This window comes from Haliotis rubra, unplaced genomic scaffold, assembly GCF_003918875.1.
Source record: "Haliotis rubra isolate DU_JTF1 unplaced genomic scaffold, ASM391887v1 Scf102, whole genome shotgun sequence".
NCBI classification, from domain to species: domain Eukaryota; kingdom Metazoa; phylum Mollusca; class Gastropoda; order Lepetellida; family Haliotidae; genus Haliotis; species Haliotis rubra.
In genome coordinates, this window is record NW_025764915.1 from 344,472 (window position 1) to 416,560 (window position 72,089).

The following is a 72,089-nucleotide window of genomic DNA, read 5'->3' on the forward strand; positions in this document are numbered from 1 at the left end:
GAACTTGGCGCTGCCTTGCAAGAGCAATGGCGCAGAATCCCCAACCACGTGTTCACAAGCATCAGGCAGTCGATGAGGAGACGCTGTTTGGCAGTGGTGAATGCGCGGGGCGGCCATACACGATATTGAACTGAGAAATTTCGCATTTGTATTCTTGTGACTTGACATTCTGTATACCCATGTTTTGGAACGGCGGTGTAGCCTAATGGAACTGATTATGGCACTGTCAGTGTATCGAGTGAATCACACAGATCTCAGCAATGAAATAATAACAATTTAACCATCTTACCATCTCTTGTTCTTTTAAAGTGCCCTGAAGAAAGAATGTGAAGTTTCTTTTTTGACTCAGTATAGTTCAAACACTACTTTGTATTCTGAAATAATATTGATTTTTGTCGTAATTAGCTATGTAACTGTGAACAATTTTCCTTATTCAGGTGTTCGTGACACAATTTGCTGCGTTTATACATGCATAGTTCAGCTGTATTGAGTACGGCTCAAAGCTGAAGCCAAACAAATCACATTTAGGACCGTTCATAATTTATGGCTGGGGTGTGGGGGGTGATGATGATTTTAGGGGGTGGGTGAGCAATTTTGTACGTGACAAAATTTAAAAATGATGCTTAAACATAATGGGAATAGTGGGGGCCGTGGGCGGTCATTGATTTTGTACATTACATGCTGCTTGGGGGGTGTCACTTATTTTCTACATATTCACGTTGCACATGCTTCTCCATTGATTGCATAGTTCAGCTGTATTGGGTACGGCTCAAAGGTGAAGCCAAACAAATCACATTTGGGACCGTTCATAATTTATGGCTGGGGGTGTGGGGGGTGATGATGATTTTAGGTGTGTGTGTGTGTGTGTGAGCAATTTTGTACGTGACAAAATTTAAAAACGATCCTTAAACATAATGGGAATAGTGGGGGCTGTGGACGGTCATTGATTTTGTACATTACATGCTGCTTGGGGGGTGTCACTTATTTTCTACATATTCACGTTACACATGCTTCTCCATTGATTGCATAGTTCAGCTGTATTGGGTACGGCTCAAAGGTGAAGCCAAACAAATCACATTTGGGACCGTTCATAATTTATGGCTGGGGGTGTGGGGGGTGATGATGATTTTAGGTGTGTGTGTGTGTGTGTGTGTGTGAGCAATTTTGTACGTGACAAAATTTAGAAACGATCCTTAAACATAATGGGAATAGTGGGGGCTGTGGACGGTCATTGATTTTGTACATTACATGCTGCTTGGGGGGTGTCACTTATTTTCTACATATTCACGTTACACATGCTTCTCCATTGATTGCATAGTTCAGCTGTATTGGGTACGGCTCAAAGGTGAAGCCAAACAAATCACATTTGGGACCGTTCATAATTTATGGCTGGGGGTGTGGGGGGTGGTGATGATTTTAGGTGTGTGTGTGTGTGTGTGTGAGCAATTTTGTACGTGACAAAATTTAAAAACGATGGTTAAACATAATGGGAATAGTGGGGGCTGTGGGCGGTCATTGATTTTGTACATTACATGCTGCTTGGGGGGTGTCACTTATTTTCTACATATTCACGTTACACATGCTTCTCCATAAAGATCAGCATCCCACCCCATCAATTATGAACTACCCCTTAGATAAAAGTGTTGACAACAAAATATTGTAATATCATTCAAGCTGAAAGGCAAGGAGGGTATGTGTCGGATATATAACTTCCATCACTGAGAATGAATGCTGTCAATCTAGTGCTCATTATGTATATATCTTACTTCTATAAGCATAAGTTAATATCAAAGCCCATTTTGTAGATTGAAAGTTATAAATACATTTATAAATGTGAGTGAGTGAGTTTAGTTTTACGCCGTTTTGGGCAATATTCCAGCAATATTTACCGAGGGGGACACCAGAAATGGGCTTCACACTTTGTACCCATGTGTGGAATCGAACCTGGGTCTTCAGCGTGACGAGGGTATGCTTTTACTACTCGGCTACCGCCATTTATAAATGGCGCATTTCTATGAATATTTATGTACAAGGTATGGCTTCAATATAACCAGTTCATTTGACAGACAGGTAAACGTGCTGATTTTGAATTCTTCGAGAATCAACACAGGTATAAAAAGTACTGGGCATCTAAACCTGTTTAAAGGTGATACGTATGTACAATAGTTATACCAATGAGACTTACGGCCGTCAGTGACAGTGTCAGTGTATAGACGAGTTTCTAGGAATTGTGTTCAGCGACATATTCTTTGAAAATGCACTTGAATGAGTCAATTTCAATGAATCGTATATAGGTAGACCAGTACCCGTTCCTAAGAATTACATTCAACTACATATTCAATGACGGCTTCTAAGAATTACAGGGCATTCTCCTGAAGAACCTGTCCCGGAACATACACAGTTGCCATAATTGAGACTTTGAAATGATTACAGTCAGAAAATATAACAGAGCAAAGGCCAAATGAAAATAAACGACCAACATAAATCTCTCTCTCTCTCTCTCTCTCTCTCTCTCTCTCTCTCTCTCTCTCTCTCTCTCTCTCTCTCTCTCTCTCTCTCTCTTTCTCTCTCTGTGTACAGTTACAGGGGTGTTACAAGAAGACCTTCATTTGCATGGAACACTGGCTAAATAATCACAGCCGTGTACTTTCGCAAAATAGTATTTGATCAAATAGATAAGCATCTGTTGCAACGCTTTTGAAATCTGGCATTGGAAGTCCGAAATTTACGAAATATACTAAAATCAAATTTTACTCACTGACGCGTAAAATGTCACAACTTATGATATCAGGAAATGGGTAAAGCGAATGTTTTCTGTAAATGTTGTAGAAGTCGTACCAGTTATGCAGCTGTTGAGAATGTGCCCCTGCACCGAGCGCAAAGTCCTGCCCGTATTGGTGTTGTGGTGGTAGCTATGCCGCTGCTCAACACACATACACAACTCACACACAGCATATTGACTAGACGTTGCATTATTCCCTACAGAGTACTCTGGAGATCCTACAGACCATTTCGCAGACACTTTCTTTCAATAGCATTTACATTTAAGTACGCAATTCATTGCTTCAGGTGTGTGATTGGTTGAATAGATCAGGTAGTTCGAACTGACTGACGGTTGATGCATACACTTGGTATAGTGTACACTTGGTCGAGAGATCTGTGTGGATATACTGCTGTGCGCTGTCAGGTAACAGATATTTATTTAACTATTCAGATAGTGTGAGTTGAGGGTGGTGCGTGTAGTGCAGGGCATGCTTACCCTTTTCTCGAACATCTGGTGTCATCACTGATTTTTAGGGATCTATTCATAAAATATTCACCTCGATATTGCCTTTACCTTCCAATGGAATCTCTTTCGGAGAGTGGTTATGTTCTGCCGTTGAGGTTTTGTAATGTATTAAACGAATAGTTTTGTTCGCCTTCGAATGTCAAGTGCACAGGGTATATCAATTTTATCGTGATTAATATCATCGAGACAATTGAAAAATAATTCATTCGTCCTCAGTTCGATTAAAAACACGCCATGTTAATCATAGTATACAATCCAATTACAACCTCAGTTCGATGTTAGTAGTCATAGGAAATATGTTGCTAAGGACGTCACTTCCTTAAAGTTTAGTTTTCAACACGCGTCTACTTTCGGTCACTGCTCAGTTTGCTTCCAGTATTATCAAAACAACTTAAGACAGAATCAGTATATTCCCACTGGCAACCAGTAAAAATATAAAACTGGACAATATATTCATTCCAAAAATAATTTCTGTGAAAATTGAGATCGGACACTTTGATTAGCCACTCATTAGATACACGGAGCTGCAATTATTAACGCAGTGGAGTTTTACCGCTTAGTCTATTATTTATTTGCATTAACATTCCGGTTCCAAGAGCTTCCACGCGCTTCCGGGACAGATCACTTTTGCTGAACAAACAGTTTCAGAGTTAAAGGGTGCCATTGGTTCAAAAGAGAATAATAAAATAATAACAGAACTTTTCGGCAACGTGTGCGCTTACATGTAAATGTTGGAGGTTCTCGCTCCCACGTCCCGTTGTAACCGCAGGTGTTTTCGGAAGTCCCGTTCAGTACGTAGCCTGGAATACACGAATACGTGCAACTATCTCCGTACTTCCCTCCCTGAATACATTCTACACTCCCATGCCTCGGACTGTGCAAGATTCCACACCTGCGAACTGGAGTATATATGTAACAGTGAAAAAAACCTCAACTCGTGTTATTGATCACTGGATTGTCTGGTCCAGACTCGATTATTTACAGACCGCCGCGATATTGCTGGAATAATTGCCAATCTCGCTCACTCACTTTTGTGCCATCGACAACGAGACAAATAGTTTACTGTAAGCGTACTAATTGCATTTATGCAACTGAAACCAAATAATGAGTTGAAAGTACTCTTCACTGTTAGCACTACCGTTTCCCTCGTTTCAGGAACAAGAATGGAGCGCAGTTTACCATTCTGCTTGTTGCTTTTTGCAGGTAAAAAAGTTCACGTTTTGCTCCACTTCGAAAACGTTTGGTTTTGCTTGCAATTAATATAACTCACGCTTTTGGGATATCACTGTTAGTAAATCTACAATGTTATCACACATTGTGTAGTAACATCGCCTGCTGTCGGAACTATTGGCACTCATGACAGTGTAATATCTATTACTGCATTATGTCAGCAAAAGTGCAGTACAATGGTTCTGGAGCTTACCGCAACACGCTTGATATGCGGTTTACAAAGCCATTTGATAAACGAACACCATAATCAATGTGCTCTAACGCTTCAAGACTCTAATATGTTTTTTGGCTGTTTTGTATTTACAGTATTCCTTGACGACGTGAACAGTTGTAGCAGAAGTGAGTGTACACAAGACTGGCGTTAGGGGGTAGTTAAAGATATATTCTTTCCCCAAAATACTGGATAAATGTATTTCATGAAGATTTACAGAAAAAGAGTGTTTGCATGGTGGCTCGAAGAAAAAAGTGTAGATCTTGGCGGCAGATCTGAAACATATGTTTATCTCTGACAGATATTTTGTCCGTCAATAGATCCCCAATAGTTGGCCCCTAAGCTTATTCAACAAGTGATTGATTTAAACATATGTTATTCACAAATGTGAAACAAGTAATGATCTTACCATTATTCGACCCTAACACAAAACTATGATATAAACTAAGTCAGATAAGTTGATAGGAAGACAAAAATAGAAGTGCAAGATTTGCGAGAAACTCGTATTTCAAGGTAACCATTACATTTGGATAACTGCACGAAAGTTACTTTTCAAATGAAATGGTTTGAATTTCGAGACCAACCTGATTATCTTTAATTGAAATATATCCTTATTTCAAGGGATTTTGTTCGATTATATATATATATTAGTTTAAAAAACGAGTCAGTGTTTCTATTTATTTTATATTCTATATTGTTAAGCTGTCCACAAAGTTGTGTATGTGGTGCGGTCTCCCCCGGAACCGTTCTGCCCAAACATCTCTCCTGTCCACTACACTTCTCCAGGGAAGGTCACTGCTATCGTTACGTGGTCTACTGCCGCGGCTACACATGCGATCATGTAAGTGTTTAGATTATAATACAATACGAGTGGGCGGTGGGAGAGTCTAGTCGTTACGATGTTTGCACGTCACGCCGAAGACCCTGGTTCGATTCTCCACATGGGTACAGTGTGTGAAGCCTATTTGTGGTGTCCCCCTCCGTGATATTGCTGGAATGTTGCTAAAAACTAAACTCACCACTCACACTGAAATACGAGTCGGGCACATCGCCACTTTCATCAGTTTGATTTGGTTTTTGTTAAACGTTGCCAACTCGTATTGTTGTAAAACTGTCTTACTCAATGCCTCAAAGCAATTACGGGAGTACTGTTTAGTAGTGTTTTGATAGTTTCCTTTCTGCTTTTATAAAATTATGCTTAATGGATGAAAGGTATATGTTAGTTTGGTTTGCTTATTTGTTGTTTATCGCCGCACTCAGCAATATTCAAGCTATATGGCGGCCCAAGCTATGTGTATCATCACGAGAGGCATACATATCGCTTTCTTTCTCTTGTTTCTTCTTGTTATTGTTATTGAGTTTCACAATAAAACGAAATATAAAACTTATAAATATAGTTTTATTGGTCAACAGACAGACTGAAGGTCCACGCTCAGGGTCAGCGTTACCTGAGGGTTCGTACAGAGTGACCTACAAGACCACAGATGGAGGTCAATCATCACAGTGCAGTGTGTTATTCGCTGTTGAGAGTAAGTAAGACTTTTTTATAAAATATCTTAAAAACTGACGATTGATTTACAGCATATATTGAGAATTAAATAATTTTGTGACGAAGTGAGTCGAAATGAAATAGGTTCAACATTGTGTTCAAGAACTTTTTAACATGTATAGCGACATACAATCACTTTACTGGTTTGATAGTGTTTGTCCACTGTCGAAATTAGGGTCGTGGGATAACCTAATGGTTATAACGTTCGCTCGTCACCCGGGTTCGATTCCCCACAAGTGTAAAATGTGTGAAGCCCATTTCTGGTCTTCCCCGCCGTGATATTGGTGGAATATAGCTCAAACCAGCGTAAAACCATTCACTGTCGAAATTAAACATGGATATCATACTCAGACACGTTATACTGGCTCGACGGCAGCCATCTTTCTGCTCTCTGGATATGACATGGCCTTAGACGTGGCCTTAAACATGGCTTTAAACATGTAAAATTCCTCGAGCTCGAGGTGAAGAGTAAGTGAGTTTACTTTTACGCCCCACTCATCAATATTCCAGCTATATGGCGGTGGTCTGTAAATAATCGAGTCTGGACCAGACAATCCAGTGATCAATAACACGAGTCGAGGTGAAGAGGTTTCATTGTAACATATATACTCCAGTTCGCAGGTGTGGAATCTTGCACAGTCCGAGGCATGGGAGTGTTGAATGTATTCAAGGAGTGAAGTACGGAGATAGTTGCACGTATTCGTGTGGTCCAGGCTACGTACTGAACGGGACTTCCGAAAACACCTGCGGTTACAACGGGACCTGGGAGCAAGAATCTCCAACATGTACATGTAAGTGCACACGTTGCAGAGTGGTTACATTATAATTTTATTATTCCCTTTTGAACCAATGGCACCCTTTAACTCTGAAACTTTTAAACAATATTGGCTCGCTCAGTAAGTCATTTTAGATTGAACACTGACAAATGTACTATATAAGCATAATATAAGAAAACCATTCAAGTGAATATGTGAATATCAAAATATTCACAAAGACGTTCTGAAATAACTTTCCAAATTCTTCATGAACCGAATAAAATCATTGTCTTCTTTTTCGGTTTTAAAACATGGATAAAATTGTAATTGATGAGAATTGGCAACTATTTGCAAAATTACTTTAATTATATTAATCTACCAGATACTTATGTGTTAAATACCATGATCATGCACGCATAAATGATCAAATACCTTTTTTTTTGCGTTATGGTATGTCTCCTGACCATTTTATGTATCATTTCAAATACGAAATAATTAATTCTTTACAATACACATTTAAAGAGAAGCAGTGGATCAATTTGCCTTCGTATCTGTAACATCAATGTCGAATTATACGAAAATTCATCGACATCATTCAGTGACAACATGCCCAACTCTAACAATTCCGGAAAACGGCCTCCCCTTCGACTGTGATGATGGAGGTAACTACGGAAGCATCTGCATCATCAACTGCAACACCACAGGGGATATGCGGCGACAAGAGACCGTACCACACGCTGCGATGGAACAACCTGGTCACGAATCGACTTTGAATGTTCTGGTAAGCGTTTCATGTCAATTTGGAATAAATTTCCACCAAAGATGATTTTATTTCGAAGACATATCTGTCGTTTGTTGATGTAACGAGTTGATAAAGAGAAATCAAGATGGTCTCCTTGAAATAATTTACACAAAGAAGAAGGTGTTTGGCAAATTTTCAAATCAATATAGTGTTGTCATCCAAAGTGTAATCAGTGAGGTCACCTGTTGTGAAGACACATGACGATAAGTCCAGGTTCTGGTATCCTGTGCGACAGTGTTTCAAACTTAGTGAATGCGTGAGTGAGTTTAGTTTTACGCCGCACTCAGCAATATTCCAGCTATATGGCAGACAATCCAGGGTTCAACAGCATGAACATTGATCTACGCCATTAGGATACGATGATATGTGTCAACCCAGTCAGCGAGCCTGACCACAAGATCCCGTTAGTCGCCACTTACGACAGGCATGGGTCACTGAAGATCAATTCTAACCCGGATCTTCTCGGGTCGTTTAAAATTTAGACAAGATATGCCATTTGGATGAATCGGTCGCGGATGTGGAATTACTTGTGGACTACAAAATGGAAGCTTACCCATGTTAAGCGACGCCAATGCAGCAGCATAATACTGTAAAAACTGTTGCCAGGCAAGTCATGTTCATGCTCAGATCATTGTACTGCAACAAGTTACTAAACAACCCAATATGTTTACTAACATAGCGACCACTGCTTTGTGCAGGCCATGTACAACTGTTGCAGGAACATTTGTCCCGGAGCATAATTTGGGAAAGATGTTCTACATTATTGATATATTATTGTCACCCAAGTTCTTTTTATAACCCAGATTGCTCCATAATAACACCAAATAATAGCTATGAGTTGAATATACTTCTCTGTATTCAATTACTGATGATAGCGCAAAAGCATCATTTAGGGTATCATGATAATAGTAGCATTTAGTTTCTTCATCTTGAAGATGCTGAGGATCCTGTTTTCACGAACTGTCCAACGCAGACCATACATCAGCCAGCAGTTCCAGGCCAGAACGGAATGGTTGTGACCTGGCCGCATGTTATTGCCACTGACAACTCTGGTGACCTCCCTTCTATCCAGCCGTTGGGTCTGTACAATATAACCTCTGGGTCTTTTTCCCCTGGCGTCCATCTCGTCGCATTTGATGCTGAAGATGCCACCGGAAATAAAGCAACACGGTGTACCTTTGCAGTTAACATTGAAGGTAAGATGAAAACAACTGTGCTCTCTTATACTCAGCTGCTTTTCGGGATTTACTCCCATCTTAAGGGATCAGACCGCATCACAGTCAAGCACAATTTGCTTGATTGTGTAGATTTCTCTATCACGAGGGATATTCATTATCATTCTTCATTTTTAAAGGATCTTTTTATCAATGTCAGTGCCCAATTAATTCTGTTTTTTTAAGGAAACAGGGTTGTTTTCAATTTTTTTATATATACAGTATACTTTGTAGATATATTGAAATTGGAACAGTACATCTCAACTGAAATTGTTAGCCGTTGTATACTCAAGGTGGGTGGTTTTGGTGTTAAAGTATTGTAAAATTATTGTCCTCGTGAGAGGGTACATAAGTCCCGAAACATGCAAAGAACTTTCTTTTAAACGGAGTATACATGTATGTGTTATTTTAAAATAAGGCCAGATTTGTCTCCGATCTGAAAGGATAGTGTAAACCCAGCTAGGTTCTATGCGGGGGCAAACATACTGTAAGTCCCCGTGGTCCCTAGTATGGTGATCTATAGCGATCTATAGCAATTTAAATTGTGTTTTTGACACATAAAACTGATCTGAAACTAGTTTTGATTAATCTTTTTGTTATACTGTCCTTCGATGACAGCATTTTAAAAATATAATATATTTATTCTCAGTATATAACTTCTTGGCGTCAAGATGTTGCTAAAATAATGCCGATGTGACGTAAAATTTGAACTCACTCACTCACCTTCCGTGATCAAGATAAAAACATGGCTACAGGAACAAGCACAGTAAATACAAACGCCTTACAACAACTTGTAATCTGCTTAGCTTTTAATTCTCTAGGGTTAATAAACAAGGTGTTTACTGGAATATATGACGTTTCCCTGACGACGGGAATAATGGGTTTCAGTGCTCATTTTTTCAAGGTTATAGATGGAGCTCAATTGAGCCAATTGTGGCTTAACTGTATAGGTTTGACTGCATTCTGCCGCATGGCACCTTACAACCTCTCTTTCACAATTATTAAAAAAACAGGTACAAGTGTGCTATTATTGAGCGTGAATTCCAGGGTTCTAAGCGAAATGATATTATACACAAGTGACGTTTTAGGACGCGTAGACAACTGACAATCAATACTTACAGCTAAGGAGTGTTATCCCCCGGAGTTGGAAGGGGAGTACCTGACCATGCCCACTTGTGATCCTCCCTTTTACCTGGGTTCCCACTGTGAGGTGAACTGCCGTTATGACTTACCTGTGGTTGGGAAGAACTTCATCACCTGTAGTGAGACATCTGGCAGCAACCCAACCCAGTACTGGGACTGGGGGCAGCATGACACTCCTCCGAAGAACAAACCATTTTGCAAAGGTATGTCGTATGTTAAGAGTGTTTGTTGTGCTCTATTGTGTCATTTATTTATTTATTTAAAAATAAACGAATAGGTTTTGCATATATAAGACGGTGGTCAGCTATACACTGGGCATTCGCTCCTTTCTGCCATTCGGTTCCAGTTCGTGTTTAGGCATTTAGACTACGAATGACTTAGATGTTAGATGTGTAGGTTCAATTGGCTATTGTGGCGTTAGGTTGTTGAACTTGCATTCGTGTGTTTAAGGGTTAGCGATATTTAGCAGTTCTTTTCATTTCAAAGTTCATTTAGAATCGCTTAAGAGAATCACGGCAAGTTCCATGTAAAGTTCATAGTTTTCGCACTTTTAATAATTTTCACGTTTAGTTCCTTGTTTTAGGCCAAAAGGTAAGTTCGAAAATTTAGTTGATTAGGATTTCAGTTAATTTGCATGGCTTTGCCCAATCGTTTTATTTTCCACTGCGCAACAATATATATATTGCAACAATATATAATCACATAGATAAATAAAAACAGACTGCCTCTTGCCTCCAACATGTTTCGTTCTTTACTCTTCAGGGAGATTGTAGCAGTAAATGTATATATTTATCTTACCTCCATGTAAAATACTTTAATTTCATTGGTCAATGACGGTTAAACAAGTTTCCGTGTCACCCTATGTTAAACCTACAGAATTCAGTGTCTCAAAATGTAAACGGGGAAATTGTGGGACTTGTGAATATATACTTGAAACTTCATGTATAAAGTTCAAAACCAGGAAACAATTATTTCATGTACGCTCTAACATGGACTTCTCCGCAAAACATATTATTTATGTTATTATATGCCAAGGGTGTCATGGAGAATACATTGGACAAACGGAGTGCTTGAGTGACAGAATGCGCGTCCATAAACAACAGATTAAGCACCCAAAAACAAGGTGCATCCCCTTAAGGGCTCACATCGACAAATGCGCAGCAGGAAAGGAAATAAAATTTAAAATACTCCCTTTCTATAAAATGAATACTGCTGACGCCATGCAGCGTAAAGCTAAAGAAAACTTTTTCATCAAAGAATTGTGTCCATCGTTAAATAGGTAACGCAATGTGTTTGAATATTATACTTGTTTTCATTGTGCTACTAGTACTGTCATTTTAAAGCCGCCAATGTGACGTCATGGCAACGCCGCGTCACAACATTTGTATACAGTTGCATACAGTTTAACATCAGTGAAACATATTCTGACAAGCTTAAAACTGCTCTAAAAATGTCAGTTATGTTTAAGCTGAGTATGCAAACCACTCTATGTATAAAAGAGCTTAAATAAAGCAGTGAAAGTCGGTAAAATAAATCTGTACAAAGTGAACACAAAAACAGCTGATCGAACGGTTCTCGAACTCCGGGCACTGCATGCGTCATATATTACTGAAAAGAATGTGCAGATGTCGTGTATGTGAACAGCTTCGTTTTGGTGTAAAGTTTTGTTAAGAATTCACCAATTCTTCACTGAGTTTCATCATTTATTGAACTCATGACAATAATGGATTATGGATTTGTTTTACAATACATCAGTTCATGTGTAAACAGTACCCTTAAACAGTATGGAATATTTTGCAAAATCTTGTTTTAAACAGTTGACTGAAGTAAGTGGCTACGTTTACACTAGTGAGTCTAAACTTGTTGATGGGGAGTATATTTCATCAGCTCATACGACGTGGTGGACGCCCAACAGCTCACGCCAGTCCCCACATATTCGATATTACCTCAAGAAAAAAAACCCTACCGTTTATTGTCACGCCTAAATATAAATTCCTTTCTATACCGATGACATATGTCTGAATATTTATCTGTCTACCAATTCATAACGTTGATATTATTATTATTATTGGTGTCAGGGTATTTGACTTCATTACTAAAGAGTAAGCCAAGCTTAACCTTACCCGTTAAGATCCGGGTTAGAATTGGTCTTCAGCGACCGATGTTTGTAAGAAGCAATTAACGGGATCGGATAGTCAGGCTTACTGACTTGGTTGATGCATGACATAGTAACACATTTAACCAATATGGGTGTATGGCTTTGCCTGTTGGCGTTTATTGACTCTACTTGCTCATAGTTAACTTTGTTTAATATGCAATTTGATTCTTCATACTTTTGACCTACTTGGATGTTTTACCCGTTCACTTGCATTGGATCTCATGCTCATGACCAACATTTTTTTTGCTCACGACCAGTGTTTTTTAATCTCATTATTCCTATGGACAGTATTTTTTTACCTACCAGCATGTTTACCTGTTTACTTACCTTGATTCTTCTAGCTCATAATCAGCGAGAGTGTATCGCCTGAAAATCTTTTGACCATGGCTCGGCCCAATAATGTGTTTCATACTGAGTATGGGTTCTAAGGATGTCCGGCTCATCGTAACCTTGTGAGACACTCTGTGGAATATCATACTGAATTTGAACGTAGTCTTACAATTTCAGTTGAACAATGCCCAGACCTTCGGCCTCCAGATCATGGTGCACTGTCGTGTTCTATGTTTGCCAGCCAGCGAGTCTGCTACCTGCACTGCAACACTGACTACGATGTACCACAGACAAAGTATGATTATGAGTTTCGATGCACTAGTGATTCTAATGGATTAACAGCATGGAACGCAGGACATTATTATTTGGTCTCTGAATGCACAAGTGAGTATGTTATGTATTCCGTTGACACACAGTAGTGTTCATCACTCACAATTTCGAAAAGAAACGTTCGAATAAAATGTATTTTTGTCAGATAGTTTGGAGTTAAATATCTTCCCCACTCAAACAAATTGTTTCAATTCAAAGTGGAAGATCCCTTCTTAGTCAGTGAATGCGTAACATGTTTTTTTAACGCCATCAGAGTTCAAGCAACATCACAACAATAGGACAAATAATCGTTATATTGAAATTAATATTTTTCACAGAGATGCTACCATTTCTAAGGCATATGAGGCGACTTCCGGTCTATTTGTGGTATGAAGGAACGTGCGAAGGTGCAGAGGAAAGTATAAAACAAAGTTTTAAACTGAGGGCTGTAACGACCATGAACCCTATCTGTCTTGGGTTGGGTGCAACGCATTGTCGTGCAGTCAATGTGAAGGTTTACTGTGGTAGCAGCCGAAGACGTCGCCATGCTGCTGAAGCATTGGTGAATGATGCTTCAAACAAGAAACAAACGGAAAGACAAAAACGGTCTGTACTGGAATTACAGGATCGTGTACGACGATCTCCCGCATTGCACTATGTGGCTTTTGATGTAGACTTGGAACTTCCTGACAACCCAGCTCTATCTGACGCAGATCAAACAGCACAAGCAACTGCAGTTCTTAATAGTCTGTACCAAGCTTTAAGTGAAGACAGCTCTTTCACTGTGAATGGTGAAGTGATCAGTCCATTGGGAATGATGCCCTTGGAAGAACAACCACTATGTGGTGAAGGGTCCACCAAACCTAGAGTGTCCGAAGAAGGGTGTGGTGAGTAGTATCGAATCCAAAGTCCTTATTAATACCTGTTCCAAGAGTAGTTGGTTGATTTAATTTAGCTTTCAGCTTTTAGCAATATTCCAGCAATATCACGGCGGGGACACTAGAAATGGGCTTTACACGTTGTACCCATGCGGGGAACGAACCCGGGTCTTCAGCGTGACGAGTGAACGCTTTAGCCTGTTCCTAGAGTAAGCAATGTTAGTATTCTCGTCAGACAGTGAAGCAGGGACAGGGATTATCAACAAACAGCTTCCTGAACTAATGTAGAAGCAGACCATAAATTAAATCCTAAACCTTTTATAAAGACTTAATGTACGATATTATCGATAACAGAATTTTCAGATCGATAATCATCCATATTTTTCCTATCGACATTTCCGATCATTTTAGCCAGCCATAATGTTAAGCTCACTCCCTTACTATGACACTTCCTGTTGCAATGACTCATTCAGTTTCTTCCCTTATAACATCGTCTGTCCCAGTAAGGGTATATATTTGTTGTTCATCCACGACGGCTCTGTTACAGTGCCATGCCCTACAGGCAGTTACTACACGGACGAGCTGTGTGAATTATGCCCTGTTGGATACTACCAGGACACGACAGGTTCCACTGACTGTAAGCAATGTCCAATCGGCTTCTCGACTCTCAAAGAGGGCAGTTTCAATGAAACTCAGTGCTTTGGTAAGTGGAGATCAGGGTAAACTAGATATGGTTATAATGATAATGTCTCAACCATACGGTGACTATTCCCTGCTGTGGAACATGTATTATCTGAACGCAGACTGCATGAACAGCAAACAAGAACAGGAATTGGTCTTCGGCAAGCCATGCGTGTCATACGAGGCGACTAACGGGCACATGCCATCGTGTCCCAATTGCGTACGTACCCAGCTAACAATATTTCACGTTGTCACCATCTTATGTTTTAACGTTATTCTGTGGACTCCCATTTACGTTGTCACAACCTTTAGACGTGACGTTGCGCAGTGACATGATATTAACGTTGACAGTAAGAATGGAAATTACGTTACTGTGACTTCAATACATATATATGGGATGGTAATCATGTAATATAATAGAAACATAATGCACTACGGTCTGATTTTCTGCAGAAATTACGATCGGAATAATTCGATGTCACTCTTGTTCATTTGAGACTTTTCCAAAATGGCATCAGTACAACCGTTAATAGTTTGCGCTGTGACTGTGGAAAGCATTTTGGAGAGCATGACAGCTGTGTTGTTACAGAGATGTGTGGGCCTGGTCACGTTTCTCCCACTGGGTTGGTCCCCTGTTCAAGTTGTCCAAGGGGAACATTCCAGCCGGATACCGGGAACAAATCCTGTACAGCCTGTCCCCCAGGGCTGACTACCGAGACAGCAGCGTCAGATACCCAAACGGACTGCGTTGGTGAGTTGACATGTTTAGTGCATGGGTGAATAAGTAATCCCGCGCCAAATTCGTCTGTCTCTGGACCGCCCGATATAAACACTGGTATCCTTTGAAAGCCTCTTTCGTCTCATGGCTTCCTTATTCTATTCGGAACCGCTTCAGAAACAGAGCCCCAATCCCTTGATCGCCCAAGTATTAACACTGATATATACTCATGCCAATAATGGTTGTCACCCTCCCCCCCAACCCCTCACACCTCCCCACCCACATCCCTCTCCAATAAAAAATTGAAGGGGTGACAACCATTATTGGCATGAGTATATTTCGACAGCGCATTTCATCCCATTACTTTTTAATTCAGAAAAAGGCCCCTCCGACCCTCCATTATAAACCGTCTAGTAAGGGATATGGATGTGTTCCTTTGCTAATTAATAATAGCTCTGCATTTAATCATGTGTTAATTAATTCACTCTTCTGCCTGGCCTAAATTTGAAAACTACAAGCCTTCAAAAATTAATGGAATCGCGATATTTCTGTAATCATGTCGTAGCTCGAGACATTACAATGGAGGGACCCGTCACACTCAACATGACGTCTGTCGCACAATCTGACATCTGCGAGTTCACCTTGGGAATGTGGGTCAAGGTCGAAACAGACGGGAACCAGGCTGAGTTTGAGGTGTTCGGCGCAGATACTGGAACGTCCCTCCGACTTCAGCTATCATCCGACATCCACGTCAACACAGAGGTAAAGAGGTCATACACAAGTGTATGATGTTTTAAGAACTAGCGATGAAACACATTGTCAATCAGATTAGTACACATGGCCACATATTGCCCAAAACATGCACATTCTAAATAGGGGTGGTGGGGTAGCCTAGTGATTAAAGCGTTCGCTCGATACACCGAAGACCCGGGTTCGATTCCCCACATGGGTACAATGTGTGAGGCCAATTTCTCGTGTCCCCTGTAGTGATATTGCTGGAATATTGCTAAAAGTGGCGTAATATTAAACACACTCACTAAATAATGCACATTTTAGCAAATAGAAAACCTTTGTCCAAATATGGCTCTCGTCAGATTTTAATCAGATGCCAAAAAACCCATCCCGGTGTTTAATTTGAGTAACTAAAGTACTGCTGAATTAATAGCTTGAAACTTGAGACATACATTCAGTATCATTATATTTACAACCTTTAAATGGTAACTAACATAGCAAGAACTCGAGTGAGTGAGTGAGTGAGTTTAGTTTTACGCTGCACTCAGCAATATTCCAGCTATATGGCGGTGGTCTGTAAATATTGGAGTCTGGACCAGACAATCCAGTGATCAACAGCATGAGCATCGATCTGCGCAATTGGGAACCGATGACATGTGTCAACCAAGTCGGCGAGCCTGACCACCCGAATCCGGTTAGTCGCCTTTTACGACAAGCATGGTTTACTGAAGGTTCATTCTAACCCGGACCTTCATGGGTAGAACTCGAACGACATTGAGTGATTGGATCGGATCTAAACCAGTGGGTATCTTGTATCATTGCAGTGACAACACGGTCCTTCAAGGTGTTCTGTCACAGATCTGGACCCAAGTTACACTGATCTGGACCGCCGAAAAGGTCACCATCTTTACCAACGGTCAAGGGATATGGGAAGGAGAGATGACATCTCCTTGTCCTATCCCAGCCCAGTCAAAGATGAGGATCACGGTCGGAAGTGATGTCTGTAAGTCACTAAAATGTCTTTACTTGAAACTTTATTGTTTTCTATATTTATGTACCATAAGGCGAATTTAAAAAAGATTAAATACCTACTATGAACTAGAAGTAATATCACGATGTCATTTTAAGGATACTGTGGAAGGAAAGCATATCAACTGCGTCTATTTCAAATGTAAACGGGGCAGTGGGGTAGTCTAATGGCTAAAGCGTCCGCAAGTCGCGCTGAAGACTTGGGTTCGATTCTCCACGTAGGTACAATGTGTGAAGACCATTTCTGGTGTCCCCCGTGGTGTTATTGCCACAATATTGCTAAAAGCGGCGTAAAACCATACTCACTCACTAACTTTGGTTAAAACTTCTGAAAATCCAAGATAGGTCAACTACAGGATTGCAACCCACGAATGACACAAATCTTTTCACTTACCAGAAACAATTAGCCATCTTGATGCAAGAGTGGCGAGTGGTGAGCAACCATACCACCTGTGTCAACAGTGGACGTGTTGTTGCAGCATTTGTTGTGCTTGTTTTTCTCCAGATGTTCATCTACGTGGTTTGGTCGTTGTGCCCTCCGTTGACGTTGCCCATGCATCCACACTGGCGTCTTCCTGCTCAGCGCTGCTGTCTGGGTCTGTTTTCTCTGTGGAACATCTGGACATGGTTCAACTAGCCAATGTTTATGAAGCAACCCCTTCAACATGTACTGGTGAGTTATATATTGCTTCAACCAATCATCCAATTTCGTAAATCACAAAGGATAAAATGACCGAGACTGGATATGATGGCTTTGAATAATACTCAAATAATGGTAATTTGTGAACTTGTGAAGATCCGGATTAGAATCCGACCTATACTTGTAAGAGTAGACTGACGGGACTAACAAACAAATAAACAATCTGTTTGTGTGTCAGCTGAGGCGGAAGGCTTGGTGGTTGATATTTTTCCGATAAAATTGGCAAACTCGGTGAGGTCCGCAGGAATATGAAAATCGAACCCACGGTAAAATGATCATAACACGACAGAGGATGCAACTCTGCAGACGAAATCTGGACGATTAAGGAGCGAACTATTCCTTCTTGTTTAGTTAACAGGATCTCTTTTCCTCAGCTTATGGTACTTCCAGGTTGAACTTATATAAAGGTGTGTTTAAGCCCATCACAATTCATAGCTGGAGTCAGGTCGGTTGTAAAAACCTTCAAATCACAGAGATTGACCTCCACCTGGAAGCTCACTGTAATCCGTTTTAAGAACACCTGGTGTCAGCATCTCTTTGACGCTTCCATGTTATTTCACTATGTGACAGATGTATGATATTCTGAATTTAGATTCTGACCTATGCACTGGCTATTGTGGACAAAACGGACGGTGCTACCTGTCTTCCCCGGTATCGGCTTATTGTATGTGTAACGGTGGATACACAGGCCCTCTGTGTCTCACCCCTCCTGACCAGTGTATGGACAATCAGTGTGCCCAGGGGTCTACCTGCGCCGCAGGGTCGGGGGAGGACGAACTGTTCACGTGCATCTGCCCTGCGGGTACTACAGGGAGGCTTTGTCAAACTGATTTACGTAAGAAAGATTTTATATCCAAAATGCGTAGTTTAGAAGACTCGTTGGTGCAAGAATATTCACATGGCATACGAGCGTTTTAACCATTAAACAATCCCAGTTGTCATTTAGACGTGTTTTGGGTAGTTAAGGTATGATGAGCATATTTGTAAAAAATGTTTAAATTTTATATCATTAGTGACAGGGACGCTAACTTGGTGGTTTTGAAGGAAAAGCGAATACTTTGATGTCAATGGATGTTTAAAAATGGTACTTTTTGTTACCCTGCCTATAGCACGGCATACAGGGGATAATAAATACTGACCAACAATTAATCCGTTGGAATCTCATGGTATTTCAGCAGGCAAGACTTAAATCCGCGCGCACGCACGCACACACACACACACACACACACACACACACACACACACACACACACACACACACACACACACACACACACACACACACACACACACACACACACACACACACACACACATTAACCATCCAAAATACGGATAGGTTTATTTTATAACAGGAAACACGGTAACGACATTTTGAAAGACAGAGTAATAAATACAACATGGTTATTGTTTGAAGTGTCTTTTGACATTTATATATAATTTCTCTACAGCTGACGGAGAGTGGAGCATGTGGGAGGAATGGGGGGCGTGTTCTGTGACATGTGGGCGTGGCCAGAGGACTAGGCACCGATACTGTGACAGCCTCCAAGATGGCAGCAAACCGTGTGTGGGCAATGCAACCCTTGAGTCCACGTGCCGAATGGGACAATGTCCAGGTAAGTAACATACATGCATGTACATGTATGTATATGAATTTCAAGAGGCAGTTGAAGAAAAACAGATCACTATTAACCGCTGGTTTGGTTCCATACGAGGTTATCCATTGTTTTATGAGGTCCTGAAATATTAAAGTGAAGTAATGATTGTCTTTGTTGAAAGACAGGTTACTTTACAAAAATATCTTGTCTTTATAATAAACAATAGGTGTAAAGGAACAGTAAGGGAATCAATCACACATGGAATGGCATTTATAATTTAAATTGAATTAATTTCAGGATAAAACAAATTTTAAATGAAATAGATTAACTTACATTGCATGTTTGCCTGAATAAAAGCAAAGAAACTGACAGTGTCATCAGCGCTGTAGCAATTGCCAAGGAACACCAACACTTAAAACGAGTAGTAGTCAGCAAGAAACACTATTAGTAACATCTAGTTATTTATGAAAATAAGATTTCTTCATAAAGAGAAGAAGAAAAGTAGTTGATACAGTCAAACATTGCCCTTTTAGAGACTACATAGCATGAAGGCACCATCCAACTATGAAACAGATTCAATCCTTCAAGAATGTAGGTGTCATCATATGTATGGATATATGCAGTTCAAGCTCCACTGGCTCAGTGTTTTCCCAGGAGCGTGTTTACAGATACAGAAATTCATTCTTAAAGACCGTTGGACCATGGTCAAAGAAAAGAGTCAAATAAAGGACAAACTGTATACGCCACTTGTACCTAATTACATTTCGAAGATCAAGTGATTACTGAGGAAACTTACGCAAACGAGCAACATCACTTGCTTTTCAATCAGTTGATCAAAATGAATTATGACGATTCATAGTAATAAACCAAATAATAGATTTATGAATTGTTTATATGCTGTTAAGATAACTAGTGGTCTATATATGCTTTATAATACAATATATGTCTCTCCTCAAAGTAAATCTGTTGGCATTATGGATTGTTGTTTCTCTGAAATGTATGCAGGACTGACACCATTCATGCTTCTTTCATAACACACACAGATTGCCTGGCGGAGGACCTGTTGTACGGTCAAGACAACTTAAACCCTGTCTGCATGTCAATTGGTGGCAACCTAAGCTGCATTACTGGCTGCCCCGTTGGTCTGGTGCCATCACAAGATGACATGGAGTACAGATGTACTAAAGGTGTCTGGACACCAGGACGGGTAGCCCACTCATGTACAGGTCAGCTCAATGGGTCATCTTGGGAAGAACAGGTCCCTGGAACCTCATGCTTGTCGTATGACCAATCGTATACCGTTAACATGGAGGATTTCATTTAATTAAATGTTTCTGTTGTGAAGGGTATATTACTTACACAGGTCTCATGTGACTTGAATATTAAATATTGCTGCAAAAAGAGACAAGAAAGCGGTTGCAAGTAAAAACTGGATTATGAGTCAATTTTTATCTAGAACTCTGAACACGTTTAATCATAAACTGGATTTGTTCTGTTATAGCATGCAATCACGTAAGAAGATACCAGGTGACCATTAACTTCTCATACACGTAACCAGTCATTCATGGATAAGGCGGAGTACATACTACTACTACTAGTACTACTACTACTGTTACTACTACTACTACTGCTACTACTACTACTACTACTACTACTCATCGTCAACGTTGTCCTCCTCCTCCCCTATGCCATTCCATCATCATTATAGCACCAGGATAAAGGAATAACAAACAATAATACCACAATGTCTTGTATTTCTATTATATCATTAGGAATGCAATGTTTAATGATTAGGAACGTTTAATGTTGACTGAATATTCTATTTGGGATTCCAATTATTAAAAACTGCGGGGCGGTGAGGTAGTTCAATGGTTTAAGCGTTCGCTCATCACGCGAAGGCCCGGATTCGATTCCCTACACGGGTACAATGTGTGAAGCCCATTTCTGGTGTCCCCCTCCGAGGTATTGCTGGAATATTGCTAAAAGCGGCTTAAAACCCAACTCACTCACCCACTACTCCAACTGCCCTAAATGAAACTTAATTGTAAGAGAGATTCGAAAAAATACGAAAGTTAGTTTTCGGTTACAAAAAATGTGTAACTTCGGAATGAAATTTAACAGTAAAACTGATTTGTAGTGATATATTTGCTGGCAAATAATACTACAAATGTTTAGGTTCAATTACTAGTGACAAGAATCAAGTTTGTTAGTATGACCTTACTTTCTTCAGAACCAGAAGCCCCGCTCACAGTTCAGCTGGAGTATACCGCCGTGTATGCAGATGGAGTCTCCCAAACCTCCGTGAGTTTCTTCCTGGCTTGGCTAGCAACTGGCTTCTCTTGTGTGAAAGATGGCACCTGCAAGTGGAAGACTCGCGTTAACGCCTGTGATGAAACTATCAGGATCTGCTCGGAGAATGATGGCAACATACTCGGGGTATTGACCCTGTACATTGACATAGCTCCTGGTGATATTGACGTGACCCAGCTGCAGACAGATAGTGAGGGTAAATCGGCATCATTTACACTCTGTATTAGTCTTTTAATATTATAATCATTGAATGGTGTTTTGGTGTTTATTAATAAAGTGAGAAATACACCTTGGACTTTAACATGTAAATCGAAAAGGATTGTTTCTTTTTGTTACGATAGTTTTATTATATTGTATCATGTTATTATCATAATTCATGTTTCATAAACGATCATAATGATATAAAATACATGTACACGATTTCCTAAATATGTAGATATGTAGATAAGTGACTTGCAGGAAGACATTATTGTGTCGAACTTCCGGGTGCTTCAAAGTAAATTTAACGTTTAGGACCATGGGTTGTTCATGTATCACCCGTGAAGATCCGGGCTTGAACTGGTCTTCAACAACCCATGCTTGTCGTATGAGGCGACAAACGGGATCGGGTGGTCAGGCTTGCTGACTTGGTTGACACATGTCATCGTATCCCAATTGCGCAGATAGATTCTCATGGTGATCACTGAATTGTCTGGTCCAGACTCGATTATTTACAGACCGCCGCCATAGAGCTGGAATATTGCTGAGTGCGGCGTAAAACTAAACTCACTCACTCCTGCATTATCTTTTGCGGTTGTGTCGAACCTTGGATAACTCGAAATATTAATGTAGGTTCCATCAACTTCGACACAACAGTGTTAGACGCAGCATCTAAAATATTATCATACAACATAATATTATCTACATATGCATTACGATCTATATTTGTTAGTTTGCCAGATATTTAGGGACTAATGTTTATGTTGTCAGTGTCGCCGCACGTAGCAGAGGTACTCACTCCCAGTGGGGGCTTCGTTCATTACTCAAACGAGACTGACTTACCCACTCACCGTGACCTTGAGCTAGAGGTCAACAATGACGTCCTCGTGTGTCCATATGCTCACTCTCATGAATCGGACTGCGTGGCAGGTGTGTTCTTCTATCTGGTATTCAGAACAATAATGTTTTGCTACACAAGTAAATACTGATCACTTGATAGAAACTAAAAACAACCATATACCGTAGCATAATATTTTCTGTCAAGCCATGTGTGTCGAACCCGAATTTATGGTATTCCCGCTTGTGTCACCATTCATATAACGTTGTCCGGTTCCCCGTTGTTTGAACTAATTTTATTGTCCCAGGAATTCACAGATCACTTGAAATCTGTTCTCGTGAGTCAAACTAATTTAAAAAAGAAACAGCACAGCGTAGAATGTGTATCACCTACAATGACCAAAGACACCTGACGTTGTTTATTTACGTAACAAATTCCAAGAGAATGCATCGAACTATTTCTTTCGTCCCGAGAACCGCGTAACTGTACGTTCAACATTACCATTCCATGGGTATACTAATCAGTATAACTGTGTCACACAAAAAGAGAGAAAAGAACTATTCCAGCCGTGTCATAAAGACATCAGTTACATTGTCCAGTTTAGTAAATGTCCGTTCACCGAATCATTGGTATTTCATATCATTTATTTACACGATACTGTTACAACGATAGTCTCCAGAGTGCCCGAGCAACGGGGATGTACTGCTCACACATATATGTTACTTCCTCCAGTGTCAGACACCTTAGCCAGCATCCTGGCCGCTTGGAACAAACTGGACAAGGCCAACGCTGAGGTCAGCGTTACTGACTACAGCAACTTCAGCATCAGTCTCTCTGGTAACGTACCGGAACCTTTCCTTCTGGTGTATCAGAATGTCACCTGTAACAACGGCAGCATCCCTGGGAGCTTCCTCTGCTGTGAGTACGACCGTTCACATTCAGTCTTCGAGTGAAACTATGAATTATAGCATTTGGACATGAAGGTTCCATTCCAAGACATTCCCAAAGTATCTCATTCTGGAATCACATTAGTCCTAACTAATATCATTTCTCTAATATGGATAAGAAGAGCATAAGGAATACCCATTTAACACAGTTCAAATGAATACAGGGTAACAGTTTTCAAATGGAACACATTTTAATAAAACCAATTTGTACATTGCTAAAAAACATTTTATGGACATGTTGCATTGCACGAGTCTGTCAGCGCACGAACTGTTCGTCGTTCATTAATTTTTAGTTCGTTGAATCTATGATAAATGTGTTTGAGCATGTTCATGATTCACTTTATACTTAAATATGTATGGGCCTTTGACGAAAGATATTTTACTGATTGTCTGATCATCCCTGCCGACAAGAACAAAACATAATACATGTACTTGTAGTTAAATTTATAAGGGCATTTCTGACAATTAATAACGTGTTCATTTCAAATGTTGTGGAGATCCTGTGCGAGAAATTAGGCTCTTGTCACTATGGTAAACGTTATTATATTATATTTTACAGATTAAATATAGTATGCAGCAGAGAGGGTTCGGGTGATCCTGGCACAATCAGGCTGGTAAGGCTCATCATCAGATCAGGGCCCTTGCCCCCTCTACACGCAGCCCAGACAGCGAATGGGACTTCTCCCAGTAAACGCTGCCTAGTCAAACCCACCAAGAACTGTCCGGAGAATATGAAGGCTCCCCAACACTGCAGCCTTCTGCATTACCCAGAGTGTCAGAAGGGCTGTACTCCCCGTGGAGAACCCGGGCACTCTCCTGATCTGCGCCAAGAGATCAGGAGGTACCAAACCAAGGGCACCGAGAACAATGGGGAGCTTGACGACAGTGTGCTTGGGATGCAAGCGAGACATTTCAAAGGCGAGGTCCGCATGTTTATCATGCTTTTCCTGAATCTTGCCAATCACATTGGTGTCAAAAGGGACAGAAAATTCAATGATATATATAAATTCATTGGCTTTATCAAAAAGGAGAAGATCAGGTTTGTTGGCTGGAATTCTTATGAGGCTGTATATGGGCCTATTCCAGAGAAGTTTGAAAGCATCATTTTCCATGACGCCCTGGACATGTTCAGGGTCATACCATGGATGGACCTCGGAGTCAAAGCCACAGGCATGGCGGAGACGGTAATAAAAGCAGCGAGCCATGCTATCATGTCTTCTAAGATATGCTGTTTGTGCCAAGGAAGGGCATCCACTGACAAGGTGTTGGACAGTCTCTGTGAATTCATTGCACAATCGACATTTCATATTGATCTTTTCTTAAGAATAACATTTAGGCGATTACGAGTGGGAAGTGCCTGGTCCTGAGCATCAAAAAGAAAGCTCTCAGTTTCACATTTAAGACCAGCCGACTTCATCCAGGCGAAGGAGTTGGTGGGATTGCTATTCTGTTCCACACACTGCATGTACACACGATGCAATGGTTTCTTAGAATGCTTCTCCACAAATGACCGACTCTGGGCAGACTTGGTGAAGGACTTCTGGTTTATTCCCATCGCTGTACCGTCCAGCAGTACATTGCCATCAACAAAATCAACATCAAATTTCAGATTCTGTCCAACAAGCTTAAAATAGCTGTGGAATTCTTTGCTTTCATCATGAGTCTTCACATGCATTACCAGAGGATCATCCGACAAATAAATATGTGCAAAAGTACACAATAACATTCTATCATGAAGAGCCTCGACATTAATCAAACCCCGACCTCCAGAATTGATCGGCATGTATAAACGGTTGAGAGAGGAACGAGGGTGGTGGGCTGTGTTATCAGACATGATCCTTCTGGTCAGGCGGTCAAGACTCTGGATGTCTTGTTTTGTCCAATCAACTACTCCAAAGGAATAGGAGAGGACTGGCACAGCAAAAGTATTGGTGGCTTTGACCTTGTTTCGAGCATTTAGTTCTTTAAGCGAGATTTGTACTCGGCCCGAAGTTTTTCTTGAATTTGGGCACTCTGGAGCTTGTCACGAACTTGCATTCCAAGATAGGTGTAGGCCTGATCTTCCACAAGACGCTCAATAACTCAACCCCCTCCCCCACCCCACCCCGTAACTTGACCGATTCCCCATTAACCTTGCCTTGCCACGTTTCAAATGAAGAGTATTACATTTGTCGAGTCCAAATGTCATGCGAATATCTTTATAACAGGACTCCACAAGGAGGACTTGCTCTATCAAATTGGCAACTCCTTTGGCAAGGAGCTCGATGTCATCCATGTAAAGGAGATGAGTAAGCGGTGTTGGGGATCTGCGCTTAGGAGGTCCGAGATGGTAACCCTCGTCTTTATTGAGCAGAAAGCTCAAATAATTTAGAGACAAACAAAAATGCAAAGGACTGAAGGGGTCCCCCTGAAATATTCCCCATCTGATTGGAATAGATTCCGAAGTCTGCACCTGCCCTTGCAAGTACATCTCAAGTTGAGTCGACCAGCAACTCATTAAGGACTTGAGTAAATCAAGTAGTCGCTCAGGGAGCTCAATACAACGGAGAGACTTCAGAATCCATTCATGAGGGACAGAGTCGTATGCTTTTTTGTAATCAATCCAGCACACGGAGAGGTTGTGATATGTTTTAGCCTCTTCCAAAATCATTTTCTGTACAAGAAGTTGATCCTTGCACCCCCAACATCCATTTCTCGCTCACTTTTGCTTTCTATAAATTATATCATTGGAAGAGCAGTAAGATGACACGAGACTTGTTAAAGACCCTGTGAAAATTTTAAACTGAGTATTCAAACATGTGATAGGGAGGACGTTTGTGGGATCAGTCAAGTCTCCTTTTTTAGGAAGGAGTATTGTGCGATTATTATTATTGTATTATTAACAAATACCATAGTATAGACATTATCCTCCTTAAAGTGACAAATCATGATAAAAAATATTTTTTAAATAGAAGAAAAATGACGATGTGGTAAAACCAAATATACCAATGTTATTGTAAGACATTTGGAGGTGATGTAATCCTTCCACGAAGTCTGCATGGATAGATACATGATAGTTTGGTTACAGTGAAGTGTCCGGCCGGTACATACTTCACTGATGGTCTCTGTGAGGCGTGTCCCCCGGGTTCCTATCAAGCCGAGAGGGGACAGACTGAATGTAAAGCTTGTCCTGGTTTCTATACAAGTCACGAGGATGGGATTACAGAAGAAAGCATGTGCAGTGGTGAGCGATACATAATATACAGTGAAAGAATGAATGATATGCATGGCAACATTTAATCTGACTTTCAGACCATTTTTAGTAAATGTTCCAAAGGTGTTCGGCTTTTATAAAAGCTGCAATATGATTTTGTAGACAGCAGTTGCACAATTTACAATTTGCGAATATACATTGTAACATTCTGAACTATAGAAACACTTTAAACGCATAAATACCTGTGTAAATTTAAAACCTAATGTTACGCACAAACACAAATACTTATCCGTTTTACTTATCTTTCACTCGCAACTCTCTTACACAATGTGACACAAGTGGTATGTAGACAAGCAGTGCTGTAAGTAAAGAACATGAATGTAGTCAACCCTTCAATGGAAATTCAATCTTGTTATGCCAACGAGTCGGGACCAGACAAACCTAGAAACTGGTTAGATATGCATCGCCCCACGCCGTCAGGAAACGATACACTGCCTCGATGGTTATGTATGTTCTAGCCCCAGAGGATTCCGACCAGCGCATCCTTGTAACCAGTGGTCAAAACACGCTGACCATTATCAACGCCGCCTCGCTTACCCCTGATACATTGAACCTTGACATCACCACCGGCAGCGTCTCCAATCTCATCTACAGCGCCACCGACGACTTCTTGTACTACAGCACCTTAGCCCCAGCTTCGATCAGGAGAATGAAACAAGATGGAAGCCAGTCGACATCAATTCTTTCCATTTCAGGTAGGTACACTTTCACAAAATAACCCCAGTACTTTTATGATGTCGCTATTGCTTTTTTAAGTCGTTCATTAACAGTTCCAAAATGACTTCTTATCCGAAACCTGAAGGCTACATGTTCTTTTTATGAAAATTACACTTGAGCAGTTATTTGGTATAAATATAAATGCAGCGAAAGTAACAATATGGTCCCTCCTACCTTTCAATTTCTACGACTATTCCATATGGCGTCATATGACTCTTGACCGAAAGTCAGGGTTACGATTTGATAGCAGTACAACGATATTTTTTGTGCAACGATACGTTTAAAGTTAGTAATAGTTATGTTATCTTTTGTCCATTGCCATGCCTCGTATAAAATTAACCTTAAATAAGTTACAATGAATGTAACATCATAAATACTCTTACATTTAAAGATCACGAATAATTATTATAAGGATGACACTTTTACCAAAATGTCCACGGTTGTCCACAGGTCAAGAGATCACAGGCCTGGCTGTAGACGACAGGTCCGGGATTGTCTTCTTTACCCTGACTAGTGGTAGCCTCCTTGGTGTGTCCGCTGACGTTGGGGGTGCCAGTTTTATTCTCAGCGGACTCAGTGAACCACGTGACCTCGTCTTTCACCAAGAGAAATTGTGAGTTGCACTGCATTGTGTGGTAAAATTTACAAACTCTCCTTTTCATGTACAGCGAAGTCAGTTATGTTGGCTTAAACATTTTTCATTTCCTGCGCCCGTCACATACATGTTTTATACAAAAGTTTGAGGATAAGTAGCGTTAGGTGTTTGTACTCGAATGAAGGACAATCTAAGATGTTGTGCTGGATTCCAGTGTTATGTACTGGGCTGAAGGGAACACGATAATGCAGCTGAGGTATGGAGAGACTTCAAGAACAGTCGTCCTGGAGGAGGATCATCCTATCAAACATCTTAGTCTCGACACTGAAAGTAAGTGTTTGAAACGGAATATCCAATCAAGCGTCCTAGTCTATGCATTTAGGGTAAACCTTTGAGGAGAAATATTCAGTCATGCATTTTAGGCTCAGAACTGATCGTTAATTTTAATTGCAATATACATGTACTCTAATATCTGAGTTCGGTTTAACCGGGGTTACAACATTCAAGGCCTCAGTAAAGCTTTCAAGAAGTTTTATGATTCATATGTGAAGGAAATATTCAAATTTGATGCATCAGTGACAAAAACGATGTCCAATGCAATTCCTTATTTTGACCACCTTTATGCTCATCTTTTCGCAAACATCTCGTATCATCACTATTTCATAGTGATTGATAAACACATGCTCTGTCAATCGTATCGCATGGGGACAATCATTGGATTGTCTGATCCAGACTCGATTTGTATACAAACAGCATCGTACAGCTGTAATTCTGCTGAAACAAACATCTACTCATGATATAGAGACAATTGTACAATTGTACCTGCTTTTAGCAGAGTTTTCTTGTGGATGTGGAAAGAGGTTTGTCGCTTCTATTCACATCACGGTGTGTCAGCTCTTATGTGGGAGGAAATCCACTTCCGCGAACACCAAGATCGTGTGTAGGATACTGCAATTATTGCCAAGGAAAATATGGTATCAGAAGCAGCAACCATAGGTTTGTGTCATGCCAAGGGCAAGTAGCTATATACATCGAATTGTCTTAGGCCGCTGGGTTAACCTGTCCCCTGACTATTCAAGATATATAGCATTCAAATTGTAATACAATCTTAGATATTTTAAAAGCCTTTCTAATACTTAATATTAGATTACATTTAGATATGCTACTAATGGCATCTGTGATTATCTATTGTATGTTTATCTTAAAGTTTACTTGAGGCAAATTGTATTTTTATAACTAAATATGTTGGTTCCTCTGTTAATACATGACACCTCAAGAAATGTCACATCTCAGACATATGCTGACATTTTGGACAATTTATACTCACCAACCATCTTGTAATCTTGAACGAGTGAAATATCAGTTTGTTTTGCGTCTTTATCTGACAGTGGAAAGATTGATGTGGTTCAGTAACGGCGATTTGAAGAGCTGCGACACCGACGGGACTGGCGTTATCTACCTCGTCGACAACGCCAGTGATCTGTACGGGAAAATGAACAACTACTATTTCTACGTCGACGCCAATTCAAAGTACGTCATTCACAAAGATGGAACTGATATCTATTAACGTTATTTATAACACATGAAAACGTAATTTGCTTACATTGGTGGTGGGACTGACTAGCCTTTATAACGTTGGTTCTTCGCGTCAAATATCGGTGTTTGATGCCCACATATATATATGGTGTCCTCGCCATGATAATGCTGGATTGTTACTTAATGCGGCGTAAAACCACAGTCACTCATATCTTACAAGTATGGGGTAGGGGCAATAGTATTATTACATGGATATTTTCATTCCGATAAACCAATGGGAGTAAACTTGATATTATAATCCGATAAATATGCAAATGTGGTCATCTTGGAGGAAGAAATTGTGGAAAGCACCGTACATGCTCAGTAGGATATTTACCAATTACGTTTAGAGTGAGTGAATGAGTTTAGTTTTACGCCGCACTCGGCAATGTTCCAGCTATATGGCGGCGGTCTGTTATTAATCGAGGCTGCACCAGTGATCAACAACATGAGCATTTGGGAACCGATGACATGTGTCAACCAAGTCAGTGAGCCTGACCACCCGATCCCGTTAGTCGCCTCTTACGACAAGCATGTGTTCCTGGAGATCAATATTCTAACATAACATAATTCTAATAAGTGTGTGTGTGTGTGTGTTTAACGATAAGAACCTAACCATTGTCCTAAATCTGTGTATCTTTCCTTTATCATCTGTCAAACCTACCGCTAAAGAACAATGGCTAATTCAACTAAACTGACGTAAAAATCCAGTAAGTGGTATTTTGGGATTGTTTTTCAGTGTTTTGAATGTAACTTAGAAGTCACAAACATTGTGAACAATGCGTTGTTTTTTCTGTTTGTCTATTTTTTTTGTACGTCAGTGTAGTTCGTAACTTTGACATCAACTTACCCTCTGTTTCGATTTGCAATCATCGACAATGACACTATCATTTTCTTACTTCGTCCTTTTGATGAAATCTATAATTAGAACCTTAAATATGTACTAGTTAAGATTTTTAACGATCTCAGTTCATCTTATCATTAATTTCAGGCTGATCCGAGTGACTGTCGAGGGTGTTAACAGGAGTGAAGTGACGACGCTGCCGCCGTTTGTCACAAGTGTCTCCGTCGTCTCGACCGTTAAACCGGAACTTGGTAGGTGCCATATCATGTCAGGATCAAAACTTGCTGATACTAAAGAACAATTCATTAATCTGGAGTTTGGATACACGCATTTGTAGCTATGTTCATGAAAGAAATTGTAAAACCAATTCCGAAATCAGCTATCACGCGTGGTTGTTTGGTGTTTAACACGCACGGAATATTTCAGCTTTTATTACATATTCGAGTCTGAACAAGACACGTCATTGATGAAATTGTTGAGTATTTGCCTACGTTAGGAGTTAGCAATAGGACTTCCGATTACCTAAGATCGTGTTAGGTCTTTGAATGGCGTTTAGAAGTGCTGAGCGGGTTAGGCGGCTGACTTCGTGTGCCGGCGATTAGGTGCCTGACTCTGAGGGTGTGGGTTCGAATCCCGGATGGGACTCACCCCCAAAAGTACTAGAATTTGTACTTTACTAAGAATGTGTAATCTAATATATAAAATGTACTTATGTTACTTTTAGAAGTGATACACATAAGGAAGAGAGGTTTTTTATGGATGTCAACTTCTTTATAATGAAGAACCAAACGTTTCTGAGTATATCCTTACTCCTTCATCATCTCCTTCATTCACCAGATGAAGGAGTAAGGATGTACTCCGAAATATTAAAGAAGTTGACATCCATAAAAACACTGTCTTCATTAAGATCGTGTTTTAAAACTGCACCCTGTTCTGCTTCTTAGACACTGAAAGAGATATAAACTGAAAGAAACGATGCCTATCTAAACTCCCGATCTTTTGTTTTCAGGGCGACTGGAGTGTTTTGTAGGCGTCCACAACTGTGCTGGTTTGTGTTGGCAGACCAGTCATTACACGGCCAAATGCATCTGAAATACTACAGGACACGTTCCTTTCATGGTCCCGATCTACATATCATTCGTAACGTTACGATTTATCGCAGCTGTATATTAACTCACAGGCTTACGAATGTCAAAGCGCTTTCTATCTGGATCCTGGTCAGTACCAATCCCACTAACACTGGCCTGGGTCCCGATCCACAAAATATTCGCACCGTTACGACCTGTCGCAATTCTGTACTATTAAATCGTGGCTTAAGAATGCCATAGCGCTAAGAAGGCTCTATTAATTCGGACACTGAGCGCTACGACTATCGTAAGCCTATGTTAAAGTATGGGAGTTACGACCTTCTTAGTGCTAAGATCGTTTCTGCCACCGGGTCCAGGGCCTAGATTTTCGAAGCTCTCTTAGCGCTAAGATAGTCGTAAGTGCCATACAATAACATTAACTTACGGCTATCTTAGCGCTAAGATAGCTTCGAAAATCTAGGCCCAGGTCAGGAACAATCCCACTAACACCGACCCTCTGGGTCCGAAGTCACGAAGCGTCCTCGTGGTTACTGCCTACTCATGAGTTACGAATGTTGTAGCCCTACGAACGATTTGCTGATGGAGACCATAATCAGTAATTGCCCCTCTGACACTCGGCTCTAACGAAGCTGTACGCTAGCTGTAGACTTGCAATTAAAGTACGAGCAAACAAACTAACGTGTTCGTGTTACATACTACTGTTCAAGCTACTGGTAGTAACAAGCCATTCTCTCATTACGGGGACGATTGTACATCTATTATGATTGTTTCTGGTCGCGGAATGATGCATATTTGCTCATGCAAAACTACTCTGCAATTGATGTTTATAATTTATTGTTAAGCGTAAACTGTTACTTTATATTTGTGCTTGATATTTAAAAGGAATCTATTTTTTAAATAAAACAAACAAATACATTTTGTTGAGTATCTTAAAGTTTATAACCTGCATGTTAAACCCGGGGCTAGATTTTTCGTTGAGATCATAAAAATATTTTCTATTGATTTTAGAATAATTATGTCTATTGCAATGCTAATTTGATAGCCTAATTTAACACGACTCTTACACTCCCTTGCGAGACAGACGTGCACATGTATGTTAATTGTGAAAGTGTGAGTATATAATCACACCTCCATGGGAAGTTGTGAACACATACAACCCTGCATTATGGTTGGGCTGTCTGTATGGAACATCCAGTTCCACAACATAAATGATCTTATTTTATAAATGAAGTTGAATTCACCAGTTAACGATATCCTTTTAATCATCGGTGGACGACGCTTTTGTGCAATTTAAGTTACCTTAAATGGATATTTAATCACTATTGTGTGGTTCGGAGAACTCTATTAGGATTTCGCACTATTATCACCCTGATTCACAGAACTGTATTCTACCGTGTCCCATTACATTCTCGCCAAGATGAAAAGAAGCAATGTCTGTTTTATGATCTAAGAACTAGGACGTTGCAGAGCGGTTGAAAGAACAGCGCCGTGCAATGTTAGACTCTATTCAAACCAGCCGTTGCTGGAGTATCCGTGTTTACTATGATCAATGGTGTACATATATAAGGCAAATATTATACCTCTATGGTAAACACGGCTAAAGTCCTATCGCCTTGTTGCACTGGATCGGTCTTCATAGAAATCGCATTCTATGAAGCATCTTGAAAATGAGTTGTGTTGGGCGTGCGCGCGCGCGTGTGTGTAATATTCTACTCCCACTCTTGTAGAGTGAGTGGTATGGTTTTACGCCGCTTTTAGTAATATTCACGGCGGGGGACACCAGAAATGGGCTTCACACATTGTACCCATGTGGGGAATCGAACCCGGGCTTTTATCGTGACGAGCGAACGCTTTAATCACTAGGCTACCCCACCGCCTCCTCCACTCTTGTAGTAGGGTAGCCTGTTGGTTAAAGCGTTCGCTCGTCATGCTGAAGACCCGGCTTCGATTTCCCACATGGGCACAATGAGTGAAACCCATTTCTGGCGTCCCACTCCGTGATATTGCTGGAATATTGCTAAAGCGGCGGAAAACCATCCTCACTCGCTAAGAGAATAATTACTTTAATTTACATTGTCACACGAGGTACTGTACAATGTGAAATATGAGTATAGACAGCACGTTTCGGAGAACAGGGCCCAAGAGACGTTGATGTAGAGACAGATCTGCATGTATGTACAGACAGAACCTCACAGGTGATAAAACTGTGACAGAACTCCGTATAGTTATTATATTACGAACAATATCGGTCAAATCACAGAAAAGCAATTGTCACAAACCATCTTCCAGCTGCGTGGCGGCGGTATGTAAATATTCGAGTCTGGACCAGACAATCCAGTGATCAACATCATTAGCATCTATCTACGCAACTGGAACACGATGACATGTGTCAACCAAGTCAGCGAGCCTGACCACCCGATCCTGTTAGTCACCTCTTACGAAAAGCATGTGTTACTGGAGACCATTTCTAACCCGGCCTTCGACCATTGATATATCGTGATGTTCGGAAAGCGTGATTATGAACCGTGTCATCAGTTATTTGCATTTTAGTCAATACATAGTAAATCAAATCCTTCAATGGATTATTATTATAAAATCATTATATCAGAATTGAATTAATAAAATGATGCATTATTAGTTGGGGGATTAATGATAAGACATGTTTGGGAAGTGGGGGGTTGCACCATATATATTTTATACTACTTCAGCAAGAGGCAGAGTTGTTGACACGTCGTTTTATATTATCATAATATTATGACTGACCTGGATATGTATAATGCATTGATATCCTAAAGAAACTGTTCACCTCATTCTTTTTGCATTACCTAATCCTCGTCAGTTGACTGCACACATATAAGTCATCGGCCATAGCTCCGTTTCAAAACAAAAGCGACAAAACCTATATCTAAACACATATAGGAACCGCTAGTAAAAGAGTTGCACACATTTCTAAGGGAGTTAACTCTTCCCGTACACCTGAAGTGGAGAGCAGTGGGTATCAGGTTGGCTTGACGACTGTCAATACGCAACTCCATCCAACAACTATAAATTACGTTGGATTAACTGTTTCAAATAACTCCCGCTGATGCACGTATGTGTTTATCAGTTTCACTTTTTCATTGCATTTTGCAGTTGTTGTAGTAATACGTGTTTTCGCTTGTACGTCTATATGTACTACTACTACTAATGTTGCTGCTGCAAGTACTACCACCACTCTTTTCAACATGTAATACCACTACTGACAGTTGTTTAAGTGAGAGACTTTGGTTTTGCGCCGCTTTTAGCAATATTCCTGCAATATCACGGCGGGGCACACCAGAAATGGGCTTCACACATTGTACCCATGTAGGGATTCGAACCCGGGTCTTCCACGTGACCAGCGAACGCTTTAACCACTAGTCTACCCCACAACCCGGCAGTTGTTTAAAATATCAATCACTTGAGTGTGTAGTCCAAACTCGATTACTTGCTGGTAACAGTTAAAATGTTGGAATACAGGCGTAAACAACAATAACAACAACAAGCAACTACATGACTAGTACTTATAGTACTGCTGCTACATATTTTGTTCCATATACAGTATTATACAAGTAGTATCGTAATATAGACAAGCAAACGTGGAAAGACAAAAGGCTAAAATACGATGTATATTCCTCATACATCATGTTTTTATTAATAAAACAACAGCAAAAAAAGTACAAAAACCATGCCCGTTACTCTCATCTCGACACAAATATCTCCCCACATCTAACTAGGTTCTGTTACTACCATTACTACCGCTGCGACTAGAAAATACATACTCTGCGTTCTGCTTTAGGCCATGACACCTCCCCATACTCCAAGTTTTGCTGTTGCCCCCGTATTCCAATGTAAATGTACCATGTATAGTTAGAATCCACACTATTGCATTATATCAAATCATGATATTTTCTTCATTTGTGAGGCAAATTAAGGATGAGTGCTACTGAATACCTATCAAGAATATTTGCAAGAAATAAGGCTATAGAAAATTTAGAGTGATCTGCGTTCAGCGAATATTTAAATTTAGGGAACATTAACCAAAAGTTGAATAATTAATACATTGTACATGATGGCAGCATTATTGCAAACCAGAATAGGTCCAGCTTGCACGGTCTGTGTGTGCGTGCATGCGCGCACGATGGACCTATGGACTATATCAATGCACGTGTAATATCCATCGTAGCAAAGTCTCCATTCACCAATACAAATGAACTATACATATAGGCGTATATATATCTAAGTCTTATTCGGATATGTCCGCATTCTCGCTCTTGCTAAATATATCAACAAGTGTCTGGCATTGCGTGTTTGTTCACACCTGTTTCCAAGTATGTATAAGTACATGACTTCAGAACGTTTATAACCAAAATATCTTCACACGTTATTTGAAGCGCCCTTATGTTTTGCCTCATGGATTGATAATGACACACTCCTACTATTTTTGTGCAGGAATATACCAAAAGTGTCTATTTCACACCAAACTACCTACATTCATCTGAAGATTAAAGGATATATGATAGACCTCGGTAACTCGCCTCTCGAGTTTTGGTACTGTGCCCATCAATATAGTGCTTGTGAAAAGGAAGTCAGTTCTAGTACCTTTAAGTACCAATTGCGTTATGCTATGCTTAGTATGCACAGGTTCCAGAGATAGTTGAGGCATCGTTATGATAAAATACATCAACAACATTTTCAACATGTAAAACTAACGGAGTCATTTACACTGTATTTGAGTAACCATTAGCCTTACCTTAGTTTTCTAATATATTATTCATTATTATAAAAAATGTAAAAAACTGTAATATGGAACACTTCATAAGTCACATAAGATGTGCAATACATAAATAAGAGTGAGTGAATGAATGGTTGAATGAATGGTTGAATGAATGAATGAATGAATGAATGAATAGTCAGTCACTACTACCGTGCTAATTTTAACGCCTGCATTGTCTCCACTTGATTATCATGTGCAACGTATTTCATGCAGTACTCCATCGGGGAAAAACAAATGTTCAAGACATTTATTTCATATCCCACAACCTATATTACGTCGATCATCCAAAGTAAAAACGCATGCTTTTAATCAAATAACACAACTTCAGTAGGGTAAAATTACTCCCAAAGATTGAACGAATATTATATATTATGTTTCATAGTCAGTAAAAATCATTAAATAATCTTGTGAAGGTCCACGGGGAGGGTTCATTATTCTCGCAAGTCAATCATATCAACATTGATTTATGCCTCGGTACCTTAGTCATTCACTGAGTTATTAAATGATTTCTCCCTGATGTATTGCGATATCCATCTAATGTAGAAATTGTGGAACATCACGTGTAATAATTCCTCGTATTTTACCACATGGAATCTGTTTGCAATAAAAAATTGCATACATCTGGCTGATTTGTATTTCAACATTAACATGGAGGTGGGCATTGGAACCATGCACGTTAACGAGTGAGTGAGTGAGTGAGCAATAACTATATCATTATGTCAATTCTGATATGGGAAAAAATTGATTTGGCAGATTCTTTTAGAAAAAGGTTGAACACAATTTAAGATTTCTAATAAATAATATCAAACCCATTCCTTTTTCAGAGCTAAATAATGTTGGAAATGTGCATTTAAAGTTTAATGACGAAACACCATGTCATTTTTCCAACGTAAAAGGTTAATCCAAACTATCGCCAGGTGGTCGTTTTGAGCACCTGACAGTAATTACAAAACTCAGCTATTGTAACACCAGCTATCATCAATATTGCGAAAGTTCGCAATGTGCCCACTGCTTGAAGTGTCTCTTTCCAGTTTCCAATTTTCACTGATTGGAAAGGCAAACTTTCATTTCCTTTGCTTTCTGGCAATAAATTAGCAGGAATTTGTTTTCTTGGCGAGTTAATTTAACATGTATTCAAGGTATTGTGAAGGTTAATATAACGTTGTAACGTAATGGGAGTACACCGAGTTGGTACAAGTTAACCCTTATTGTGTCATACCTATATGTATTCTTAAAGCTGGAATGCATGATCCATCAGTACCTGAACTAGTCCAGATACACACATTTAATAAAATTACCGCATATGTCGAAATGAAATGATGCTAGTTTTGAACAGGCACTTGTTCATTACTTTAATAACAGTAGAAAGAAATATATGTACAGTGCTGAAAGGCTAACAGTCATTTTGGCATGATCAGCTGATGACACTGTAGTAGTCTGTCTCACAGTCCCTGAACCACATTATTTTCCCTACAGCCTAGCCTTCCCTGTAGTGCTAAAGCCCTAAACGAAGCAAGTCTAGATTTCCCCAGGTTCAGGAATCTCTGGTCTCCCTAGGGCTCCTTTTCAATTTAAATGGGCTTGTTTGTTACTATCAAACTTATATATATTCAGACACTAAGCCTTAGTCTAACACTGTAGCTAAAACACTCGCTCTCTTGTGAGAAATACAGCGAGAACACAGTAAAGTCATTGGGAAAACGTCTTGCTGACATACTGCTGATGTGACGTATTCACTCTTTAGTGCAAAACAATTTGGAGGAGGAATGTTGGCTTCATTTACGAAATGTACTCATATGAAAAAATGTTTTCTTCCCCAGCATCTCCACAATGAATGGGAGTAGTTTCTACCACAGTTATTGACACTGTGACTGGGAATGTTTTCTTCCAAAGTTATATCTACTATGAATAGGAGTGTTTTCTTCCACAATTATCTCCACTCTGAATGGGAGTGTTTTTTCAACAGTTATCGCCACCATGATTAGGAGTGGTTTCTCCTATCGAGAGTGAGTTAAAATTTAACGTCACCTCGGCAATATTTCAGCCATATAGTGACGAAAAAGGTTTTACATACATAATAAATCTAAGTTTTTAAATAATCAGTCATCGATGGACTCTCCTATCGGGATGCTTCTGCCTTGGATATTCTATGAAAACAAGGAATGTTTTCTTCTATTCACATAGGAGTGTTCAATTGTTATTGTACAACTCCGTGTCTAGATGTAAAAGATCTGAGCTGACAGAATCAGTGTCCACATAAATAAACCACTTGTAAATTCCCAGTGTGTTTGTAGTCACTTGTGATTGAACAAATAGAAAAGAAAAATAGGAAATGAATGATACGAGTCAAAGAATTTTAGTACATTGATGGAGTCCAAGGACACGGATTTTGTGTTGAGAAACCAAGAGTCATATGCAGCTAATCTGGATCGGATCCAATGATCGGGCCTAAGGGACACCTAAGGAATTATGCACAATGAACTGCAGCATCTTCGACAAGTACGTCTTACGTGTCCTCTGTGTTAATATGCGCATGTATAGAAAACACTGGTGATGTTCACATGCAAATTTAATCAGTTCCATTCCAGAAAATACAAAACTCAAAAATATATAAAAACCACAGCCGAAGTTGCACACGCACGAGTGAAAAACATGAGACATTTTCATTTGAGAGTTATTTAAAACTCAAAATAGTCTTTGGGTTGGATAACGCAGTTATTTATTTCTTTAACCTTCAGAACTGTTTTTGCGTTGTTATGCTGACAAGAGCTCAATCTTGTATTCTGTTGTTGAAAGATTGATATGTTTTGCAATTAAATGCGAACGCTCATTTATGAAATGCAATTCGTGCAAAGCTCTAGCGGTTTTTGTCAATTGAAATGCGCTCAACGTTACGTCATAGCATCAATCTGAAAGCGCTTTTTGCATCTTTTAAGAAGAGCGCGCTCATAAAGGGTTAAATAAATGGCAGTGTTCTTGAAGGGATAATGAAAGTGTTGCATCTTGGCAGAGTTGAGTCGTATTGAAGATATTTGTTGGAAACGCGTTAGACAGATGGGCGATTGTGCGAAACAGATCTTCTTTTGAAGATGTTGCTGTGATATATTTCTGTTGTAAGGAGAGAGCACATTACCCTCTGAAGTTTAATTAAGAATCTGATATTACACGCTTCTAGGTAATACTCAAGAAGTAGCACATGAAACTGATTAATGCATCCGCGGGCGTTATCACTGGTAATATAATCTGTCCACGAAGAATATCAAACTACGCTAAGTCACTGACTGCATGAAGGGGTTCCTGAAGCAGCTGAGTTTCATTTATGTTCATTACCAATTGCATTGTAACGTAATACCTCCCTCCCTGCTAGCTCAGTGTCTTATATTTCGCTGTATTATGTATTGTGAAATGCCAGGCGTTGAGACCAGAAACCCTATATATTAGATACAATATCATAAGTCAAAGATTTAATCATAGTTGGTTGGTTGGTTGGTTAACGCCGCACTCTGCAATAATCCAGCTATATGGCGATGGTCTGTAAATAATCGGGTCTGCACCAGACAATCCAGTGATCAACAGCATGAGCATCGATCTACGCAATTGGGAACCGATGGCATGTGTCAACCAAGTCAGCGAGCCTGACCACCCGATCCCGTTAGTCGCCTTTTACAACAAGCATGGGTTGCTTAAGATCAATTCAAACCCGGATCTTCACGGGCATTTAATCATAACGGAGTCGGACAGAGACAAAAACGTTATAGAAACAAATCAGTCATGATCTTATGCTGCTTTTGCAATATTCCAGCCACAGTGGTTGACATCAGAAATATTCACACATTGTTCCCATGTTGAAACTGAAAGCAAAAGCTTTAACCATAACGGCGCCAGATATTGCTGAGCGTCTATTCTTCTGCATCTTCATTGCATGAGGATATTTACATGTACATGTAGGTTCGTGTCCGTGAGATGGAATGTGAGAAGATTACTCTGTGTAACGCAATTTTATGAGGGGCATTACAAATATTCACTCATTGTTCCCATGTCGAAACTGAGAGCCAAAGCTTCAACCATAATGGTGCCAGATGTTGATGAGCATCTAGTCTTCTGTATCTTCAATGCATAAGAATCTTCGTATGTATATGAAGGTTCGTGTCAGTGAGATGGAATGTGAGAGCATTACACTGAGTAACGTAATTTAATAAGTATTGAAACACCATTGAATGGGATGAAGCATGGCAAATACATAATTATCATTCTACAAAACGTTATCGCGACACAACTGAGAGCTGGCTTCATGAGCGTGACATTTCATCGCCACGTTATCGGATTAATGTTCAGTCATGCATGAACACGATTACATATACACGTCTCTTCTCCCTGTGGAGTATAGGAACAGTCTGTTAGGTAGTAAGTTAATAATTATTCCGCCTCATGCCTACAGACATAATGGGCTCTTCAACACACTAATATACATTGACAAGGTTGAGATGCTGCATCCAGATGCATCACTTTAATGTGGACATGAAGTGTATTGATACCATTTTCGGATCCATTGGTCTGAGGGCTGAGGAGCGTTCAAAGAACTAATACTGAAACACGATGCAGTGGCAACCAGTGTCAGTTTCAGTACCTTCACTTTCAACTGCCATGGTTCTATTTCGAGAGTCCACTCTCACACATCCCTGATTGCTTCCATTTCCCCTGTGTCCCTTTCAGCTGATGCTGCTGACGAATGGTGTGATGCAGAAATGATGGGGAAGGTCACTGGTTCAAATGTTAATCTTGTTATGTCTCTCATGAAACAGTCGGAGTTTGATTCCCAAATCATGGCCAAATTGTCATTTTGAAATGTCCATGTTTAAGATCAGAGTAAAAAGAGAGGGTCAACTTCGGAATGTGAATAGATGTAAATGTGAATCGACAGTTATGTGAAAGATTATGCTATAGGTATACATACGAGTACCTTTGAAATACCTGGATGATACTTTCAAAAATAGTGATGCATATCTAGGTTTTGGAGGAAGTTGTGGTAACGATTCCTAGCAATACTTATGGACATGTTAACCAGAGACAGTAACGTGTGAATGAAATGAAGTATATTTCCTTCCGAAAGAAAAGAGACAAATGTACACCTAAGATACTTAATGTCTTAGATGCCACCACGGAGTTCACTCTGTGAACATGTTTGTCCTCAATCCAGCTGTCACTGGCTATGTATACCTCCTGCCCCGAGGATGCATACTCTTCACGCTGCCGGTTATACAGCTCTTACCAAAGTTGATAAAGACACTAGCACCAATACCACAACGTCACCAACGTGCTAGCAAAGACGGTGCCAATATACCGTTGCTTGTTATTTCAGCACTGTGCAATTGTAAGAATCTCTGGTTTGGTTAACGTCTATACCAGCAAGACAGTGTGTTTCTTGTGTCTGTCAAGAAGCGTATCTTAACAGAGGAAACGCTGATACACGTACGGGTATCTTCATCAAAAGGAAGATGTTTCTACAGAAACGTATCTCAATAAATGACCTGAGTTGTGTTTGCTCCTGTCATCACAGGCATTCTGAATCAATCTGTGCAGTTTAAAAGAAGTTAATTTAACAATCTCTTATTGATTGGCCGCCGGACAATCAATTTAATCTGGGAACTAAACGAAGCCCCGGCTCCTTTTGATGTCTGCCGTCGATAACCAGTCAAATAAATAGACAAACACACGCTGAGAAGGGGGGCTAATGAGAGCTGTAGGAATCGCAGAGTGACCGACCGCCGGGATGGCAATCATGGCGTCATGTCTTTGTGGTCTTGGATCGAAATACAAATGAGATTACTTGGCTACTGTGTCAGACCACGTTATGTATGACTTACAATTCCCCCGCCTCTCTTACATATATGGCTTCTGTATGTGGTTATGGGTTTTGTTTATAATAAATGTGTACCCTGCAAATTGGGATCCAACTAGGGTCCATGCAGGTAGCAAAAGTAATGTAAGTCTCCATGGTCCCTGGTATGGTGATCTACCTTCAGTTGTTGGCGATCTATAGCCCGTGTTTTATATTGTATTGTCTTCCTTAATTAAAATCTTTTAGTTTGACATGCTAGTTTTATGTTCCTATGTGTGACATTCTAGTATTTTTACTGTCCATCGTCGACAGGTTTTACTCTCCAAAATGTTTTCATTTTTTTATTGTAGAAATTGTTTTCGTCACGATATGGCTGAGATATTGCCGATGTGACGTTAAATATTAACTCACTCACTCACCCTTGCAAATTGGGCGAACCAGATACCTGTGATTCGAATCTCAGCTTGCCCTAATTTTCTGTCAATGTTTGCGAGCACAAAATCTGAAATCGTCTGAAATAACTGGTTCCTCCCTCTTGCAACAAACTGCCACACCGTTAATTAACTAAACCACGGTTCAATCATGCAACGTCAGTGCATAAGAATAACCAGTTTTAACTATCCTCAGAAACAAATTCCTTTTGTTGTAAAGGGAAAAATAGCTGCGAAAATAGTATGAATGTATTACTAAAAAAAAATCAGCGATGACACTAGGTGATTACTAAATGGTTAAGCATGTCCTGCACTACCGGTAGCAGCCACGCTTAATGCAACTCGCCGCCTGATATTTTTAATAAATTTTGATTGAGCTTTCAACCTCCCAACACATTTACGAAAAGAGCGCAGAGCCAGGGATAAACAGATGCAGTTTCATGTGATGCAGTTTATATTATTGTGAGTGTGTTTTAAGTGAGATGTTGGTCAGGCAGAACATGCCTAGTATCCTTTTCGCCAACATCTGGCGCCATCAATGGTTTCCAGCAATCCATTCATATAACTGTCACTGCTATTTTACCTTTAACGTCAAATGGAATCTGTTTCGGCGGATAATCAGGACTAGATAGTCTCTGGCGTTGACGTTTTGTACCGTAATTAAATGTATTACTTTCCTAACTGGAACAAATGATGTATTGGTATACCATCTGCTCAGCGATCACATCTTCCATCATACACACTGTTTAGTGTCAGACTAGTGTGCCAAATAGCGCAACCAACTCTCAGTGGACAGCAAATAGTTCCAATATTGGTGTTTATCACACAGGGGCATAGGAAATCAGCCAGTCACAACCAACGTCTCGTATTCCACTCTCAGCAAATGCTCGGTCCACTGAAAAGCGGGGTGATTAGTGCTGTTATTGCCGCAAACCTAATCACCTTGCCTCTGATTTATACCGAACTAAATGCAAATATTTACGCTGGTTTAAGACCATCGCTTAATCCCGTCTGCCTGGCAATACGTGGCAGTTCTGTCTCCAGTATTAATGGTGCGTATTCGCTAGGGACTGTCTTTGGTGGATCAGGTGTACAGTTTGCTGATTAACACAATGGTAATGGTGTACTTACATAATAATTATGTCTTACCCTGGGAATTAAAAGGAGTTTAGATGAGATTAACAGATCGTTGAAGTCTCAGCTTTCGTTTTGGTACAGTAATATGTGAGCTCCATCGGGAAACGTTGGGGAAGTTTTCATTTATATTTCTAAGCATCATGTTTTTTAATCAATTAGACCCAGTGGGCGAGTTGTGTTTAAAGCCGATTTTAGCAGTATTCTGGTTAATTGAATTCTCATCAAATCCAGACACATTGTCAAAGTAACATTGGTGCTAGGGTAGCCTAGTGGTTAAAGCGTTCACTCGTCACACCGAAGGCCCGGGTTCGATTCCCCACATGGGTACAATGTGTGAAGCCCATTTCTGGTGGAATATTAATATTGCTAAAGGTAGCGTTAAAGCGAACTCACTCACTCCACCTTCAATGAATATGATTTAGATCGGAAGTGTCTACATAGGATATGCTTTTTCATGGGGAACATAGTATGTTTTGTTTAAACACTTTTAATCATTTTGCGATATTGCTGGACATTGCTAAAAGCGGCGTAAAACCACACTCAGTTACTATCAAAGTCACAATTATGGGTTTCTTGAGTGCCCAAGGAAAGCAACTCTGCACAGCTAATTGCGGGGCCTTCGACGTGCGCCCTGATAGAATGGGTATAGCATCTGTCATTTGATATGCGCATCATCATGTGAGGTAGAAGTCGTTTCAGTATAATCGGCATGGCATGACCACGCATGCTACTCAGCGATAAATGATGTTTTCACTTATATTGATATAAATACTTAACTTAATAAGCCACAATTTAATTGCATGAACAAATATACTCATGGAAACGAGTAAGGGAACACATGAAAGTACACGTGTTTCTTTATTCTTTTCAGGTTTCTTCACAAGGTATATATTGCACTGTGGGTGAAATTCTGGAAATAAATAAAGGAATACGCGCACTTTCATGCATTCCCTTATTCATTTCTATGAGTATGTGTAAGTATGTTGCTACCTATATGAAGTGTATTTTGAAAAACTACTTCAAAGCCTAGTGAAATAATATCTTAATTGCATGTTTAGAATATATAGCCAAATAATTAAAATCAATATGATTCACGATAAACAAGTTGACTGAGATATATGCGATACACACTGGGTACATGTTGTAACAAAACAATGCATCCTGCATGTGATGCACGCTGCATTATTTTTCATGCAAACTGTACTGTTAACGTCATGCGTAATGGTGGCAGCGTCACATCCTACAATACTTGACGTCTTATGAACACCATTCAGTTCTTCAGCAGTCGTTTTGAAAAATTCCATTATTTGTCAAGCTGTTACAAACCTAAACTCAAGAGTGACTGAGTAGGTTGAAATTTAAAGTCACATCGGCAGTTTTTCAGACATATCGTGACTAAAACAAGGTCTAAATACATGATAAATACATTTAAATTATAAACAACTGTCAACAAAGGACAGCAAAAACAACTAGAAGACCAAACAACCAGAACTTAAGACTAGCATCTATCTCTAAAAGTGGTTTTCTAACAGAACTGCACAACATAAAACGGGCTGTAGATCGCCAGCAACTGAAGGGTAGATCGCCATACAAGGGACCATGGAGACTTACAGTGCTTTTGCTACCTGCATGGATCCCAGCTGGATGGGTGATACCGTTAACATAATATCATACAATTGGTGACATATCATACATATGGACTCAGCACTTCTTCAGCAATTGATCATGAATTTAATTTCATTACATGTTTCACTGTGATGCAGTTTATGTCGACTGATATGTGGTCCATGAAATATCTTAATATCTACATAGAAAACATAGAGAATCACATCATCTCAGGAACTTCCTTGTACTTCCGAATAGGCAGGTAGAGAGTTGCTGTGTGTCCAGTCATCCTAATGCAATTTTGTGTATGATGCATTTAATGCATTTGCTCTTGTACAGTCACTGGTGCTATGATGAGAAAGTGAGTGGGTGGGAATGGCTGAACGCCGCTTTTAGCAATATTCCAGCAACATCACGTCGGGGACACCAGAAATGGGCTTCCCCACCGCCCTCGTTGGTGGCATAACGTGAAATACATTATCAGACACAGCTACAGTTATCTTGGACATGTTTTCAGAACGAAACACGGCACATCATACGTTTTAGGGTGGATAACGAAGAAAGTGTTATATTTGTGCGTAAACAATGCATTTCATAAATAAGGTCAGAGTATCACAAGGAAAAAATACAGAAATATCTAAGACTATCCCCCTGAACTTTTACATGGCATATAAGGTGCTGTAGGCCAACTCCATAGCATGTCAACCATTGCCAGAAAAACAGAACATCATTCCCTTCTTACCAGTACATAGCATAGACTTACTTCCATGTGGCAATTTCATGCTTCTTTCAGATGAGTGTGGGTTTTAAGGAGATGGCAACGCATAGCGTGAATCCCCGTTAAATATCGCATCTCATTTCTAGTTAAGCTAATCTGTTCCCCTCTTTTGATAAAACAAACTAAAACCGATTCCTCACCTGGAAACGGACGCTAAACACTCAAGTAATGTTGTTTCCAAGTACCACAGACATTCCCAACAAGCATCGGGAAAAGGTTGAACCCAGGTTTAGGCGTCGTGGCGTTGTTGGTAACGTCCGCCATTTTGAAAATTTAGTTGGTATTCTGGCCATATGGTTGCTACTTGTTCAATAACAATCCTAACAGGTGGAAATATGTTTCGGGACCTACACCTTGATAAGGTGCTATGATAGTATAAACATGCCAGAGGCATAAGAAGAAAAGGAATTGTAAGAGCTACTTATATCACGAATCATATATGGATGTACGTTTTTGGTATTATGCAAAGTATAAATGAAATACAACTGTAATGGTTATATCATACAAATTACCTCATAAATGATGATATATTGCTGTTTTATGTTTCGCATTATCTCTGTGTGTTATAAATACACCAAATAGAGCGACTGATGGTGAATTTGAAACCGGATGCGTGTTTAACCTTAACATATATTTTTAGAATTAAAAACGACTGGTAAATCATATTAACGCGGCGCAGACCGTAATATGGCAATAATACAACACTTATTTTCAGCATTATCTCAAAGGAATTATTTGTCTGTATCGATGGGAAATTACTGACATAAGCGTGTCCAAGGTGAAATCCTATTACGCCCAGACACATTTGACTGTAAAGAGAATTGTCCCAGTAGACTACAGTGAAAGATAACGCTTTCATGTTTAATAATCGATGTTACATAAATTGTCTACATTTTACGCTCCACTCGTCATGATCGGGAGACATCCCACCGATTCTGATTGCGTAGTGATGACAACCACAGAAAGCTGAAAAAGGAGATCAGATAACTTAATTCCGTTGTCTCGAGAGTGTTTGGAGAAGTAAGCAATGATGGCAATGGGGAAGGTTTCTGAAATAGAAATGTTTAGATTTCTGGGTAGACATTAGGTGTGTTGGGTTGTGAAATAAACTAGTTTTGTGTATTGGCATAGCATCTCGATCCTTGGTATCAGTTGTTCGGTGGCCTGTGTGAGAAGTGTGATTACTGACACTGTCGTCATAACACAGTGTTGACACTTGTTATCTTGTAATCGTTTGTGTTGTTGGTAATACATATTTAAATACTTGGTTGGTTGGTTGTTGTTTAACGATGCACTCAGCATTATTTCAGCTATATGGCGGCGGTCTGTAAATAAATAGGCAATCCAGTGATCAATAACATGAGCATCGATTTACGCAATTGGGATACGATGACATGTGTCAACCAAATCAGCGAGCCTGACTTAGTCCGACTTGGGTAGATTCTGACTGAATCGCAACTGGACAACTTTGCTTGTAAACACTGAGTATAGTACCTACGTACCTGACTTGACCTGAGTTGGCTTCACCTTATTTATATGATCAGTTGATTACCGTTCATGTTCATTTTATCGAACCTCAAAAGAATCTTTAGGTGATACATATGGTTTCGTTAAGATATCTCAAAACAAGAAAAAAGAAGGGTTTATTGGTATCGTTAAGTCACGTGTTATACAAAAGCTACCCTAAATACACGAAAGAGGCGTTGTTGGATCTTTTGCCAAAGAAAAACGTATGCCATTGAATCAGCTTAGCACGAACATGTTCCGGATCTTCCATCACTGCATTGCAAGGACTAGACTCTTCAAGAAATGATGAAAGAGTGATGAGGTATCGGGACTAACATTTCTTAACGCAGTGCAACACAGGTCGTAAACATACATTGACAAAAAATCTCAACACAAAAACCTCCTAGAATAAAAAAAACAAACCCCAACCGCCAAAAAACAGAAATGATCTAATGTTTAAAAATATATGTTTCCTTTCCAAGCTGCCCCTTCTTGTGGAAATGTATTATGGCCGTTGAGGAGCTACAATGCGTCCAATTGCAGTGTGCGTTCCCAACTAATGGCCTAGATGGCCTGAACTCGCGAATATAGATCGCTGTAACCTAACAATCAGATGTTTAAAAAGCGTTTCTTGCCTTCATGCTACTACTGTAACAAATGGATATGCCACACATATGCTGATATTAAAAGCAAATAGGATTAATGTTCTAGAAGGCTTCAACTGAAAGAGTGTAGATTACCATCAGTATCCTCACAAGCTCCTTGTGTGGGAACCGTTCAGATTGCGGTTCGTGTCTTCATCTTACGACTATAGCAAATACATATGCCAAAATGTATGCTGATATGCCAGCCTGTGGAATAAACGTAAACTCTGTTTTCAGATATAATGCGTGAGTGAGTGATTTTGTTTTGCACCGTTTTTAGCAATGTCCCATCAATACCACGGTGGGTTACATCAGAAATGGACTTCACATATTGTACCCATGTGGGGAATCGAAACCGGGTCTTCGGCGTGACGAGCGAACCACAAGGCTAACCCACCGCCCCTCAGATAGCATTAAGGGCAACGAGCCCGGAAGAATGGTCGTATATGAAAGACGCATTTGTAACTGATGTAACTAACACTTGGAGAACCGGATTAATATCAATCTATGCTTGTCGTGGGATGAGACTAACGGGATCAGATTGTATGGATTATTGACTGTATTGTACATGTCATCGTATCCAGTTGTATAGATCGATGTCAATGATCATTGGATTTTCTGTTGCTGACTCGGTTATTTACAGAGCACAGTGATGCAACTCTCATATTGCTGAGTGTGGAGTTAAATGGCGAATGGATTGATTTAAATGACACTTAAAACTGTTTTTTAGCTAAGAGGTATTTTTGCAAATCATCTGATATATTATGAAACACATTCAACGACTACAACTGATGGTGCCAAACGAGCCAAAGGATTTACGAAGAAACTACAGAGTGATTGCCAGTCTAGTTTTTCACGACAACAATAACCTGAGGTATCTACATATCTTCAGCCTATTCGCTTTGCTAAATGCATTTCGCTCCCGACGAAGTAAGTCTTAACTACCACAACAGACATTCAGCAGAACTCAGGACAGTAAGTAGCTTGGTTAGAATCACCGATACTTCTTGTTTCAAGATCATGGGATCATAAAGTACGGTGTAATGAGGTAACTTTTAAGTCGTTATATGACTCAATGCTACAGACAGGCTTTGTTCTTGTGTCTTCGAAGACTAACAGCCACGTGAAACAGGATATCAGTAATCTGTTAGTATATTTGTTTCTCGGCCCACGGGAATTGGCTGAGCTGTTGTGCTGGATTGTCTTGGGCGGTTTACTCACTGAACAGGATATTCTACTTCTCGGGTAATGTTTTATTGGACAGGATAACCTACATGTGCACAGCGCATGCACACATTGGACATATAAATGAGAGCATTTCTGTTGATTCCTTTTAATTTTCAATGTTGGTGAAACATTGAAATTTGGATATGGTTTCTATTTAACTACCAAGCACTCCTTACGTAGTGTAATTAAAGCGACGGCACAGGCAGCGCAATGCCCATGTCTGTGTCCACTAAAAGACATTAGAAGATTGTACTTCTTGCTCACTGCATTTTTTGCCCTGCATTTACATGGACATTTGCATGGACAAAACCAGGACCAGTCGGCTCACAGCCAGTATACTTTCTTTGATATGGTACTACAGTGGTGCCACGGCAGTATAAAATTGGCATTGGCTTGTACAAATTCCAGCAGTGGCTCTCTCTTTTTTACACACACACACACACACGCACGCAAGCACGCACCCACGCACGCACGTCGCATTAAAACTGCAGTGATTTTGAACGCGACCTCAAACCATATTTCACGTCATCTCATCCAGTTAAATTGACTTGAGTAAGGAAGTAGGGAACAGATGTGGATGTGAATGGACATTTGACAACCACTGTTTATTTCTTTGTTACACTTTTCAAAATCTCAGTAAAATCGCTAGGTTCACACTATTGTTCTAGCAATTGAAAATATCTCACAGGAGATACAACTTCCGGAGATGCAACTTGGGGCTGTTTAATGTTATTTACATTTGGTAAAAACAAACGACGTAAATGAGTTTGAAAAGGAATGAAAAATGATGCCATTCCAGAGGTGAAGCAAAATCAATACTGTAACATTCGAGTTGTGGAAACCAGTTACATGTTCACAAAACGACTGTTATATGAGGCAGGCGTGTTAATGATTGGTTGGCTGTTGTTAAACGCCGCATTCAGCAATATTACAGCTATATGGCGGTGGTCAGTAAATAATCGAGACTGGACCAGACAATCCAGTGATCAACAGTGACCATCGATCTACGCAATTGGGATACGATGACATGAGTCAACCAAGTCAGCGATCCTGACCGCCCGATCCAGTTAGTCGCCTCTTACGACATCATGGGTTGGTGAATAACAATTCTAACCCGAATCTTCACGGGTCCTCCCCAAATGAAGGGAGTTAAAATCCGACGTGTTGAATAAGTTTTATTTCGGGCTGTCATTATGCTGCTCTCCTGTCGAATGGGTTGGACAGTAGCATTGAGAGGATTAATGAACATGATTTGGCACAGATTTCACTAATTTGATATCAGAAATTTCAAAGTTCGCATGATCAAGGATTGTTGCCATATACCGTACCATCTGGAGTGATGAATGCACATCTTTGGCATGACGCGCCAAACATGAAAAGGATCTACTTCTAGCATAAAAATTGGACATATGAACAAAGGAATATCAGTAACAATTCTACATAACACAGCGCTTTAACCGTGCAGACTAACATAATCAAAATGATTAAGAGTTTCAGCGAAAGTCATTAATGAATCTTTCAAGTATTTTGTGGCACTGAAACAACCCCGGCAATGTACACAGAATTGGGTTGAATGTGTGTCAGGTGAAGCAACTGGTTGAGGATTTTGTCAACTTGGTTACACATTGGTCCAAACAAATATTACTCATAATGTATACAAGACAGTGTGTTTTCGGATCATGTATTATGAATGTTTGTTTGATGTTGTTTATTTATGAATAAGCGTTTTGATATTCCTGCATTGGGGATATCATCCCAAAGTTCACAAGCGTACGTATAGCCTTTTTATGATATCATGTATATTTGAAGTCACAAACGGTCACTAAAAATGCAAGTTTTCTTAAAATGATAAGACAAGATTAAATATCAATATCATAATGGTGAATTTGAATAATATAACTGGCTCGAAAATATAGTTCGCCAGTAGAAACCATTGTAGTATAGTTGTAACATAGTATGTAGATATGATATACATGCGGCCCCACATAATCACTTTCACAGACACTGTCAATATGGGTCCCACACGGGCGAAAAAACACTAAAACCTATGTTCACATAGAAGCTATTGAAACCCTGGACAAATCCGAAGGGGGTCCTGAAGTTCTACCTACCTCGGAGCCATTTCGCTGCCCACACAAACCCAAGTGGGGCCCATATGTTTATCCTGGTGGAGTAGGAAGAGAACAAACTAGTCTGTCTCACCGCCCCGAATATTTCCCCTAACTGCATAGCCCTCCCTGCAGTGCTAAAGCTCAAATAAAGCAAATCTAGATTTCCTCAGGTCTGAATCTAAAATGTCATTGGTGGTCCTTTTCAATTGAAATGGTATTATTTGTTACTTTCCAAATTATATATTTTCAGAGACTAAGCGTTAGTCTAAGAACCAACCCTCGATGACAAATATATTTCACATTGCTTAATCTTTCTAGATGATGCAGGCAGACGTGATCGTGGTTGCATACGGAAACATTTTATTACCGTCGACCAACGCACGGATCCACCAGTAATTCGTTATCAAGAATCACCATTACGTTGAGCACAAAAACATAAACCGGAGTGGCAGCTTGGCTAATGAAGCTCGGCTCTTATCAGACTCGTGTTAATTATGTGTGTACTTTAAAGACTTTGGATGTGTAAACATGACACGTTTTTTCTCGAATCTGCCACAGAAGTTTCTGTTTTCCAAATTAATGTCAATAAAAATGATTTTCACATTCAACAGAACCGCCAGTCAGGTGGACAGGGTGGTGCCGGGCTATAACACATAGAGTACAAAGGTGTTGAAACGTAATTAAGAGCATATCGTTTAAACATCAACACGTCCACCTAAAACAAATTAATCTCAGACAGACATTTTAGTGCAACAGATGAAAAAGAATAAGAAATGGCAGCCTAAGCCACATGCATGATCTTCTGTGATTAAAAGCGTAAGTATAGGCCTGTTGTGCCATGGTAATGACGATGTTGTGTTTGATAGGACTGAATTATTACAATAACAATATTCCACGTGTACACTGCCAAAATGTATGAATAGTCGGGTCTGGACCAGGGAACAAAGAGCACGAAAACACATACTGAGAAATTGTAGCCACCCAATCCACGTTAATTGGTTCTTATTTGAGTTGAACACTCCCCAGGGAGTTGAGTTGGTGAAAAGAATGCCAGAAAAAGACAGCTATTGATCAAGGGAGCTCTCCAGCGCCTTGAGCATGTACTAGTTGGATATGTGCGCTACATAAATACCCTATAATGTGCGCTATATAAATACCCTATTATGTGCGCTATATACATATCCTATAATGTGTGCTATATTAATATCCTATAATGTGCGCTATATAAATACCCTATAATGTGCGCTATATAAATATCCTATAATGTGTGCTATATTAATATCCTATAATGTGCGCTATATTAATATCCTATAATGTGCGCTATATAAATACCTTATAATGTGCGCTATATAACTACCCTATAATGTGCGCTATATAAATATCCTATAATGTGTGCTATATTAATATCCTATAATTTGCGCTATATGAATATCCAATAATATTTCAGACACGGCTGTCACGAACATAATTTGCATATGCATTGCCTTGGAGGTTATGAATAAACGGCTCAAATTTAAGCGTCCTACATACACCATTAAACTCAAATAAAACCATTGGTATAGCAACGCCAGAGTTGAAACAGGGTTGAAAATTGGGTTTGAAGCATCTGAATAAGGATCACCAAACATGATTTCACGTAAATATATACTAAGCAGCAAAAGAAACGTCAGTTTCGAATTTTCCTTCGCAGAAACGGATAACTGTAAACTCATTTAATGTTTTGATTGTATATTTTTGATAACATCTCCAACTTTACCTGAGCAAAGACATTCCTTCCCAAACTCAGAATGGAACCCAGGAATTGGTCTCAAAAACGCAACCTGATCTCGGAGATGGTACGGCGTTCTCCATGTTTTTCATGCAACTCATGCTGCAGGTGCTGTTCACAAGGACCAGCCCTATAAAATGCACCCCCAAACCTGGTTGAAACATTCACATTACAACGTCAGCAGGATGCTGCGACTCACGACAGCTCAAAGGAACCAGGCGCTAGGAAGGCTTGAAGCTGGCCACACTGCACAAGCCGTTGCCAATCACTTCCAGGTCAACGTTCGGACCATCTACAGGCTGCAGCAACGTTTCCGGGCCACCAACACCACAAATGATCGCCCCTATACTGGCAGACCAAGGGTGACCACAAGACGACAAGACCGCCATGTTGTGCGACAACATGTACAGAATCCCTTCATGTAGGCATCCGAAACAGCACGCCAGACAGGGGGAACACACAGAAGACCAATCAGTACGGATACAGTACGCCGACGTCTTAACAGCGGGAACCCCCATGCCGTAGACCTCACCGTGGGCCTATCCTCAGCGCTTGTCTTCGACGTAAACGTCTACAGTTTGCCCTACATCGCCACAAACTGGCGATTCAGGCAACTGTTCTGTTCACAGATGAGAGTCGGTACTCCGTATCAAGTGCAGATGGCAGAACAAGAATATGGCGACGACGTGGCCAGCGTTACTCAGACCATGTGTTATGGAAAGAGACTCATGGGGAGGTGCAAGCATCATGCTATGGGGTGGAATAGGCCTAAACCAGAGAGTGGGTCCTGTAGTGTTCCAGAACCTTGGTCCAGGGAGAGGAGGCGGCATCACAGCGGTGCACTACATCGACCAAGCTCTCAGACCCCACGTCATACCACATTTCGCAGGTCACCGGAACAACATTTTCCAGCATTATAACGCCCGTGCCCATACTACCAGAGGACTTTCTACAGCACAACGGTGTCAACATTATGCAGTGGCCAGCCCATAGTCCTGATTTAAACCCAACTGAACATCTTTGGGATGAAATTCAGAGGAAACTGAATAATGTCATACCAAGGCCGAACACAGTCGATTTATTGCGCCAGGCCTTTCCCAGAGTGTGGTTCCAGGTGCCAATAGCCTTCATCAATCGATTGGTGCACTCCATGCATAGACGTTGTGCTGCAGTTATTGCCGCTCGTGGTGGTCACACTAGATACTGAAATCAAGAGTCTGAATGGACTACAAACGTTCACGTAATGTCTTGAACTTCTGCTGAGTTATTCATTGATGTGTCAAGATGTTGTACACAAAATTTCATTTGATCTGCTCATTATGTCAATTTCTGTAATGATTTGATAAGAGTGCCTCTCCAATTTTGAATTCGTACTGACGGTTTTTTGCTGCTGAGTATATTTTTCATAACGACGTACTTTTGCTAACAGATGATGGCTTTGAAATAACATATGTTGCCAGATGTTACAAAAATACACTGAAACTCTGATCATACAAAGAATTGCTGAGGGAGTTGTGATCACTGGGATAACCACCTTTTGGTTGAAAGAAATCACCCGAAGGAGGATACCTCTACAGCGTACACTGTATTACGCAACAAATGAAGAATGAATTCAACGTATGAGCATTTTAGCAGAAACGTATTCAGAACCTTTTCTAAGCCGTAGACAATGTATTCGGCGGATTTAATGCCCTTTGTCCTATATGCGTTCACTTTTCACTTATCACTTATCACTTTCACTTATATCACGTCAGGAGGACCATAAAACATGCGCATGTCGTTGACATTTCCAACTTTGATTAAACTCATGAGCACATCCAGGTAACATGATCAGAGCGAATTTCCGAATTCATAAAATGCGACAAATAATTTTCATCACAATAAGCATTTGAGGCATCAGTAAGTGGTGATGTCATGTACGGTAGCATGAACGTACACAGGTGAACATTGCGGGTCTAGTTTCAACATTCAGGGTTCGGTTCCAATTGTGGATGCAACTGGTGAAGATTATTCTCCTATTTTCACCTTACTGCAATGCTCATCTTATGTAAAAGACTCACAACAGTATTGGCTTTCTAGAAAATGAAACCTGCCCTTTATATCCCAACGTGATGACTTATCATGTTGACCGAGTGACACTGTGTGGTTGCAGTGCTATTAGCAGCGTTCATTACGACAGTGCTGCTTGTGGAGAGGCCATCATCAAGGCTTCAGTGAAGAGTAATTTGACGGGATTCAAGATCAATAGAGTTGTTTTCAACGTGTAGCTCTAAGTGCAATAACCGAAATGAACCAGATCCAAGTGGTTGTAAAAAATAGTTTGAAATGTCATTAATGTTTCACTGTTGTCGTTCTTGTAATGAACTTGTCATCTGTTGACGTTTGAAGACTAACAACGGCTGATGATTCTGTGAAATTATTTAGGTGCCGCATGGCTAAATGAAGAGCAGAGTTTATCAAAACATATCTAAAATGTCGTTTTATGGGTGAGTTAGTGGATTTTATTTGAGGCTGAGGACACGTTCCACATTTCGGTAACTAATCAGGACAAACAATATAAACTAGTGGTTGATATCACGATCATCGATCCACGTCGTCCAGGTACAAAGATGTATAATCTACAAAGTCACATAATGTAACCACCTGATCATCGTACGTCGGCGTGTGTTAGAATTTGGGTTACCGTGCAGCAAATCCGCTGATGAGTCCTCAACAGGTACATGTACCTACTATCTCAAGGATATTGTTATTATGACCCTTTCAGCAATGTGTACCCCTGATCTTTCTGAAATATTCAATCATAAAAAGGCTAAAACGAAAATATCGAAAACTTTCATGTGAATATTAAAACTAAACACACTTAAGAAACTTATAAATAACCATCTGTCAGCCAGATCTATAGTAGATGCACACTACAGTAGATGTCTACTCACCCCGGTACACCTATTTTCATAGCGCTAAAACAAAACGATATATTAACGGACATTTTGAGCTCCTTGCATATAAATCCTCACTTGCAATGTGATTCATATTCCACTGTCCATTGTCAAAACAAATCAATATATTTTAATCTTTGCCTTTAAAACATATTCACATTTGATAGATTTCATGTGATAGACTGTGCGTGCATATGTTCGAATACTTTACAGTTTAAGTAGTAAATGGCTACTCTTTGTTCAACTGTTAATCATATGGATGCTCGTATGGAACTAATGTACCTAATTATAGGACGTGTAGAACCAGCATCATACATGTCTGTACGTAAACACATACATTCCCAGCCCCAATTACCTATTGTCTGTAAATGTGATAGTGTGTGCCATTGGGCTGTGTTCTCATTACAGAGCCTCCCACTGAGAAGGGAGATGGGAGAATGTGCAATCAGTTGTCTCGATCGTTTCTTCAGAGAAACAGGTCAGTAGGATCAACCGACACACGATGAGGAAAACACTGCGTTGAAAAATGTGCAGCATTGTTACATTGCCATTTATCATAAGGACAGTACGTCACTTTATCCTATGAATTTATAGTCCGCGGTATTGTGAGTGAGTGATATATTTAGTATATCACCACTGTTATCAAGTTAATATTGACTGCGTTAATGAGTGAGTGAGTGAGTTTAGTTTTACGCCGCTCTTAGCAATATTCCAGCCATATAACGGCGGGGGACACTAGAAATGGGCTTCACACGTTGCACCCATGTGGGGAATCGAACCCGGGTCTTCGGCGTGACGAGCGAACGCTTTAACCGCTAGGCTACCCCACCGCCCGACTGCGTTAATAGTCACGCAGTTTGTTGACGTGGTTCCATGCAAACTTTGCACAATGATGTGGCGCCAAATTATACAGGCGACAAATGCTGACTACCTACCAAATGTACAAATCTGATAGAACATGCATAAAAATATTTCATATATTTGTATCTGAAAAGCAAATACAAAGATAATGTGTCTTTTCTATTTTCATATTATATTAATAAGACATTCGGTGTATAAAATATTCATAATGTAACTGTAAACATGTAGAATGTCCAGTGCCGTTTTGGTAAAAAACGTGGACACGTGTCGCCATCCCTCCTACAGAAGATATCTACCTTTTTCTAGGATTTTCTTGTGTGCAGAGGTCTTCAATGTCACTTCTTAACAAAAACTATCATCGGTCTACGATATGCATTAAACTCGTCCACAGTAAAATGTGTTTACAGATGGCAAGAGGGTCACTGAAATTTGAATAAATAAAAGACGTGATTGTGCTTTGGGGAAATTATGATGTCGCAAAGGATAAAATGTGTCATATTTTACTCTTCTTGAAAAAGAGGTTTCGTGTACAAATTTAGTATATTCCATCCACATTTCAGAGAATTGAGTTTGTATGTTATGAAGCAGTAACCGAAAACATATTCTGTCACACATACAATAAACATGACCTCTATGCTGAAAAAACATTATTTTGATGGATCTGCAAAAGAAATTGCATACGTCTCTAAGAGGGTGGCATTTGCTTTAGTGGGTCAAGCCTTTCTTGTCAGCCTGCAAATTACCCGTGAAGCACGCTTCAACAGACAAAGCCATTTATCCTGAGCTACTCAAACCTTCATACATGCTGTTAATCTCTTGGTAAATATAGATCTAGTTTCTGTTCGTCTTGTCTGTAACGTCTCATTGATATATTCCCAACTATTGTCTACTCGTGAAGAAGGCAAATCCGAACTGGCAGTTAATCGATTGTTCAATAAGATCGGTAGAACGTTCAGAGTCATCGGGGGCTGGTTTGATGAACACAAGCAGGACGTAGACGCCGCGAGATTGTTACAAATGTATTTTCTGTACACTTGTAAATAAGGAAGTCATATTTGGAGGTAATGATGTCACGAACGTCATGTAAAGTAGCTTATGGGAGCTTGTAATGTACCTACAGATTGGCAGATGGCTTAGAAAAGGTCAAGTTGCAACTTTTGTTTGGTATAAGTGAATGTTTAGATAACCAACTTGTTTTACTGGTCTCATATAACTAGCTAGACATGTTAAGGCTATTTTGAAAATGACATTGTATCGATTCAAGTTTGCCATCTTTGCAAAATTACTATTTGCATGATACTTCTGATACTTAGCATTCAATGTTCTATTGCATGACCTGAATTCACTCTAAGTGAGCGAATGAATGACTTTTTCTGCCGCCTTTAGCAATATTACAGGAATATCACGGCGGGGAAGATCAGAAATGGGCTTTACACATTTTACCCATGTGGGGAATCGATCCCGGGTCTTCGGCGTGACGAGCGAACTCTTTAACCACTTGGCTACCCCACCGCCCCCCTCTGAAAGAGTGACTTAATGTGTTTGTACACAATCAGCATATTCCAGCTGTTACCTGTTACCTGGTATACAGACGAGCCTAGACAATCCACTAGCTGATATGAATAACTATCCAGGCCGTCATGTTAAACTGACAGGGAATCAACAAGTCATCCTCCTTGGGCGCCACGTCTATCAGCAGATACATGCTTATGAACATGTCTGGCGAGAAAATATGTACTGCTGCAGCAAAACATGATGACGATACAAGAACTTGACGCTTTGAAATGTTATTAACAGTTCATAAGGCGATCCCAACTTTTTTACCATACTTTATGTGAATTTATCCGTTGATTTCCTCCTATCCTATTAACTTCTATATGTCAAGCAAAAGGATGTTTTAGATACCATGAATTCAGCTATTCGAATGATCTATTTGTAGGTAGGGTGTGATGTATTTAAAGCATACACAACCCATTACACATAGTTACAAATTCCAAAGTTGTTTTTGTCAAGCAGAATGTGAGAGACGCTTAATGTAGAGCCACGTTTGAGTTGTTGCTGCTCAAAATGGCTACGGATATATTATGAGCAGCCTCGTGACATCGCTCTACCCAAGCGGTTGAGGAAGCCCTTATATTTTATATATTACTTTCAGAAAAGCTATTTGTTTACTGCAAAGAGCGATATGTTGATATGTCCAGTGCAAAGAAATCATCACTTTGCCACACGTTATTGTGCAGTATCCTGGCATTTCACCAAATGTATTTGGTCAGCAACCATCGAAGTCGGATATGAACGTTTAGTCATTCAGTACTCCGGCACTGGGCCAGTGAGACTGTAAATGAGTGAGTTACGGGTTGGCAGCGTTCAAAACAATTGGCAATGGACATTACCCGTATTTGTGTGCATTGACACTGTAAACAATAATATTTCTCAATCGCACACTTCTCTTTCTCTTGGCGCGTCTTGTTTGTTTGAGGTTCTTATATACTCATGTGCCAGCACCTAGTTTTATCATTTATGCTATGACCTAAAGGATCGTTTGATGGCCATTAGTTAGTAAACTGCTGATCTTATTCATACAATGACAGTAAAAAATTACAGCGGATACAAGCACCGAACGACGTCTTCTTTGTGTGCCTGAACAAAGAAATGTACAGTTGTGAGAGTTTGGATTTAGTTAATCGAATTCTCTTGGATTTATATTGTTTAAATGTAATTAAAGAAATATTGGAAGACTACTAGTATATGATAGGAAGAGTAGTCCCTACGTCTAGTGGAACATGATGTATGTGTCATACCGTGACTTCACACATTGACATTTTCACCACATCATAAAACTTTTAGAATGCTTCACTGAAGCCTTGCATGTTTGTGAAAAATCAACCATTGCAAAAATAACCGAACGTCATTTCACTCTTTCAATTACATAGCAAGGAGTTACTAAGATGAGGCTTTCAGATGAATGTGGAGGTTTAAGGAGATGACAAGGCATAGCGTGAATTCCCGTTAAATATCACAGCTTATTACTAGTTCAGCCAATCTGGTCCTCTCTCAACTAATTCCTCACACAGAAATAGAAGCTTACCACTTAAATCAGGTTAAGAATTCCGACTATCTCATGAGCATATGTTTATGAATAAAAAAAGTGATGATAACAGGTGTTCCTGCCCAATCGGTGGCACAGGTAATAAACATAATATCGGGAACGTCTGGTGAAACATAAAAATTGGGAAATGCATCCGACATACTTTTTTTTGTCTCTAATGCGTCATATTTGATATTTCCTCCATAGGAAAAACCTGCTACTTGTTCAACAGCAATCCAATAAGGTGGGAATATGTATCGGAACTGATGTCTTAATAAGGTGATACTTTATAGGATCAACATGCCCGAGGCATATGACGAAATGGGATTTAAAGGATCTACTTTGATCAAGACATATAGATGTACGTTTTTGGAATGTAAAAGGTTTGAAATGTGATTTAAAGGTAAATCATACAAATTGCCCAATAAATCATGATCTATTGCTTTTTTATGTTTTGTATTATCCCTCTGTGTCATATATACACTGAACTGGCGATTGATGGTGAATTTGAGACGGATGCGTTTTCAACATCAACTCATATTTTTAGAATTGGAAACCACTGGTAAATCATATTAACAGCGCAGCGATGCCCGTAATATGGCAACAACACAATATATATTTTCAGTACAATCTCAAAGGAATTATTGGTCCATTTAGATAGGTAATTACTGACATAAGCGTGTCCAAGGTGATCCTATTACGCCCAGACATTTAAAGAGAATGGTCCCAGTAGACTTTAGTGAAAAATAAGGCTTTCATGTTTTATAATCGATGTTATATAAATTGTCTACATTTTGCGCTCGAATCGTCGTATTTGGGAGACATCACACCGATTCTGATGTTGACAACCAGACAAAGCTGAAAAAGGCGATCGGATAAATTAATTCTATGGTCTCGAGAGCCTTTCAAGAAGCAAACAATGAAATAGGAATGTGTAGATTTCAGGTGGACATTAGGTGTGTTGAGTTTTGAAATAAACAAGGTTTATGTATTACTAGTGGCTCTCGAGTTCTGTGTATGATTACTGACGCTGAAGTGCTGACACGTCACACCTATTAATACACTCAAAAAGGAAAAAAAAAAAAAGAAACGCATTGGTGATTGTGAGAATATAGGACCCAAGTAGCTGCGGCAAAAACAATGCAAATATACTATCTCCTTTCCAAAACGTCATCTTTGTGTGATTGTAAACAACTTCAGAGCCAAAATGCGGCAATTGTAACTTTGCCCCTCGTTTTAGAAGCGCCAAAATGTCACCAAGAAAACATGCAATGCAAAATGTACGTGCAGGTACACCGAAAAGCATTCGGCATCGATCACTATAAAAAGGCAATCGTTGTGTTTAATTTTGTCATTCGTTTTTGCCTGGAAAAGAGGAAATCATCATGCCACGACTGAGTGCCACCAATCGAAACATCGCCATAGGCCGCCTTGAAGCTGGGGAGTCGCAGTTTGCAGTTGCCCGACATTTCAACGTTCATCAGAGCACCATATCTCGCCTTTGGGAACGTTTCCTGCAGACCAATTCCACCCAAGATCGCCCGAGAAGCGGCCACCCAAGAGTTACCACCCACGCCTGGGACCGCTAACATCTGGGTTGCTCACTTGCGTCATCGTCTTGCCACATCCGTTGAGACTGCATATCCCTGGTTTGAGAAGAATGGGATCGACCAAGAAGGCCAGTTGTCACCCCTGTTTAGAGAGACTTCGACAATCGCTTGCGGTGATGTCGTAGAGTCCAGAACTGGAAGACAGCGTGTTTACCGCCGGAGAAATTAACGTTTTGCCCATAAGTACATTCGACAGGTCGAGAGCTTCGGTCGAGACAGTGTAATGTTGTGGAGTGCGATATCCAGCACACAAAGATCCGATTTAGTGGTGGTTCAGGGGAATTTGATAGCAAATCAGTACATCAAAGAAGTCCTTGGACATTACATTCTTCCGATTATGGACCGACAGAGGGAGTTGTTGCAGCATGACAACGCTACTTCACATACAGCGCGCGTCACGGTCCGCTACCTTGCCAATTTTAACGTCAATGTATTACCATGGCCTTTCCGATCACCAGATCTAAACCCGAGAGAACACCTATGGGATGAACGCGATCGGCGTGTACGTCAACGTCAAAACACGCCACAGACACTTCCACAACTGACCATCGCATTGCAGGAAGAGTGGGGAAGTATTCGTCGATTTCAGTCTGTGCCCAGACGGTGCCGAGCAGTAATTACTGCCATAGGTGTCCATACAAAGTACTGACTTTGACGCCATCTTGCCGACTCAAGTAGACAGACACGCATTGTCTATAGATGTGTGAAATTTCACTTTTTTACATGAAATTACATGAAATAATTGCACTTAAACTAACGAAATAGATTCTCCTCAAAAGGCTTATGCGTTTCTTTTTTGAAGAGTGTAATTGTTTGTGATGCCTCTCAAAGAAGTTTGTGATGTCAATGGCTTTTTGTTGCGTGTGTATTTTCTCATGACATTATATCATTTATCATAATTTTCAATGTAATACTTGAACAAATAAATGCTCTTGGTTTCGACCAGTGTAAGGAACTGGTCTTTGGTCTTGACTGTGTCTCGAGCAACAACTGAAAGGGGTAACTACACCTACCTTTTGTTTTGTCTGGCTCTGAGAGCAGTTACAAATGCAGCATAGTGTCGCGACCCATTCGCAATCGAAATGGCTTTTTGAGTAGCATATCTTGCAACCTCAAATTCAGAAAATGTTTGTATACATTTGTTACATGTCAAGCTAAATACTTTTTATTACACGATTATATGTCTGTTCGTCAGTGGTTATATCTTTTATATGACTCGATCGCCGATAGACTAGGTCGGCACCATGTTGGTAAGCACTGAAAATAGTAATTACATGACTTTTCATGTTTGTATATTTATCCGAATCGTTGCGGAAAAAACACTCTCTCTTTCTAGTGTTGAGACATCACATTCTTTTCCCAAAAGTTCAGGATTCGTATAATAGCATTCAAATCAACTAACATAAAACGCCACCATTCTGTTCAGGAAACACAATTTTTCTGCGGTCAGTCCTGGCAAAGAATTTAACAAAATTCAACACGCTATTACAGTGAATATGTGCTGAGGAAGAAAAATAAATCGTTTAGCTGTACGCTACCTCAAACATTTAAACTGCCTCGCCCAGACACAGGCCAATATGGGCGAGAATATTTACTCTTGCTCAAAACACTTGTTCTGGAGGCTGCAAATGAATGGAACTCAATTTAAATTAATTCAGCTTATGTATAGTGCTATTAAAATATATCGTCCACGGGCTAAACTGTTAGGGATATTTTCAAAACATTATAAATTAGACCGCAGTAAGTTAAAATAATTGAACTTTGTGTCATGATACATGTAAACACAATTTCATACATTGCGACTCCTAAAACATGTTTCAAGCAAGAGTAAATGTTCTTCCCAATGGGTTGTTTTTTCGAGAATAGGCGAGATGATTTAATTCGCCATAATTAGATATTTTTCTACTTTCGCCAAGCAACACAGGTAATGAAGTTTGACAAAAAGACACCCAGTCTTATTTTTTAAAAAGATAAATGTTTCCTTTCCACTCGGTCCTATCTTTTATGGTGATGTATTATAGATTGTGAGAAGCTGCAATGTGTCCAATTCCTGAATGCGTTCCCAACTAATGGACCTAAATGCATCAACTCAGCCTGTATGGATCACCGTAACACCTCCATCAGCTCTCACAAGTATGGATACTGTTTAAAGGCACAATGTGACAGATTTTCGACAATATTTTGGCATATTCACTTTAGCTTCCAATTGATGCAATAAAAGGCTTATTATGATCCCTTACGAGTTGCCTAAAATCGATAATTGAAACTTCGAGGCGAACAGCTTCCAAACTGAGAACACTTGCCCCACATGGAATGTAAACAATCGAAAACTGTCGCACACGGTATTGTCAGTGTTTGCCGAACTGGTTACAATCACAGGTTGTGCGTAGTATATTCGTATAGAGCGCTCCAAGGGACATAACTCTATGAAGTTCGCTTGAAATAAAGTGCGGCCGAACTTTTTAAATTTAATATTGGAATCTAAATACTTTTTTCTTGGAATAAATCATATGGTAGCTTCCCTGAGGGCTGATAGTATTATTGAGAGAAATGCATTTAAAATTTATTCATTTTTAGAGAAGTGTGGTGTGATATTGTGCCTTTAAATCGCGTGTCTTGCCTTTCAGCTAGAACTCAAGCAGCTGAATATGCCACAGGTATACTGATATTCTAATCAGCAAAAGGAAAAAACCAAAAACCAAAACAAATAAAACAAAACAAAAACAACTCATTACAATATGTACAACCTAAACGTAAACACTGCAGTTAAGATATAGTGAGAGGCCTGTAGAACGCGTGCTTGGCTAAAAAGGCGTCAAACGGGATCGGGTGCTTAGATGCATGTCACCGTATCCCGGTAGATCGGTCACCGGATTGTATTGTCCAGAATCAATTATTCATTTAAAAGCGTTAAACAGCGATCGAAGTGATACAAATGATAGTCATTACAGTTTATGTCTACGGAAATGGTTCTCCGTGTGAACTGCTACTGATATTCTCAAAGTTAATCTTTCTGATCTAGACAGGTACATTTTAAGAGGAGCGAAACATTATGCATTTTGTTTTCGTAAATCATCTGGAAGTCTGGGAAACATTCAACAACTACAACTACTGCTGCCAAAGGAGCTAAATGATTTACAAGCAAACTATATAATGATAACCAGTCTAGTTTTTCACGACAACAATAACCTGAGGTATCTACAAAGTCTTAACTACCACAACAGACATTCAGCGAAACCCGAAACAGTAAGTAGCTTGGTTATAATCACCGATACTTCTTGTTTCAAGATCATGCGATCATAAAGTACGGTGTAATGAGGTAAGTTTTAGTCGTTATATGACTTAACGCTACCGACAGGTTTTTGTTCTTGTGTCTTTGAAGACAAGTGCTTGACAATGGTACAAGAATCTGTATCGAAATGTATTACTCACGAATAAAAGTTGTTATCCATAAAGTTTGTTCTATATTGTACTTCCCAACTTCTAAAATGCCACTCAAAGAAACTCTACACCTTATTTGTAATGTTTGCTGGGACCTATGCAGAAACAAATTGGTAAAAAGTTTGTTATATAAGGTGTTGAGGTTATCACTGTCTGATGACCAGGATCATGACCATGTTGTGAACTTTTGTTCATGTTGTTTACTGGCGAAATTTATATTGAATGCACTTTGTTACATGCGGGCTTTGGCGCTGTCAACAAGTACTAGTATATTATGTTTATTCTTAATAAAGCACCTTTATCATAACAGTACTCACAAGCATTAAAATCATTTTTGCCATATAATGTATTTTTAAAGTCTATGCATTGCAACTTTACTGGAAATGTTCGATTTAGATATTGCGGCAAATGATCAGTGCTTGGTCAGTTAGACACTTACAGCGGGCGTTATGTCAACTATCCAGTGGCCGTGCTAACATGTCAGAAAAGGCGCTTCCTACATATTGTGTAAATGATCACCTTCCATGGCAATTTGTCAAAAGGAAGCCACTCTAGTGCATCCGAGCTCGTTCCCGGAAACCCAGTCAATGAGGCAAAAATCTCACTGTCATTGCATTATCATTTCGTTTGCAAATATGTACTCATTTTGATTTAGATGTGCAAGAACTTAGTTCTTAATACGATCTCACTTTGCAGAGGTCTAAATGTCGAGATACCAAGATCAATCTCCAAAACTACATTTTTTATTCAGTGTTAGCTGTTCACTTGCAAAAGGCCTGTTGTAAGACATAATATAAATACGATGGCTGTATCTTAGTTAATATATATATGTGCAGGGAAAAACACATAATCGCAATCACAGGCAAATTCCATATTGGTTGCACATGGGCTTTATGAACCCGTCTTTAACCCTGGGCAAATCCAAGGCGGCCCAGATCGAGCTCATGTGTACATCCTGGTGGAGAAGGAAGAGAACCAGCCCTCAATGGCAAATATATTTCACACTGCTTATTGTTCCTAGATGATACAGGCATGTGTACAGAAGACGTTGTCGTGGTTATAGATTGAAATATGTTATCATATACGGACGAACGGATCCACCAGTAATTTGTTATCAAGACTCGCCATTACATTGAAGTGAAAAAACACAAACCGAAGTGGCAGCTTGGCTGACGAAGCTCGGCTCTTATCTGACTCCCGTTGATTATATATGTGTACTTTAAAGACTTTGGATTTGTAAACATAGACAGTTTTCTGTTCTCCAAATTAACGTAACTAAAATGATTTTCACATTCAACAGAACCACCAAGCAGGCTGGGAAGGTGTTGGCGGGCTATGAAACACTGAGAAGAAATGTGATGAAACGTAATTATAAGCATATCAGTTAAGCATTAACATGTCCACAAAAACAGATCAACCTGCAACTGTTTGGTGCATACAGATGCAAAAAGGTGCTTGGATAGGAAAGGTTAACCTAACCCACATGTATGCTCCTCTGTGGTAAAAAACATTGGTCTGTTTAGCCATGGTAATAACCATGATATTATCATGTTTCCAAGATGGGAAGACCCATGAAGATACGGGTTAGAATGAGCCTTCAGTAACCCATGCTTGTCGTAAGAGGCGACTAACGGGATCGGGTGGTCAGGCTCGCTGGCTTGGTTGACACATGTCATCGGTTCCCAATTGCGCAGGTCGATGCTCTTGCTGTTGATCATTGGATTGTCTGGTCCAGACTCGATTATTTACAGACCGCCGCAATAGAACTGGAATATTGCTGAGTGCGGCGTAAAACTCAACTCACTCACTCACCCCTAGATGGGAAAGTGTTGCATTCATTATTCCATCAGCAATATTACAGGTGTACACTGCCGTATGTATGAATGGTCGATTCTGGACCAGGGGACAGAGAGTACGACATCACATGCTGAGTCAGTTCAGACATTGTAGCCACCCAATCCACGTTAATAGATTCTTACTTCAAGAATGGCTGTTGGGAGCAAAATCTGGGGAAGAATTACCATGGAAGTAGAATAAGCAAAGCGACGCCAGGGTTTAAAATTGAGTTTAAGTATCTGAGTAAGGAGCACCAAACGACTAGGTTCACGCAAATATCTTTTTTTCATTGCAACACATTTTGCTAACATATGGTGGCTTTGAAGTAACACATGTTGCACGAGCAGACCACCCACTCCCAGGTTAAAAGAAATGACCTAACCGAAAATGTCGCTTGAGTGTATTACCCAACACATAAAGACAAGGACTTCAGCACATGAGTAGCTCAGCAGAAACGTATAAAGAACCTTTTCAAAGAAGTGTATAATTTGTTATGCAGATTCACTGCCCGTTACCTTTTATCCGTTCTGTTTTCAGTTATATCTTACATCACAGGTCAAGAATATTGATCATACCACAAGTCATTGTCATTTACAACTTTGATAAAACCCATGTGCTCATTTCAGTTACTTGTATGCCAGGAATCATCATCAGAGTGAGTTCTCGAATTCATAAAAGGCGATAGATCACTTTCATTATCACGAGTTTTACGACTATGGCTATATTATAAGCATGTGTTTATGAATTTCTATCAATAGTGAGTGAGTTTACTTTTACCCATGTTGGGAATCGAACCTGGGTCTTTGGCGTGACGAGCGAACGCTTTAAACACTAGGCTATCCCACCGTCTATCAATAAGTTGACACCAGGTGTTAGCGAAATGGTGAGCGCATCGAACCTACGTTCCGTGGATCCATTGCCGTACTCCCAAGGGGCATGACTGTGGGAAATTAGATCACTTGGACACTCCTTCCTTCCCCTATCAGTATCAGCACATGGTGCTACAGAAGAGACTTATTGAATCTGAACATTGTGTGTCTAGTTATATGGTAATATGTTCGATTCCTAATGTGGATCCAATTCTCATGTTCTCACCTGGTTATTGTAATTCTCATCTTATATAAAAGTGTCACAAAAGCATTGCCTTTCGAGGAAATGAAACCTGCTCTTGATAACCTAACCTGCTGTCTTGTCATGTTGACCGAGTGACACTGTGCGGTTGCATTGCTATAACGACAGTGCTGCTTCCGAAGAGGCCATCATCAAGGCTTCAGTAGAGAGTAATTTGACGGGATACATGATCAACTCCACGTGGAGCGGAATAACCGAAAAGAACCAGAACCAAATATTTAGTATATCGCCACAGTTATCAGATTAATTTTGACCCGAGTCATGCTGGTTGTCAAATTATTATCGAGAAGACAATTCTTATGTACCTGCTAAAGGAACAAAACCGGTAAACATATATGGAGTATTTCAAATAATTGTATTTAAACAATAACATTGATAATGTGACAAAGTGTTAGTTTATGTGTTATTTATTTATCAAACATACACATTAAAGGTGTTCAGTATATAACTGTAAACCTGTGTAACTTCCATTACGTCTGACAAAAACAACTGAACAAATCTTTCTGGAGAACACGACAGAAGCTATCAGACATTTTTTTTGCAGAAGATCACAAACGACTTCAATATCACTTTTTGAAAACTATTACCACGATAGTCATCTAATCTTTGCTGTAGTGGGTCAAGCCTTTCCAGTTAGCCTGCAAATTACCTGTGAAGAACTCTTCAACAGACAAAGCCATGTGTCCTGAGCTACTCAGCCCTTCACGCATGCTGTTAATCTCTTGGTAAATATAGATTTAGTGTCTGTCCGTCTTGTCTGTAAGGTCTCATTGATACATTCCCAACTATTGTCTACTCGCGAGGAAGGGCAAATCCGAACTGGCAGCTAATCGATTGCTCAATGAGATCCGTAGAACGTTCGCAGTCATAAGGGGCTGGTTTTATGAACACCAACAGAAGGTAGACGCCGGGAGATTATTACAAATGTATCTTCTATACACTTGGAAATAAGGAAGTAATATTTGCAGGTAATGATGGCACGCCATGTAAAGTAGCTTACGAGAGCTTGTAATATGGCTACAGATTGACAGGTGGCTTAGTGAGGTCTGGTGTCAACCTTCCGTCTTGAGTAAGACGTCGTTATTAGTGAATGTTTTGATAATGAGGCTGCTTTACTGGTCTTATTTAACTAGCTAGACATGTTATGGCTATATTGAAAATGACGTTGAAAATTTGAATGTTTGTCATCTTTGGAAAGTTGTTTGGTACTTCTGATACTGGGCACTCAGAGTTCTAATGTATGTGAATAAGGTCCTAAAGAGTGACTGCACGGAACGTGTCTGAACGCATTCAGCAATAGCCTAGACAATCCAACAGCTGATACAAACAATGATCCAAGTCATGGGTTAAAATGACATGGAATCACATGCCAAATGCAATTTAACAGCTTCTTTCTGGGCACCACTTCTATCACCCAAAAACAGCAAATGTATGCTGATGAACGCTTTTATTTAGCGTGAAATAATCCACAGCTCTAGCAAACCCTGATGATGCAATAACTTGATACATTGAAATGTACAGACTTGAACATATCACTTTGCCGGAACTACTTCCTGGCACTACATTTTCCGTCTAGTATATTGGTACACAACACAATAAATAGCAATGTAAACATGTGCTTTCAGCACAACTATTTGTCAGAAATGTTGGTATTATTCATTATATGTCACTGAATAGTACGAGTTACAATTGATATGTATGTATAAATATGTTAGTACACCGCTGTCCTTAAACTATTTTGGATATAACAACTTTAAACTCTCATGCGAAAAATGTCTTGTTTCGCCATGAAGTTATTATAACCTCAGGTATTATTAGACCAGTAAAACAACTGTTTATATGGTGCACTATATCGACTTTCAAATATATCTGAATATGTTGATCAGTCCGTAAAGAATCACATCACCTCTGGAAGTTCTTTCTCAGTCTGCAACGTAAGAGATATTTTGTAACATTTAATACGAGTAACATTTAATACGCATTGTACAAATCCAAATAGGGAATTACATCCGACTTCATTTTTGTCATTGTTATGTCAAATTTGGATATTTCCTCCACATGTCCACCATGCAACTTTTCGATCGACCAAACGTCTGAGCAACAGTTGTCTGACGCTCTTTGAAATTATCATGAAAAGAGTATGCTCGATTACATATAAAAATGTGAAATCGAATGAATTTAGAATATTGCTCGACATGAAAGGAAAGTTAACTATTGTAAATCATCCGTTTTGACACTTACCCGTGAAGGTCCGGGTTAGAATTGGTCTTCAGTAACCCATGCTTGTCGTAAGAGGAGATTAACGGGATCGGGTGATCAAGCTCGCTAACTTGGTCGACAGACCGATGCTCATGCTGTTGATCTTTGGATCGTCTGGTCCAGACTCAATAACTTACAGACCGCCGCCAAAGAGCTGGAATATTGCTGAGTGCGACGTAAAGCTAAACTCACTCACTTACTTTTGTTACTTAAGTGATGTTTTTCCCAAACACCACAGGAATTCCAAATAAGCATCAGAAAACGTTGTTTGTAACGTCTGCCATTTTGAAAATGTAGAAGGCATTCTGGCCATAAGGTTGCTACATATTCAGTAACAATCCTAACAAGTGGAAACATATTTTGGGACCTATGTCTTAACTAAGTGATACGATAGATAGAATTTGACGTGCTTACCTCTGTCATTACTCATATATAGATGTACATTAAGTTTTGTTGAAAAGTGTTACAAATATGAAACTGAATCGTAATTTAACAATATATCATACAAATGACTCCATAAATCATGATCTATTGCTGTTTTATGTTTCGCAGTATCTCTGTGTGTTATAAATACATCGGACAGGCAATTGAAAGTGAATTTTGGACGGATGCGTTTTCAACCTCAACTAATATTTAAAAAAACGACTGGTATATGCTATTAACACAGCGCAGCGATGCACGTAATATGGCAATAACAAAATACTTATTTTCAGCACACTATCTCAAAAAGGAAGTATTTGTCCATTTGGATAGGAATTTACTGACATAAGAGTGTCCAAGGCGAAATCCTATTACGCCCAGAAATTTGACTGTAATTATCCTTTTAGATTTTGGAGAAACATAACTTTCATGTGTTATAATCGATGTCACAGAAATTATCTACATTTTACGCTCGACTCATCGTCATAGTTCGGATTCAGATTGCCCAGTGATGACAACCACACACAGCTGAAAAAAGAGATCGGATGAATTGATTCCGGGGTCCCGAGAGTCTGTGGAGAAGCAAAGAATAGAAATGTGAAACTGAAACAGAGCGGACGTTGTCAGTTGTGAAATGTTGTGTATTACCACAGTACCTCCAATGGACCTTTGGTATTATTTTCCTGGTTTACTGGCTCACGTGTTCTGTGACTGAAGTATAATTACCGACGTCAGTATACAAGCTGACGTTTCATATCCAGCCATAACTGTTTATGATGTGCTTCTTGTTGCATGTGTATTTTATCTTGTGAAGTTATCATTTGTCACAATTTGAAATGTCAATAGAATTCTTGCCAAAGTAAATTATCCCTTGATTTCGACCAGCCCAGGAAAATGTCCTTCAGCGTTGTGATTGTGAAATATTTGTTTTGCCTAGTTTTTCGCCACCGTTTTAACTCTAACTCGAACCAACAC

General features: G+C 39.8%; 1 protein-coding gene across 1 annotated transcript; it reads left to right on the forward strand.

The window, feature by feature from the left end:
- The first annotated feature begins 5,428 nt into the window (after positions 1-5,428).
- Positions 5,429-32,361, forward strand: LOC124270025. Its single transcript, XM_046705049.1, has 26 exons — positions 5,429-5,571; positions 6,144-6,259; positions 6,894-7,070; positions 7,634-7,815; positions 8,772-9,032; positions 10,172-10,396; positions 12,859-13,065; positions 13,329-13,877; positions 14,416-14,571; positions 15,139-15,300; positions 15,833-16,029; positions 16,822-17,002; positions 17,534-17,701; positions 18,321-18,563; positions 19,180-19,344; positions 20,370-20,552; positions 21,557-21,832; positions 22,606-22,764; positions 23,405-23,590; positions 26,687-26,842; positions 27,331-27,567; positions 28,040-28,202; positions 28,399-28,514; positions 29,573-29,714; positions 30,751-30,854; positions 31,613-32,361. The coding sequence occupies exons 5-26, from the start codon at positions 8,846-8,848 to the stop codon at positions 31,693-31,695; spliced, it is 4,245 nt and encodes a 1,414-aa protein (XP_046561005.1). The 5' UTR covers positions 5,429-5,571; positions 6,144-6,259; positions 6,894-7,070; positions 7,634-7,815; positions 8,772-8,845; the 3' UTR covers positions 31,696-32,361.
- Positions 32,362-72,089: the final 39,728 nt, after the last annotated feature.

Excerpts from the sequence above, each read along its gene's own strand:
- LOC124270025 (XM_046705049.1), top strand. The coding sequence starts at position 8,846 with ATGGTTGTGACCTGGCCGCATGTTATTGCCACTGACAACTCTGGTGAC. Across the intron at positions 9,033-10,171 it reads CTTTGCAGTTAACATTGAAG|CTAAGGAGTGTTATCCCCCG; the intron begins GTAAGATGAAAA and ends CAATACTTACAG. Across the intron at positions 30,855-31,612 it reads GACCGTTAAACCGGAACTTG|GGCGACTGGAGTGTTTTGTA; the intron begins GTAGGTGCCATA and ends TTTTGTTTTCAG.